The sequence below is a fragment of the Macaca fascicularis genome, chromosome 6, assembly GCF_037993035.2.
Source record: "Macaca fascicularis isolate 582-1 chromosome 6, T2T-MFA8v1.1".
Lineage (NCBI taxonomy): Eukaryota > Metazoa > Chordata > Mammalia > Primates > Cercopithecidae > Macaca > Macaca fascicularis.
Genome location: NC_088380.1, coordinates 184,738,058 through 184,799,005, shown reverse-complemented (window position 1 = coordinate 184,799,005; position 60,948 = coordinate 184,738,058). Strand labels below are relative to the sequence as shown.

At 44.9% G+C, this 60,948-nt stretch overlaps 1 long non-coding RNA gene and 1 pseudogene across 1 annotated transcript; both read left to right on the top strand.

Moving 5' to 3' along the window:
- The first annotated feature begins 3,723 nt into the window (after positions 1–3,723).
- Positions 3,724–33,877, top strand: LOC102137646 (uncharacterized). The gene is made up of 12 exons (XR_010587741.2): positions 3,724–6,427; positions 7,450–7,605; positions 18,426–18,777; positions 20,665–22,856; positions 23,445–23,522; positions 28,805–28,929; positions 29,078–29,221; positions 29,397–29,424; positions 29,856–29,995; positions 30,753–30,871; positions 31,763–31,933; positions 33,324–33,877. It is a non-coding gene; the product is annotated as an uncharacterized lncRNA (long non-coding RNA).
- Positions 33,878–43,418: 9,541 nt separating this feature from the next.
- Positions 43,419–47,591, top strand: LOC123574174 (uncharacterized; annotated as a pseudogene).
- The last annotated feature ends 13,357 nt before the right edge of the window (positions 47,592–60,948 follow it).

Sequence of the window (60,948 nt, the reverse complement as noted above, 5' to 3'; positions counted from 1 at the left end):
TTTTATACCGAGACATTCAGTTCCCAGGGACAGGCAGGAGACAGAGGCCTTCCTCTTTTACTAACCCTACTCAGCACAGACCCTTCATGGGTGTCAGGCTTGGGGAGGGTAAGGTCTTTCCCGTCCCTTGAGGCCATATCTCAGGCTATCTCAGTGGGGAGAAATCTTGGACAATACTGGGCTTTCCTGGGCAGAGGTCCCTGTGGCTTTCCGTGGCGCATTGTGCCCCTGGTTTATCGAGACTACAGAATGGCAATGACTTTTACCAAGCATACTGCCTGTAAACATTTTGTTAGCAAGGCACATTCTGCACAGCCCTAAATCCCTTAAACCTTGATTCCGTACAACACATGTTTCTGTGAGCTCAAGGTTGGGGCAAAGCTACAGATGAACAGCATCTCAGGGCAAAGCAATTGTTCAGAATACAGGTCAAAATGGTTTCTTGCCTTCCTTTTCTACATAGACACAGTAACATTCTGATCTCTCTTTCTTTTCCCTACACTCCTGAAGGACCTGGTCTCGTCGTGACAGTCGATGTCCTGGTCTTCAGTGTCTATAAAATCCCTCTGCAGCCCTCCTGCCCATTGCCTTGGCATTGCCTCGATTCCTGGTCCCCAGGCTGTAGCGTTGAATCCTGTTGAGCAACCCCACAGGGTTTAGGCGGGGAGCCCGGCTGAAGTCAGAAGAGTTGGCCCCACCCTGCAGGAAGGGTTCCCAGTGACATCTGGGTCTGCTCTGGCCGCCCCCCTCCCCCGCCCGGGGGCTTTTGCTGCACTGGGGTCTCTGGACATGTGCAGTTGTTTTCTTCCTCCCAGATACCAACAAGTCCTCTCCCAGAACCTGAAGAAAAAGCAATAGAGACAAACCCTGAACAGGCAGAAGAAATGTGAGTGTGCAGGGGCGGCATGACCAGGGGAAGGCAGACAATGCCTGTGTGCCCATGGCTGCCCTCACTCTCTTGTGCCCTCAGAAAACCTAGTGAGCTCAAGGAGGATGAGGATGCTGAAGAGCCTGACTCGACCTGTTCTGGCTTTTGTACTTCATGGTGGAAATCCCTAAAGGCAAGTGAAGGATGCCCTGAGAACATCCTCCAGGGAACAGACACCCTCTCCATAGCAGCCCCTAAGCCCACTGGGCTGAGCCCTCCATAGGCTGCTTTAATGAGGGAGGGGCTGAGGTGCTGGTCAGGCTACCACATGCAGGATTCTGAGGGCCATGCACTACGTTCTTGTCTGCAGTGCCACTTAAGCTCATTTGAGGGGACCCAGTCCTGCCTCCATGTCCCCAGAAGACAACGGGGAGGGAGCATCACCGGTTCAGCATGAGCAGCCACTGGGGTTGATCATGAATCCCTCTGTTTCATGCCTCCTGGGAAAGGTGTGAGAGGGAGGGAGGCAGCCCCAGGTTTCTTGCCACACAAGCAGCCCACCCAGCCCAGCATTGCATACCTGCGGGCACTCAGTAGGGCCTGGCATCAAGAAGGGGAAGGGCGAGGATCCAAGACCCACTGGGATGTGCCCAGTCCCAGGGACCCCTCAGTCTCCGTGGAGCCCTTGGTGCCTCGGGTGGCCTCATGGCCCCATTTCTCAAGATGAGGTTGGAGAATTCTGTGTGTAGAGAGCACCGGCTTGGGCATCAGTGGTTCTGTGTCTGTGTCAGATGCCAACAAAGAAACTCTTGAAAACAAGTCAGGGCCATGCTCACTTAGGAGGAGTTGAGGGGCAGGATTCAGGGAGCCACTGTTTTAAATGTACTTTCCAATTTGAAATTAGCATATACATATGAATGTGTGTGTGTGTGTGTATTTTATACACACACACACACACAGATTTTTACTCTTTACAACAGTGGTTTCTGTAATCTTTTATGCTGGAATGTATTAAGTGAAATGTATGTTTTACCAAAGCATTAATGATTTTTAAATGGAAATGCATAGACAGGGTTGGTGGGGATGTTGGAAGGATCACGTCTTATTGGGCGATAACAGTGACATGCTTCAGGAAGCGGCACACATTCAACGTGCAGCTCTTCTGTCTGGATGGCATGGAGGGTCTGGGTGGAGGGGCAGGTCACCACCCCACCCTGTGTCATCAGACCTCCTGCTCCTCCCAGGGCCCGGGGGCATGAAACTCTGCCTGTTGATCCTTGAACCTCCTCCCTCCCTCTTTGTGTTTCAGTATTTGGAGGTCCAGCCCCCTGAAGGCGCCCATGTGCGTGCCTGGGCTCAGTGTCTCCTGCAGGACATTTATAGACACTCTGGGCACAGACAATCCCCTCAGCAGAGAGCAGCACACAGGCCTTGGTGCCCTGTGGATAGACTCTGGGGAGGCCAGGGGCCCAAGGCCACCTTCCAGGGCCGGAGGAGCCCTCTGAGACCTGCACACCCACCCTAGGGAGCCCCCCTCCCTCCGCCTCTGTGCCCCCCAGTGACCCTCGAACCTCTGTCTGTGTTGCAGATTTGTCAACCTCCGGAAGGGCCGAAACTCGGTAGATTTCCCTGGCCCGTCAGCCCTCTGGATCGTGCGAGTATTGGAGAATCCCCTTCCTCTGTAGTTTTTTTTGGCCTTCTTTAATTTTTTAAAAAAATATTCTTACTTTAACATGTTTACTTTTAAGACAGAAGCTGTCATTGTGTCATCATAGCTTACATTTTATTGCTGAAGTAATTTTTCCATTGTTTTATTAGGTTTTTTTGGATCTTTGTCCACTCATTTTGGAGTTTTTGTAATTTTGATAGGTGTTCTTTTACGCTTTGTATTGTTTTCTTAATGACTTTTAGCTTAGTTTTTAACAAATCCATAGTACAGTAAGTTATATTAAGACAGTATTTCAGCCAGGTGCGGTGGCTCACGCCTGTAATCCTAGCAGTTTGGGAGGCCGAGGCGGGCAAATCACAAGGTCAGGAGATCGAGACCATCCTGGCTAACATGTTGAAACCCTGTCTCTACTAAAAATACAAAAAATTAGCTGGGTGTGGTGGTGGGCGCCTGTAGTCCCAGCTACTCGGGAGGCTGAGGCAGGAGAATGGCGTGAACCCAGGAGGCAGAGCTTGCAGTGAGCCAAGATAGCCCCACTGCACTCCAACCTGGGGGACACTCCACCTCCAAAAAAAAAAAAAAAAAAAAAGACATAGTATTTTTTATGTTTTTAAATAGCGTATATTCTGTATATCTTTTCACATATATATATATATATAAGTGTTAATGGCCAGGCATGGTGGCTTACACTTGTAATCCCAGCACTTTTGGAGGCTGAGGCGGGAGAATCAGGAGGATTGCTTGAGCTCAGGTGGTTGAGGCTGCAGTGAGCCATGATCGCACCACCGCACTCCAGCCTGCGTGAGAGAGTGAGACCCTGTCTCTAAACAAAAAGTGCTTGTTTATATTAATATTAGTTAGGAGTCTACTTGTTTTTTTTTTTTTTTTTTTTTTTTTGAGACGGAGTCTTGCTCTGTCGCCCAGACTGGAGTGCAGTGGCGCGATCTCGGCTCACTGCAAGCTCCGCCTCCCGGGTTCACGCCATTCTCCTGCCTCAGCCTCCGGAGTAGCTGGGACTACAGGCGCCCGCCACCACGCCCGGCTAATTTCTTTTTGTATTTTTAGTAGAGACGGGGTTTCACCGTGTTAGCCAGGATGGTCTCGATCTCCTGACCTCGTGATCCGCCCGCCTCGGCCTCCCAAAGTGCTGGGATTACAGGCTTGAGCCACCGCGCCCGGCAGGAGTCTACTTGTTTATAGCAGAATTAAACTGGTTTATAGCAGATATAAGCACTTGGAGGAAAATATCACATTTTCATTCCAGGCCCTGAGTCTTTAGTAACTGGCTGTGTGCCCTTTAGGGCTCTACGGTTCCTGGTTGAGGAGCAGAGAAATCAATTGCTCCAATGTAATGGGTGAAGAGTTCCTTAGGGAACGGCTGCGGGGCTCAGCTTTGCTATTGTCTTCGCTTTCTAGTAAGCCTTGTGTTGCTGAAGTCCAGCTGTGTGAGTATTAACACACTAACGGTATTGCGGTATTGCGAGCTTCTCCGAGCACGTGCAGGCACTGTTGCGAGAAGCTCAACACGTGTAAGCAGTTTGAGAGAAGTCTTTTCAGGGTGTTTTCTTGGGTGAGTCAGGTGGGGGAGATGGCATGGGGCTAAGAAGGAAACTGATTAATTCATATAAAACTGCCATCCCTTCATCACCTGAGTTTGATTTGCAAGCACTGAGCACACTGCAGATTGAGAATATACTTGGATCTTTATTGTAGCCTTGTGCTGTGCTCTTCAGAGCCGTGAGTGTGCTTCTCTTACTCACCATTTGGGTTCTTATAGATTGTTGTGCTTGATGCTGGAAAACAATTTGAAGACAAGACTCCAAACAGTGACGTAGGCCACACTAGCTGATTAGAAAATGAGAAACTTGCGTTATCGACAGGCTTGGAAGATTCTTGTGGTCCTGTAGTCACCCGCATTTCCCTGGTCTTCACCTTGCCAATCCGTTTTATTCTCATTTTCTGTTGCAGTAGCTATAATGCCACAACGTTTTGTTTTTTTCCCCCTTTTCTTCCTTCCTGCTGGCACTCAAATGACCACTCCTATTAAGTGATGGAATTCCAGAATTTTTTTCTGTATATTAAACCTGATAGAGTTTCACTCAGTTTATCATCATTAGGGTGCAAAGTAGTCACCTAGAGGTGCCACTCAGTATGTAGCCCTGTGTTTAGAAATTCAGGGAGCCGTGAAGTATTTCGCCTCTGCTCTCTGAGACTTCAGCCAGGTGCAAAGAGCAGATACAGAGCTGAATGTGAGGTTGGGTGACTTACATCCAGCAGTACCAGAACGTGCCTGGAATCATGGGGGTGAGAAATTAACTCTGATTGAGGCAGGTATCTCTGATGCTTTCCGGAAGGAGGATGGGGTCTGTGCCAGGCCTTGGATGTGGGAGGACGAGGAGCTGACAGGAAGCAGCAGTGGCCTCAGCAACGGCACTGTTGTGAGGAACATGGGCTGTGTTTGGGGGACAGCCAGGGGTTTTGTGTGGCAGGTTTACAGCACCTGTAGGAGGCTGCACTGGTAAATAAGCCCAGAAAAGTAGGCTGGGGCCAAATTATGCAGGACGTTGAAGGTCAGTCTGATGAGTCGAGTGGGATAAATAGAAACTATAAGTAGCATCAAATCCATTGAAGACAGGTTTTGCTGCCAAAGGATTTTTCAGACTTTGTTGGATTGTGTAATTGTGGATAAAGAATTACTGACCCGAATGTATTTGATCTTTGGTTGTTTTAGTATGCTAGATTCTTGGAGGTGAAATTGCTAAGTCAAGGTGATGAGTGTTGTTGAGACTTAATTGCAAAATTAACCGCTAAAAAGGCAGTGCCGCTTAGAAGACCATGACTGATTGAGAGTTCTTGTTTTATCCTGACCTTGCAGAGCTGGGTGTCACAACATAGAAAACCCCTGCAGTGTCCTCTTTCTCGCACTCCCTCCCCCTTGGTCTCGCTCCCTCACCCCTGCCCTCCTTCCCTCTGTCTCTCCCTCCCTCCCTCTCTTCCTTGGTTCTTCTCTTTCTTCCTTTTACTTCTCCTATGACAGGCTCTCATTTTCTGAAGAGCCTGCTGCTCTCTTCCCATTTATTTATGATGCCACATTTATCACATTCTTTTTTTTTTTTTTTTTTTTTGAGACAGAGTCTCACTTTGTCATTGAGGCTGGAGTGCAGTGGCGTGATCTCGGCTCAAGTGATTCTCCTTCTTCAGCTTCCTGGGTAGCTGGGATTACAGGCATATGCCACCACGCCTGGCTAGTTTTTATATTTTTAGTAGAGACTGGGTTTCACCACGCTGGCCAGGCTGGTCTTGAACTCCTGACCTCAGGTGATGCACCCACCTCGGCTTCCCAAAGTGTTGGGATTACAGGCGTGAGCCACTGTGCCCAGCCACATCCTAAGTTTTGATAACATGCCAGGATCTTTCTTTCCTGTCCTCTCAAAGAGGTTAAATACTATTTTCATAATGAGTTATAATTAAGAAGTTTTCTCATGTCAAATATAAAAACAAAATCATATAGTTCATCGACTCACTTTATGTCTTACCAGCTTTTTTATTACAAATTATTGTTCAGTCAACACTTGAAAGTGTGTCCCATTTTTTCCTAAGGTTTACCAATAGATGATGATATTGATGATGAAATGTTTGATGATGACCATTTAAAGGTTTATTTTGAACAACTGGCAATTCCAGGAGTGATGGAATTAAACATATGAAGATCTAGAAGGACTGGAGCCTTCAGAAAAAGATCGGACATTACCTGCAAGTGCTCCTAGTCAGGAATGTTCCAGTCTTTGTGGCTTTTCCGAAATTTGACATTAGAAAATCACTATTGTTCTCACTGGATGTTCACATGAAATTTAAGCCTCTGGTTTTCTCTGGACTCCATTTTTTTCCAGGTATGAATTGATGAGGAATGCCTGCCTTTTCTTCCTTCTTCCTACCTCTCTCTCAACCTACAGAAAATTCAAAGGCTAACACAATGGAGATTTACATATTCTTCATGCAGATTCACCAGTTGCTAGTGTTTGCCACTTTTGCGTTTTTTCTGTCTTCATACTTTCTTCCCTGAATCACTTGAAAGTAAATTGCAGAGAACATGACATCTTACCCCAACACTTCAGCATCTATCTCTTGTGAATCAGGACATCTTTCTCCATAATCACAGTTCTGTTATCTAACTTTGATACAATAATTTAAATTAATGTACCGTCCACATTGAAATTTATGTGATTATCTCCCAAATGTCCTCTATTTTTACTGTTTTCGATTCACAGTTTAATCAGAGATTAACCTCGCCTTTGGTTGTCATATTTCTGTATTCTCTTTTAATTTGGAGTCATTCTTTCATGACATGAAACATTTTGTAAAATCTAGGCTCTTTGTTTTTCAGAGTGACTCGCAATCTAGATACATCTGATTGCTCCCCCACCTTGACTAGATTGGATTAAACCTTTTTGCAAGAATACACATTAAACAGTTTCCTCATGAGTGGATTCAGATTAAACATGGGCAGCGTGGTGTACTTCTCATTGCCTCACACCAGGAGACGTTTGAGTCTGTCTGTCCCATGATTTCTGGTGCTGTATTTGGTAATTTTGGCTAAGGTGGAGTCGGCTACACATCTCTTTGTGAAGGTGGCCTTTCCCCTTTGTTATCAGTCAGTCATCTGGGATGAGACATCAAGCCCTGTGAACATCCTGTTCCCTGACAACCCTTCAGAGCGGGGTTCAGCGCCCTGCTGAAGCCTCTGGGAAACATTGATTACACTCACGTGACGGTGGGAATTTCTCAGATTCCTTCTACGTTGACTGCCTGCGTTATTCAGTGAAACAGACATTGCCCGCTCCCTACAGTTTCGCCTGCAAAATGTTCAATTTTAATTTAAAAGATTAATACAGCCAAGATATTCTTTCAACAGGCAAATGAAAACCGCAGTTTAAACTCTAAGTTTCAATCAGAATCTAACAGCTCCTGGATTTCCCGTGGCTCACACTCTTCTGAAACAACTCACAAAGAGCCTGAGGAAGCAGCTCTCCCTTATCAGTGGGCCAGTTTATTTGTCTCCCTGGGACTAGTAAGTACTGAAATGGTTCTTTTGTTCTTAAATTCTAAGTTTGACTTTACCTTTAAAAAATTATTTCTTTGGTATGATTTAGTATGTATTAACCCTTCCACTCCCTCAAGTCTAAAACTTTTCAAAAGAATTTTTAATAATACCTGAGTAAATTGGTGTTATTAGAAATACCATAGTCGGTATTTCTTGGGCTGAATGTTATGAATGATTGTGTTCTACCCAGACATCGAGAATTAGATGTGAATTCTCTCATATGGTAGCAGTTTATCATGTTTATTGTTGCCTCTTACTGTTGCATATTTTCTCTCTGGGCATTTTGTGCAATATGTCATATGAATGCTAAGTATTAGGTTTACATAAAAGAATATTTTGATGAGAAGGATGCAGTTATTATATTAGATTGCTCAGATTGGACATTGCTCCATTAACTGTATTTTTCAGGTAATTCTGTAGTTACTGGAGGTAGTAGAAGGCACACAGATCATGCCATTTCCCTCTAGTACTTGGATAACTGAGAAAGAAATGGCAGAAAATTGTGAGTGGTATTTCCAGCTCCTAACAGAGTAAGTTATGCTTTTTCCTTAGACGTCCTATGAAAGGGAATAAGGAGTCCTTTGCATTTGTATGATATCAGTTTATTTCCAAAGAAACAATTGCTGTTGACATCTGAAAACTATAGAAAAAGTATAAAAATTACTACCAATAATGTTTCGTATGTTTGTAAGTTTCTTTCCCATAATTTTCTTACATTTAAATATTTAATGTCTTGTGTTTAGATCATTCATGTGGAAAGCTCTTTGGCCCAGCGTCAAAACATTAAATAAAAAGCAAACAGACCTTTACCTCGCTCAAGCATATTTGTTTTTCATTGTTTCTATTTTTTTCTCTTGGTTAATAGCACCCCATTTTTTCTGTGCTTGAAACTTGGTCATCATTTCTGACCCTTACCTATTCATTATGCCCTTTGTAAGTAACGTACGACTCACGATTTTAGAATGGGGTTTACTATTTGGAGGGAGTGTGTGTGTTATGGAGACAGTCGTTCCATCCTCACAGAATTCTATGAGTGGACTCAAGCAGCGAGAGACGGGATTGTCACCTTAAGGGAGATGAGGTTCAGAAGGCCTAAATCCTGTCAGTACAGCCTCAAGCCTGTGCCTTAAAGATTTGTTCTTTCTTGTTTATTTCATTTACACCAATTCAAGTTCAAGGTGCTAATTACCGCATCTAATTCATTGCCCTATCAACAGTGTCTCGCTACTCTGTCATGTTTGAAACCAGCAGATTAATCTTGTTACAGTGACTTTTTTGTGTATAATATTCTCTGTTTCCCTATGTTTCAAATTAATATTTCTTAAGGTACTGTGTCATCTGGTCCCACGTTATCTGTCTCTTTTACTTTCTACATTTTTTTCCCTTCTGTCCCTAATCCGAATTAGAACCATCTTGCCAGTCTTAGGCCATGTCTTGGGTTAGTTTTTAATCATTCTAGACCACATTAACTGATCTGAACTCCTATTATAGTAATTGTATTCCACAGTGTAGTACTTTATTATGGACAGAAATGCACCACTTATCTAGAAGTTGCCTATTCAGCAGTTTCAAGAACTTGTAATTAACCAGAGGAGGCAGTTACGTAGACATAAAATACAAAGCCATGTTCTCAGGCAGCCAGGATGAGTGTTCCAGAGTCCACGGGTTTTCCTCCCAGTGCTGGGCTGTAGACACTTGGACATGTGCGTAATCATTGATGTGGATGTGTGGGCAACAGTGCAGCGTTTTGCTATTTTAATATATTTAGTTAATGGATTTCCAGCCCTCAGCCAGTTGGAGGTAGCAAATTAGGAATAAGAAAGAGATAACAGGCCAGGCATGGTGGCTCATACCTGTAATTCTAGCAGTTTGGTAGGATAAGGTAGGGGGATTGCTTGAGCCCAGGAGTTCAAGACAGCCTGGGAGACCCTATCTCTACACACACACACACACACACACACACACACACACACACACACACACAGCATGGCTATAGTCCCAGCTATTTGGGAGGCTTAGGCAGGAGGATAACTTAGGCCTAGGAGGTGGAGGCTGCGGTGACAGAGTGAGAACCTATCTCACAAAAGGAAAGACAGAAGAGAGGTAGCATCTATTAGTTTTGATTTTTGTCAAACTGTGATTGTTGATAAGCTTTATAAATAGGTCAATCTGTGGTGACTTAATTTTGGGCTAAGATCTTGTTCTGCTATAGTACAGCAACTATGTGATAAATTAAATGACTATTGAGAACAATGTATTTAGTTTGAATATGGTTGAGTCTCACAAATTGTTGGGGAATCTTGGTCAGGTCGTTTCACATGAGAGAATGGTCAGGAGCCTTCTCAGTGGTAGGTGTGCTGCTTGGTGGTGTAGGCCATATGTGGATAATCTCCCTGCTTAAAACTTAGTAGAAAAACAAAAGAAATACTTGGATAACTGTAAAATAACTTGATTGAAGCAGAATCCTAGTCATTGAATCATGTAGCACCTGCTGAAAGAAGTTCTCAAGTTCTGATTGAGTTCTAAACATTTTTGACTATTGGAATTCTTCATGTGTGAGTAAAAACATAATTTCTGATGATCCATTTCTAGTCCATCTCCTAAGAAAGTACTTAACCTGGACCAGGCATGATGGCTCACTCCTGTAATCGCAGTACCTTGGGAGGCGGAGGCATGAGGGTTGCTTGATGCCAGGAGTTTGAGAGCAGCCTGGGCAACATAGCAGGACCCTGTCTCTACAAAAAATTTAAAAACTAGCTGCCACGCCATTTTCTACAGCAGCTGCACCAGTTTCCATCCACCAGCAAAACAGCAGGGTTCCAGCTTCTCCACATCCCAACTGACACTTTTACCCCCTTCTTTTTATTATCGTTATCCTAACAGGTGTGAAGTGGGGGTACCCCATTGTGGTTTGGATCTGCATTTCCCTGATGACTGGTGATGGTGAACATCTTTCCACATACTTACTGGCCGTTTGTGTGACTTTCTTGGGGAGCTGTTCATTGAAGTCCTTTGCTCACTTTTTAACTGAGTTGTTTGGCTTTTGTTGTTGAATTGTCGAGTTCTTTATATCATGTGGATATTAATTCCTTAACAGATACGTGATTTATAAATATCTTATTTCATTCTGTAGGTTGTCTTTCACTTTCTTGATTTTATTCTTTCATCTGCAAAAGTTTTTAATTACGATGTAGTATGTAGAGTTATTACCTATTTTTTATTTTGCTACCTGTGCTTTTGTTGTCATGTCCATGAAGTTGTTGTGAAATTCAGCGTTGTGAAGGATGAAGTCTTCATAAACACACAGGACGGATGCTTTCCATTTGTTTAGGGTTTCTTTCTTTTAACAGTGTTTTGTAGTTTTCAGCATGTCTTTTGCTTCCTTGACTAAATTTATCCCCAATACTTAATTTTCTAGATGCTATTACAAGTGGAATCACTTTCTTAATTTATATTTTAGGTTGTTTATTATTGGTGTTTAGAAACGTCTGATTTCTGTGTATTGATCTTGTGCCCTTCAAGGTTGAATTTATTTTCTAGCTCCAGTAGCTCTCTTGTGGATTCTTTGGGATTTTATGCATATAAGATGATGTAATCTGCAGAGAGATACTTTTACCTCTTTCCAATGTGCATGCCTTTTATTTCTTTCCCTTCTAATAGCTGTCTGTGATTCCCAGTACACTATTCAACAGCAGCAATTGGGCATCATTTCTTGTTTCTAATCTTATAGGGATAGCTTTCCATCTTTACCATTCAGTATGATGTTAGCTGTGGGTTAAAAAAAAATCCATTATCATGTTTAGGAATTTCCCTTCTATTTCTAGTTTTCTGAGAGTTTCTATTATAAAAAGGGGTTGGATTTTGTCAAATGCTTTTTCTTGCATTGTTTAAAGTGATCATATAGTTTTATTAATGTGATTTATTTTGTTTATTGGCTTTCTTATGTTGAACCACATTGTCATTCCTGGAATATATCCCACTTGGTTATGTTGAATACTTTTCTTACATGCTGTTCGATTTGATTTGCTGGTTGTTGAGGTTTTTTTCTTCCATATTATTGAGGGATACTGGTCTATAATTTTTTTTTTCCTGTGAGGTCTTTGTTGGGCTTTAGTATCAGAGTGATTGTGGCCTCATACAATCAATTGGGAAGAGTTTTCTTCCTCTTCAATCTTTTAGAAGAGTTTGAGGAGGATTGGTGTTAATTCTTTTTTAAGTGTTTGATGGGATTCATCAGTGAAGCCATCTGATCTAGGACTACTTTTTGTTGGGAGTTGTGTCATTACTGATTCAGGCTCTCGTTAAAAGTCTCTCGAGATTTTCTATTTATTTTTGTAGGTCAGTTTAGGTGATTTGGGTGTTTCAGGGTATTTGTCCATTTCTTCTAAGTTATCTAATTTGTTGGACTATAGAAAATTTATAGTGTTCTTAGTATTCTTTATATGATGTAAAGTCAATAGTAATGTCTCCACATTTATTTCAAATTATAGGCATTTTGTCTTATATCTTTTTGGAAGTGTTACTCCAGCTAATAGTTTGTCTGTTTTGCTAATGTCTTCAAAGAACCAACTGTTTGGTTGTATTGATTTTTCCCTGTTTTAATAATATTCTCTATTTTATTCATCTTCATTTCAGTCTCTCTTATTTCTCTTTTTTGTTAGCCCTGGGTTTAGTTTGCTCTTGTTTTACATTTCCTTATGGCTTAAAGTTAGGTTATTAATTTAATGTTTTTCTTCTTTTTAACGTAGGCATTTAAAACTTATAAACTTCCCTCTGAGCACTGTGGGAAATGCTGTGTGTTCATGTATCTCTTAATTGTTTTCTAACTTTTCTTGTAATTTCTCTTTGAACTATTGGTTGTTGTAAATTCTGTTCTTGAATTTGCACATAGTTGTGAATGTTTCAGTTGTATTGATTTCTAACTTCAATCCATTGTGGTTGGAGAAGATACTTGGTATATCTTTTAATATCCATTAAGATTTGTTTTGTGGCCTCACGTGGTCCATCCTGAAGACTGTTTCATGTGAACCTGAGAAGAATGTGGATTCTGTTGTTGTTGGGTGGAGTGTTCTGTCCATGTCTGTTAGGTAGAGCTGATGCGTTGTGTTATTTCGGTCTATTTCCATCTGATCTTAGTTGTTCTCTCTATTATTGACAGTGGGTATTGAAGTCTCCGGTTAGCATTATAGAACTTCCTATTTCTCCCTTCAGTTCTGTCCTGTTTTTGCTTCATTTGTTTTGAATGCCTGTTATTAGGTATTTAAATGTTTATAATTGTCATAACTTGTTATGTTTAATCTTTAAAAATATGTGACATCCTTCCTTGTCTCTTATAATGATATTTGGTTTAATAGTTTCAAAAATCGGATATTACAGCACTCTTTTGGTCACTATTTACATGAAGTATCCTCTTCTGTTCTTTTACTTTTGGCCCATTTGTGTCTTTGGATCTCAAGTGAGTCTCTTGTAACCAGGATTGTAGTTGGGTAATGTTTTATTCTACATTTAGCCTGTCTCTGTATTTTGATTAGAGAGTTTAATACATTTACATTTAAAGTAGTTACTGATAAGGAATTACTTTTGCCATTTTGCTGTTTGTATTCTATAGGTGTATCTATGCTGCAGCTGTTTTTTTCTGTGGTTATCATGGAAATTATATGTAACGTCTAATGTGGTTTGAATACTTGTCCCTGACCAAATCTCATGTTGAATCATAATCCCTGATGCTGGAGGAGGGGCCTTGTCCTTGCCCAAATCTCATGATGAATAATCATAATCCCCAATGCTGGAGATGGGGCCTTGTCCCTGCCCAAATCTCATTTTGAATCATAATCCCCAGTGCTGGAGGTGGGGCCTGGTGGGAGGTGACTGGATCATGGGGATGGATTCCTCATGGCTTGGTGCAGTCCGTTCCTCATGAGATCTTGTTGTAAAGGATGGTGCATCCCCCTTGCTCCCTGTTGCTCCTGCTCTGGCTGTGTGATGTGCCTGCTCCCCCTTTGCCTTCTTCCATGATTAAAAGCTTCCTGAGGCCTCCCCAGAAGCAGATGCCAGCACCGTGCTTTCTGTAAAGCCTGCAGAACTGTGAACTAATTAAACCTCTTTTCTTTATAAATTACCCAGTCTCAGGTATTTCTCTATAGCAATGCAAGAATGGCCTAACACAACATCCTAATGTTAAACCACTCTAATTTGAATTTATAGCAACTCAACTTCAATAAGATACGAAGTGTCTGCTTCTGGACAGCACCATTCTCCCCCTTTTTGTTATTAATGGCACAGATTGCATCTTTATACACTATGTGCCTAACAGCATAGATGGGTATTTTAAAATGCATTTGTACTTAAAATCATACGGGATATTAAAAAGTGGAATTCCAAACCAAAATGACAATAATATCAGCTTTTATAATTGCCCATGTTTTACCTTTACCTGAGATCTTTATTTCTTCATATGACTTTGAGTTAACCGTCTGGTGCTATTTCATTTCAACCTGAAGAACTCTCTCAGGCTTTTCTTGCAGGACAGGTTTAGTGGTGATACATTTCCTTAGCCATTGTTTATCTGGTAGTGTCCTGATTTTTCCCTTGAAGAACAATTGCCAGTGTCTTAGTCTCTTTTGTGCTGCTGTAATGGAACACAATGGACTGGGAAAGTCAGGCCTTCGCACGCATCGTCTCATGGTGGAAGGCGAAAGGGCAAAAGAGGGTGAGAAAGAACCAGAGCCAGAGAGGGCCACATTTGTCCTTTGATGCGGAATCCACCCCCATGATTATGGCATTAATCCTTTTAAGGTTCCCCCTTCAGACACCTCTGCATGAAGTTTCTAACACATAAACTTTGAGAAACACATTTAAACCCTTAGACCCAGACCTAAGACTCTTAGTTGAGAGGTTCCCCCCTGCCCCTCAGCACTGATCTGTCACCCTGGCTGCCTTCCGGCCTCCAAGGCTTCTGATGAGAAATCTGCTGACAGTCTGACTGAGGATTCCCTGTATGTGACAAGTAGCTTCTCTCTTGCTTTTTTCAAGATTCTCTCTTTGTCTTTGCCTTTTGATAGCTTGATGATAACATGTCTTAGGGTGAGATTTTTTGCACTTATCCTACTTTGAGTTTGTTACACTTCTTGGATTTTTAGAAAAATTTTTAAAAATAAAAAAAAAATGTTTGAAACAAGCCTTACTTTGTCATCCAGGCTGAAGGGGTTCAAGCAGTCCTCCCATTTTAGCTTTCTGAGAAGCTGAGACTATAGACACATACCACCACACCAGCTAATTTTTAATTTTAATTTTAGTTGTTTTTTGTATGTGTGGAGACAGGGTCTATTTCACCCAGGCTGATTTCAAATTTCCTCGCCTTAAGCAAATGTCCTATGTCAGCCTCTCAATGTGCTGAGATTATAGGCATGAGCCACTGTGCCCAGCTTGGATATTTATATTAACATTTTAAATAAAATTGGGGACATTTTCACCATTTTTTCAAATATTCTTTTTCCCCCCTGTTCTGTGATTCTCACAAACTGTTGTTGGTCCACTTCATGGTGTCCCACAGGTCCCTTAGGATCTGTTGGTTTTTCTTCAGCCATTTTGTTTCTGTTCTGGACACTGGATCATTTCAATTGTTCTGTCTTCAAATTTGCTATTTGTTTCTCTAGTTATTCAAATTTGCTTTTAAAGCTCTCTAGTAAATTTTTATTTCAGTTACACTACTTTTCAGTTGCAGAATTTCTTGCTTTCTTTTTTTTGAGACAGAGTCTCGCTCTGTTGCCCAGGCTGGAGTGCAATGGTGCAATCCCGGCTCACTGCAACCTCCACCTCCTGGGTTCAAGTGATTCTCCTGCCTCAGCCTCCTGAGTAGATGTGATTACAGGCACCTGCTACCATGCCCAACTAATTTTTTTTGTGTGTGTTTATAATAGAGACGGGGTTTCACCAGGTTAGCCAGGCTAGTCTCGAACTCCTGACCTCAGGTGATCCACCTGCCTCTGCGTTCCAAAGTGCTGGGATTACAGGTGTGAGCCACCGCGCCTGGCCTCAGTTGCAGAATTTCTTTTGGATTCCTTTTTAGTATTATCTCTTCATTGACTTTCTCATTTGGTTGTATGTCATTTTTCTGTCATTGTCCACGTCTTCCTTCAGCTCTTGTGCATCTTGCAGAATTGTGGTCAAGTTTTTGTCTAGTGAGTCTGATGTCTGGGCATCCTCAGGCATACTTTATATTCACTTACTTAGTTCTTTTTAACAGGCCGTGTTTTCCAGTTTCCTTGTATTCCCTGTGATTCGTTTTTGTTGGAAACTGGACATTTTAATCTTAAAATGTGATAACTCAGAAAGTCAGATTCTTACTTTCCTCTAAGGTTTAGGATTTTTACAAAATTGTGTTGGGTGCGTCTGGGCTGAGAATCAGCGTGTTTCCTTCTGTACCTGTGTAGGCTGTCCAAATTCTCCTTGTATACTTATTTATTTTTTGAGACAGAGTCTCGCTCTGTCTCCCAGGCTGGAGTGCAATGGCACGATCTTCGCTCACTGCAACCTCCGCCTCCCAGGTTGAAGCGATTCTCCTGCCTCAGCCTCCCGAGTAGCTGGGACTACAGGCAACCACCACCATGTCTGGCTAATTTTTTTGTATTTTTAGTAGAGACGGGGTTTCACCATGTTAGCCAGGCTGGTCTCGAACTCCTAATGTTAGGCAATCAGCCCACCTTGGCCTCTCAAAGTGCTGGGATTACAGGCGTGAGCCACCACACCCGGCCTTAAAATCTCCCTGTATAGATGCTGGTTTTTGAATACAAAAAAAAATGCAGCTCCTTTAAGTCTTCTAAAGGCTGCTTCATCCAGTGGGTTAGAAACAGTGATGGGCAGCTTCTGTGCACCTATCCCGGGCAATCAGAAGCAGCAATGTGCAGTCAGGACATAGAACCCTGATAAAGCGGAGGCAAGGTTCTGTTGCCAAATGTGGCTCCAGCCATCTGCCCTAGAAACACGGATTCCCTTCCCTACATTTGCTGGCCTTGAGCCTGGGGCTGGGGGCTGGGGAGCCACTGTTATGCTGAAGCCTGCAGTTGGTCCACATTCACTGCAGTTGACCAGCTGAGCTTTTTCCCTGGTAGCTGGAAGTGTTCAAAGAGACCCCAGAGTTCTGACAGTGACTCCAGAGAGTCACACTATGGTTGTGGACTAGGTGGAGACACACATTTCTGGCACTTTCTACTTTGCCATCATCTTTCCTAATGTCACTTCTTGTTATCTTTTCATTTCTAACGTTATGGGCAAATAATCAGAATTTGGTTTGGCAAATCTAATTTAAATATTTAATGTTATATAAATTAAATATATGTTTCATGGATATAAGAAGACGAACTAAATGCGTCTTTGAGGGGTTTTAGCTTTACATGATTTTGGTTCAGCATTTTATATGATTCCATTTTCTCTTTTATAGCATATGAGATATAATTCTTTGTTCCCACTTTTTTAGTGGTTGCTCTAGTGTTTGCAATATACATTTACAATTAATCTGTGCTCACTTCCAAATAACATTATCCTGCTTCCACAGTAGTTTGAGTACCTCATAGTAAAAAAAGATTTCTAATTCCTCTCTACCATTCCTTGTATCATTGCTGTCATTCAGTTTACTGACCTACAAGTGTACATAAGCATATATATATGGTACACATATATATTTGTGCCCACCCACCCTCATATATGTACACACATAAACACATAACTCTACATAATTGCACACATTATTGCCAGTATTATTTTGCACACATTTTTATTTGTTAGACCAATTAAAAATAAGAAAAATACAAGTTTATGTTTTATTCTTTTATTTTTTTTTTTGAGATGGAGTTTCATTCTGTTGCCCAGGCTGGAGTGCAGTGGAGGGATCTCGGCTCACTGCAAGCTCTGCCTCCCGGGTTCATGCCATTCTCCTGCCTCAGCCTCCCGAGTAGCTGGGACTACAGGCGCCTGCCACCACACTCGGCTAATTTTTTGTATTTTCAGTAGAGATGGGGTTTCACCGTGTTAGCCAGGATGGTCTTGATCTCCTGACCTCGTGATCCACCCACCTCAGCCTCCCAAAGTGCTGGGATTACAGACGTGAGCCACCGCGCCTGGCCATGTTTTATTCTTTATTTATTCTGTCTTTGATTATCATTCTTTCTTTGTAGATGCAAGCTTCTGAGCTATATTATTTTTCTTCTCTCAGAACTTTTTGAAAACATTTCTTGCAAAGCAGGTCTACTGGCAACAAATACCTTCATATTTTGCTTGTCTGAGAAGGTCTTTTCTTGTTTACTTTTGAAGGATAATTTATTAAGGAACAGAATTACAGGCTGGTGGTCTCTTTCATCTCTTTAAAATATTTCATTTTACTCAATTCTTGCTTTGAATAGTTTCTGAGGAGATTTCAGGTGTTAAGTTCTTTGTTTCTCTGTAAGTAAGGTGATTTCTTCCCCACCGCGCCACATGGCTTCTCCTTAGGATTTTTATTTATCTTTGATTTTATGTAGTTTGAAAATAATATGCTTAGATGTAGTGTTGATTTTGGACTTTATCTTCCCCCCTACCGCCCAAGAACATTTTTCATGACCACGTCATAACTTTTGGTTTTGGTCAACTGCTTGTGTTTGGTTCACATGTGGTCTGGAATACAGTAAATAGCGTATATTGTTCCTTCATATAATACAACTTTTATATCAACTATACAATTTTTCCCATACATTTTAGTATGAGTTATGAAACATAAAATTTACTATTGCTCTGTTACTGATTCTTTCTTAAAGGAAAATGCAAGAAAAGCTGTTGCAGTGAAGACCCTCAGGCAGCTTGTATGACACTCAGCTCTGTTCACTTTCATGACACAAATGCCCACAAAAGCGGTTTTGACCTGACTGACCCTGTACGCGGAGGCACAGTCTCCTCACCAGCATAAGCACGTGGCATCAGATGCGGAGACAGTTTTGGACATGGATGGATGTTACACACTGAGACCCCTTCAGCGTCCCTTCAAGAAAATGTGGACACAGTGTCTCTGAAGCCTATTAGTGACCATAGAATTAATTTCACTAGTATCCTTCAGTCACCAACTTGTGAAAAGAGAACATGTGAATGTCACGAGTCCATTGAAAAAAGACAGTAAGTGGCCTTGAAAAAACAGAATAAAAGAAACACAAGTTTTCATTTTGATCAAGGTTAAAACGATACAGTTAAGGAATAGCTGCCTTCCACCTAAATGAGTCACTAGATGCTAAAGCACTTTTTTTGCTCATCTGTAAACATGTGAATACAATCAGGTTTATATTACTTTGAAGAAACTGTATTATGTTATCTAAATTTGTAACATCACATTTGAGAGACTCAGTGATTAAAAACAGCTGTTTTTGCTGTAAATATGCTTTTGATTCTGATTTTCAAACAAAAAGAAAACATACTTTTAGTAAAAATGTGTCTCAGAGGAACACTATTACAGTTTTTCCACTTTCATTAAGTGGTTCTCTGCTCACTCCCTTTTTCCCCACCAGAAGTGCGGATGACTCCGGTATTCCTATTAACAGATAAGTTACTCCCTTCCTAACTTCTTTTAAGATTTACAAGCGCATAGATTCCAAGCACAAACCTTTCAAAGTAGGAAAATATCCTTCTCAATATATTCCCTTGTTCTCATGGTTTTGAGACCCAGGGAATCTTATTTAAATTGGTTCACCGGAGGCAGTACCTACAGGGTGTTTACAACAAACATGAAAAATATGTCTCTAGTTACCAGGAAGGTAATTTTTCAACAAGTTTCAGCAAGTTTCATTGATTCGCATCATGTCCTTTCACTTACACCTAACTTGGTGAAAAAAATCCAAGAACATTTAAAACTCATCACGCCCACATTGAAAGGCCGTATTTGTCCTCTCCGAACTGACATTTATGTTGCAGTAGTTCTGTTGCACTTTCACGGTGTAATAGGACGTTAAAATCATATTCTTCCTCTCACTTTTGACGGAGGCTTTTAGATAGATACCAACCACTTCCAATAGGTACTACCCACTCCCAAATTCCAAGCTTGTGGTATAATTTTTAAAAGTACATTTAGGGTTTGTCCCGAGTTCCTGGCTCAGAGCTTCACAAACCCTAGAATTTTCCTGAATAAGAGTGTCTCTCGTTATTCATACAAACCCCTTTGGACCATACCTGAATTTACACCAGCAAGATGGCTCACGGATGTGGGGCGGGGGGACTGGCTGGATGGCTTCAGGATAAAGGCTGTTTGCCAGAAAAAACAATCATGTAATTAAGGGGTTGGAATTTTCACCCTCCCAATCTCTGGGGAGAGGAAAGGGGCTAGAATGGAGCCCAATCACATGGTCAGTGATTTAAAGAATTATACCTATAAAATGAAATCTAGATAAAAACTCTCAGCAATAAGGCTTGGAGAGCTTCCTGGCTGGTGAATCTATTGATGTGCTAGACAGACAGATGAGCTGAAGAGGGCACAGAAGCTCTGTACCCAGGACCCCTCCAGACCTTGCTGCCCTGAGTGCATCTTCACCTGGCTGTTCATTTGTATCCTTTACAATAAACTGCCATTATAACTATAAAAAAAGAAACAGATATTTGTCCATTTTGGATAGGGTATAGTTTCATGTGGACTGTGTCAGTCTTTTAAGTTGAAATATTTAAGTGTTTTATAGTTTAAACAAAATTTCCAATATACTAGTATAGGGAGAATTGCTCAGAAATCGTATCTTTCATCAGAGTTCTAGTGGACACATACCTTTCTATGTCTTAGCATTCTTCCCTTTATTTCTCAGTCTCAATTATTGACTTGTTTTCATGAGCACAGCTGGCTTGTCTGCCATCAAAGAGATACTTTCATTTTGGTAAACGGATTTTTCTTTTTCCAACACATTTTGGGCAGATTTCAGTGCTGTTGATAACTAAGGCAGTCATCTAGATAAAACAATTATGTGAGAATGTCTTATCATTTTAGTTGTTACATGTGTCAACGGATAGTTTTGGAATTTTGTTTTTTAGAAATGAATCTCACACAGAATGTGGTTTATGACAATGAAGAGGGCAGACGGGTCATGGACCTCGCCTGTCACACATCTTTCACCAGCAAACAAAATGTGATGAGACGTCTGGAGACTTGGGATCTGGTTGTAAGTATGTGGATGAGCTCATTTATTGTGTGGTTTTCATCGTTTCTGATGGCGTTTCCGAGGCTGCCCTGTATATGTTGCTCAGCTACATCAGATCCCTTTGGGACTATCATTGTATTCTGGAAGCTCTTCAGTTACTTTCACAGGAACTGAGGTGTGAGTGAGCTGGTCTTCACCACTGTAGAAGCCGAACCATTTCTTGAAGCAAAGCCACTGAGCGCGAACTGTGCAGACCCCATAGTACTGCAGGGCTGGAAGGGACTTTCGGCTTTGCTTGTCCACCTTAAAAATTCTGTCCTGAGCAAAAGAAATGTTCTGGTAAATGCGTCATTGTAAACACCAGCAGCCCATTTTAGAGTACAGGCTAAGAAGTGTGATAGAAATGATAGAAGAAAAGTGGCACGAAGGATAAATGAAATCCGAAGGGATAAGGGCATTAAGGGAAGCTGATCATCATAATCCCGACAGTGAAAGTACAGCCTGGCTTAGGTCTGTAGAACGGTGGGTCGTGGCGTTTTGAGCCTGAGCCTGTGAAGACGCTGCGCCGCCAACCGCAGCGCCTGGGCTCCTCTGTAACTGCAAGGAGCCACGGTGCTCCCTGGCCTGCCAAGCCCAGCCTTATTGTGAGTACCCACTGCTTGTACTAAGCTCTCCCAAATGTCCAGTGGTGTGGAATTACCGCGATAAGTCATGCATTATTAGAGCCACATGCGTTTAGACACAGGAAAGGGATGGGTCCACATAAGAGTTAACATCTTTACTCTTCAAGCACAGGCAGCAGCAGGGACAGATGGGGGGTAGGGCCCTGTGAGCCAGCTGTGCCTCCGATCTACACTCTGCCTCGTGACTAATGTATTTAGATTTTCATTATAAAGTTTACACAAGTCCCTTAAATTTTCAAAAACTTACTCAACTCTGGTCCTTTATCTATGTAAACTTCAGATATGACTGGTGTATACCTCCTGTTTATTTTCCTCATATTATATGTTTTACAAAGGAACAAACATAAATTTTCTAATAACCTGCATTTTCCAGTTGCAGAATAACTCCTTTGTGTAGACCACATCTATTTCAGAAAGATAACCCACGTAGATTCCTTTATTACCTCAGTTTATACCAGCATGACTTGAATTTGTTGTATTCAGTTTATCTGATTATTTTTAAAATCTTGTCACACTCAGAGTGACACCACTAGTGAGATGAGCACCACAATTTTTCAAGCCAGCCCAGCCCCGTCAGAGGAATAGGCTGTGGAAAAATTGGGAGAAAAAGTTCCATTTCAGAATATAGGAAAAGGAACATAAAGGAACATTACCGTCTATGATCACAAACAACTGTGAAATGAAAACATGACTGCAACTGCTCTGAGTAGCAAGCCTAAAGATGTAAAACCTAACCTTAGATCAAGTGAAGATCTTCCTCCAAAGTGGAGATCTGTTGGAACCCGGTGAGGTGGATTGGACGTCAAACCTCAAGGAAGTGGACCTGATCAGGCTGGCTCTCCTGAGCAAGTCAGGTCTGAGTCGTGAGACAGGATCAGCCACTCACACCTCCTTGTGTCCTGCCAGGAGACTGTAGATGATGATGAAAGAACCATCACTAAAGCTACGTCAACTGCAAGTAGTGAGCTCAGAGGCCAGGACCTGTTCCCAGCGGAGCCATTCATGACTCTGCAGCTGAGATCAGAACATACCTGCTGCGGTGCCTGCACTCTTGGTGTGACCCCTCCCGGCACAGCTTCCTTCAGCCAGAGATATTTAAGAACACTCCCTTCAGCTGGAAGGTGTCACCTTGCCTCAGTGCCAGGCTGGCAGGGCCGCAGTCTGTGGCTTCTCAGGAGGCCGTCCCTGTCCAGCTGTCACGGGAGAGCATGTGCAGAACCCTGCAGCTGTGGAATCTGGGACCAAATACCGGCTCTGGATGGATGGGTGCCTCTTCCGTCTGCAACCCATATTCTAATGCCTCACAGCGGAACCTGCTAAGCGCAGCGAAACCTTTTCCTGTGCATTCTGTTGGTGCAAACTGGAAATAAACCACGGGATTCAGGAATGACATCAGTACTGGGTGAGATGCTTTTGCTCTGTTGTTGTTGTTATTTCACAGTTGGATTTTTTCAAATGACCCCACAAAGCTAGTTTGTTTCAAGGAGTTACTGGTTGGCTTTAATTTCTTGTAAGTTTTGTGCTTTGTCCTAAACTGAGACCACCACAATCTATTTCTGTGCAAGGGTTCCCGAAGATGGCTGAGAACACCCCCAGCACCTATGCAGGTGACAGGCTGCCTGTGGCTTTGTCTTCCTTACCTCTCTTTTGCTCTGCTGTTGCAGTTTTGTGATGATTTCATCTAGGAAATGTCCGGTTTAGAGTTGATTCCTAGAGTGAGCGAGTGCTTCCAGCTTGCGAGTCTCTGGGTGGCTGTGATGGAGAGGCAGCACTCAGGTGCGTCCGTGAGGCCGCTTCTCTCTTGCTGATGGTCACTGTGCCCCCACAGCTGGGACCGATGCTTTTCCTGCTATGGTACACATGCTACCGGGGTGCTGTCTTCTCTGCCCTCCAGAGCAACTGCGTGAGGATGGGGCAAAGGCGGGTGGTAGTATTAGAATCGGATAGGCTCCACATCTGCAAAGTTCGAGCCTCTGCGGTTTTCTTTTAGGTTAAGCGGTGGCTTATGATTTGTGAGACAGAAACGGAAGCCATGACAGTAACATCAAACGATTCAGTGGCTATAATGGTGAGTTTGATCTAATCTTAATTGTTTTTCCTGGACTGGATGGAAGCAGGAAGAAAATGTTGGCAGGGCTCTGCCAAGGCTCAGGCAGGGGCAGGGACTCCTGCATCTGGGGCGCTTTGAACTGGAGCTTTGGGCTACAAACAAGCGGTTCATAGACTCATTGCCACTGAACTGACTGAGCTATTAGTCAGGGGTCTGGTGTCACTGGCATCGTGGACTGTGCCTTATTCTCAGCCGGGGAGTATCTGTCTGAGGAGTGGAAGCTTCGTGATGCCTGTGGTGTTGGGACGGCTTCCCAGACCCGCCTTCATCTTCATCTGTGCTCAGTGCAGCCGACCCCTGGCTGCAGGTCAGCATCGGGGTCCTCAGATCAGTGTCAGTGGGGAAAAGCCGGCTTTCTAGGCCGCGCTCCTGGAATGTGACAGCTGCACTAGGAGTCAGTGCTTGATTTCTCCCTTCTCAGGGCCAGGCTCTCCCTACCCCTTTCCACCTCACGCCGGCATTGCCATGGAATCTTCTCTCAGGCCCCATTCTGTTGTAGTGCTTAAAATGTACAGTGAAAACGGAATGTTTTGTTTTTTCTGTCATGATTTATATTTCATTGTTATTTATTTATAACATTATACAAATTTGTTTGTGGCACTATCATTACAATCACTGAAAGCTCAGAGGTCCTGGTCCCTCTACTTGTTAATCTTGTAAAATGGGGCTGAATATAAATTATTGCCATTTATCAAAAGAGAGAAGGAGAGAAACAAGTTAATCTTGGGGCTATGCCTTCATTTGGAAATGGGAGTTCTTTTTGACTAATTTATCTGATGACTTTCTTACATAAGCTTTTGAAATACCTTGAAATGCAGTTTTAACACGAACTCTGATGGCAAGGGCCTCTCACATACTCAGTTGCAGCTGCTGTAACTCCAGACTCCCCATCTCCTTTCCTAGTTACAAGGATCATCTGAATGGCAGGGAGTGGGGAGGGGAATAGGGTCAGCAGCTACTGTTCCTCAGCATCCCGGTTTTGTGATTGCTACTTGCCAACTAGCATTGGTGGGTGGGTTTAGTCTTCCCACGTGCCTCTTAGTGACTCTAGTTTACCTGGTAAAATAAGATGCCCTCCCCCCTCCCCTTTCCTGGCTTTTCCCCTGTGCTTTCAGATCCTCAGCTTAGATGAAAAGCAGATGACCGAAGGAAAGGGTTGAGGGTGAAAGGTGGGCTGTGAGACTTCTTAGGGACACCCAGGAGTCTGGGAATGAAGCGGTGTTGTCTTTGGCAGTGGGGAGTAGAAGAGAAGATCCCCGCTGAGCATGACAAGGGAGAGGTGGCCAGAGCTGTCATCACAGTCGGGGTGGGGTGGAGCTGTGGGACCACAGTCATGAGCCTGACATTTCTGTCCCCACCGCGCTGTGCATTGATGTTTCTCATTCACCTTTTCTTTTTCTCCCTGAAACTACTAGGTGACTTTGTCAGCTGTTAAGATATGTTTCTTTTTTTTTTTTTTTTTTTTTTTTTTTTTGAGACGGAGTCTGGCTCTGTCACCCAGGCTGGAGTGCAGTGGCGCGATCTCGGCTCACTGCAAGCTCCGCCTCCCGGGTTCACGCCATTCTCCTGTCTCAGCCTCCCGAGTAGCTGGGACTACAGGCGCCCGCCACCTCGCCCGGCTAGTTTTTTGTATTTTTTAGTAGAGACGGGGTTTCACCGTGTTAGCCAGGATAGTCTCGATCTCCTGACCTCGTGATCCACCCGTCTCGGCCTCCCAAAGTGCTGGGATTACAGGCTTGAGCCACCGCGCCTGGCCAAGATATGTTTCTTCATTTCTTCTCCAGGCCCATGAATTCTGGGCCCTCAAATCCTAAGTGAATATCAGCTTGCAGCCAGAGCTCTCTTGTCAAGAGTATTGAGCTTGCTTGTGTGACCCCTGGTTAAAGCGGAGTCTGCTCTGAGACACACGGGATTTCTCCCCCTGCCTGGGCGACAGAGTTCTTCTGTGTGCTCAGTCTGCTCTCAGGACCTTACAGAAGAACAGAAGAGTCCTGCCTGCAGCGGTGTGAATGCCTGTGCCTGGAATGCTTGCCCGCAGCTTCCCTGCGCTGGCTCCTTCAGGGAAGCTTTCCTCCACTCGGAATTCCCAGACTTCTTATAAACAGTGTTCCCGTAGCACCACGGCTGCTCACACCCCCTGTGCAGACGGCATTGTGATCGTCTCTCTCCTTGTCTGTATCCTTCTCTGGAGCATAAGCTCTAAGGGTGGGAATATCGTATCCTCAGCACCTAGCTTTGTCTTTTGGACGAAGGAAATATGTAGAAAATAGTTGCCAAAATAATTAGCTACAAGGACCTTCGATTCCGATTGCTTTCTCTGTTAGGATCTGGAAAATATTCGTGCAGCCATTTGGGCCTCAGTGTGCAGTGGTGTTAAAAGGTGAAGTCCACTCCAGCTAGCATTTGGGTTCCACTGCCAAATGCTAGCTTTATTTTCTTTCGTTTTTTTTTTTTTTTTCAGACGGAGTTTCACTCTGTTGCCCAGGCTGGAGTGCAGTGGCGCAATCTCACCTCACTGCAAGCTCTGCCTCCCGGGTTCACGCCAGTCTCCTGCCTCAGCCTCCTGAGTAGCTGGGACTACAGGCGCCCGCCACCACGCACGGCTAGTTTTTTGTATTTTTTTTAGTAGAGACGGGGTTTCGCTGTGTTAGCCAGGATGGTCTCGATCTCCTGACCTCGTGATCTGCCCGTCTCGGCCTCCCAAAGTGCTGCGATTACAGGCTTGAGCCACCGCGCCCGGCCTGCTAGCTTTATTTTCTTTACGAGTTTCCTTGTATATCTATTGCTTCACTGTTACTGTGGGGAGTCAGGTTACGAAGGTGACAACTTGTAAATGAGTCTTTGTCCTACTTGAGCTTTCTCCCCGGCCCCCATTTCCCGCTTCATGGTCAGAGTGTGGGACGGAGGCAGGTGGGTTGATTCCGTGGTCTAGGATGTTCAGCTGATGTCGGTGTCTCCTGTGAGCTTGGAAGGACTCTTCTCGCAGGTGCAGAGCTCTTACATGTACTTAGCTCTGGCTTATTTCTCTGTAGTTCAAATCTTCGGAATCATTACTCATATTTTTGTTTGCTTAGCCTTTCAGCCTCTGAGAGATGGTTGTAGATCTGAAATTTCTCCTACAAGGAGGATTATACATCCCATCATTTTTTTCTTGGGTATTACACAGCTATATTGTTACAGATGTTTAGGTTTAGGATTGTTTTGTCTTCTGTGTGGAATGGTTAATTTTTAAGTAATTCTTGGCCAGACATAGCAACCCATAGCAACATAATTCCAGCACTTAGGGAGGCCTAGTGGGGAAGATCACTTGAGGCCAGGAGCTTTAGACCAGCCTGGGCAACCCAGTGAGACTCTGTCTCTAAAAAACAGTTTGAAAAATCAGCCAGGCTTGGTGGCTGAGGAGGTCCAGGCTGCAGTGAGCTAGGATTGCACTGCTGCACTCCAGCATTGGTGACAGAAAAAGACTGTGACCCTAAAAGACTTTAAAAGTAATAAAATAAAGAAATAAAAATTCTCTTTATCCCTTTTGTCTTAGAGTCAATTTTGTCTGGTGTTAATATTATGCATCATCTTTTCTTTTCTTTTTTTTTTTCCTTTTTTTGGAGACAGCGTTTCCTCTTGTTGCCCAGGCTAGAGTGCACTGGCACAATGTCGCCCACTTCAACCTCTGCCTCCCAGGTTCAAGTGATTCTCCTGCCTCAGCCTCCCAAGTAGCTGGGATTACAGGCGTGTGCCACCACACCTGGCTAATTTTGTATCTTTATTATAAACAAAAGGGTGGAAATAGACATACCAGGAAATTCGTCAAAAAAATAAAGATGGGCCGGGCGCCGTGGCTCACGCCTGTAATCCCGGCAGTTTGGGAGGCTTAGGTGGGTGGATCATCTGATATCAGGAGTTTGAGACCAGCCTGGTCAACATGGTGAAACCCCGTCTCCACTAAAAATACCAAAACTAGCCGGGCATGGTGGTGGGCGCCTGTAATCCCAGCTACTCGGGGGCTGAGGCAGGAGAATCGCTTGAACCCAGGAGGCGGAGGTTGCAGTGAGGCGAGATTGCACCATCGCATTCCAGCCTGGGGGGCAAGAGCGACAATTTGTCTCAAAAAAAAAAAAAAAAAAAAAGAACACTTCTGTGAATTTCTGGGCTTTATGTATAGAATTCAAATTTCATTTTAGCCTCTCCCTGTCCACAACAAGCTTGAAGTCACATCGATTGTTCTCTGGAACGTATTAAAGCTTTACCATCTTGAGGGTCAATCTGGACCCAAGACCTTGCTGAGCCACCATGGCAGTCAGCTCCCTCTTGCCAGGCGGCCTTTGCTTTCCCTTTATTTTATGGTTGTATAAGACAAAGCAAAATGTGTGTGTGTTAAATATATTCAGCCCTCTGGATCTGTGGGTTCTGCATCCTCACATTCTACCAAGCTTGGGTGAAAAATATCCACACGCCCCAGAGAAAAGATGGTTGCATTTGTACTGAACAGGTACGGGCATTTCTTCCTTCTTGTTGTTCCCTACACGATCATGTATAACAACTATTTACGTAGCATTTATACTCTATTAAGTATTGTAAGTGATCTAGGAAGGATTTGAAGTATGAAGGAGAATGTGCCTAGGCTGCGGGCAGGTACTCTGCCGTTTCATGTCAGGGACTTGCCCAGATTCTGGTGTCCAGCGGCGTTCCCATGTCTTCAAATGTTCCCGTATGTGGGGGTCTCAGGGGTCTCAGTTATGTCGGTCGCCCCTGATTAAGGAAGTCAGTTCTTCACGATCATAGGCCCTTTTTGTAATCTTTAAATAGATCATAGGCCCTTTTTGTAATCTTTCAATACATCTATTTTGATACATTTTAAACATTTTAAAATAAAATCGGACAATGCCAAGATACAAGGGATACTTTTGAACGGAATGGAGAAGTCATTATTGTAATAGTAAGACTCATTGTTAAAACCTTCTAATAATAGAGAGGAGGTCTATATAATTTATACAATTGTCACTTCATCTGAAGATTATATAGTCTTTTTCAAGCAACAGCAGCTTAATTCTCTGGTCTATTTGGGTATATAAAAGACCTCAAAAAAAGAATTTAACATTTATCTTTGTAAAAAATAAGCAATTGGAAAGTTCTCCTTCATGCTGACTCCTAATTTGTGGCTAGAAATGGCAGTGATATGAACATAAGTAGTGCTATTTATTAATATATTGCTTTTTAAAAATCAGTTTCTGTTTTGTAATTAGGTAGAAACAGAACAGAAAGACATTCTTGATTTTGGTGACTGGAGTTGTGGAGGCTGGAGGTCCCTGCCAATAAAAGCAATGAACCGGACACACACCACTTACCAATCAAGCTGATTCTCAGTGTTGTGAGTATGAACGTAGAGGAAAAAAATGCTGTTCACACAACACATTCTTTCTATGAACTGAAGTATTTTTGTTAAAGATTTTGTTAACACATTTCACATTCTTATTGCTATTGGCTTTACTGAAACTGAGCCTTCTGTTTCTGAACAGAGCACCGTGGCCTGGCAAGGACTGACGTTTTCCAAGGAACCCGGCTGAGCTCCTGTGGGAGCTGCTCCCTGCGCTGATGTGGTCCCTCGGCTGGCAGGCTGCCCTGCAATCAACCACGTGACACCTGCCTGTTATGAGGGACAGGTAGGAGGGGATGGGCTTTCCATCAAAACAAAACAAAACAAAATAAAACAAAAACAGTAAGGTTTTCCAAACTGCTTTTCTTTCATTCAGATTTCATCTTAATACTAATGTATAACAATTTTTTATTTATATTTCATAAGGTCTAGAATTTCTGATAATTTTGGTTCTTTTCCAGAATCCAAAGAAGCAACTCGGCTTTTCAGGTATCATGTTTATGTTTTCTGGGAATTGCTTTTCTCTATGTCTAAATAGACCACAAATTTGAGACTGATTTCCTCTGCCAGTAAATGTGAATGCTTCCAGTCATCTGTCAAGTATCTTATGCTGTTCTGACGATGAGGCAGATGCCTGCTGTTCTGGGTCAAACCTAGGTGAATGTGCATGACCACAGCAAGTACCACTGAGGACCTATTGGGATATTTTCTCTAAATTGATCTCCTCTCGTGTATCAGTTGGATGTGCTCTTGCTTTTTCTGCTTCTCCACTCATTTCCAGTCCTCTTTAAATTCTTTAAAAAATCTTCTTGCCTACATTTTTCTGTGGCCCCTAAAGACATTGTTTTGGACTGCTGATGGCATGTACAATTCAGTGTGTCTGGTCTCTGAACTGAAAGAATAATCTTTTTGAATTTTAGAGATTCAGGACTCAGGAGGAGACTTCGTGGCGAGAGTTGACATAGAAGTTGACAGCCCAGACCCTCCACCGGTTCTTAGAAGTGTTGATCTCCAAGAAGGGGCAGAAGGAGCCATAACTCCTGCTCCCAGAGACTTCCAGGTACTCTCAGTCCTCCCCTCTGCCTCATTGTCTTGCTTTCAGACTGATGTCACTTTCATGGTGACAGATTGTTCAAAGGTCTGTCTCGCTCCATCTTCGAGATGATGCACTTGGTGGCCAGCATGGCTCCATCCACAAAACAGCCCTTACCTCTGAGAAAAGCTGGGAACGTTGCAGTTTATTTAGATATCAACGTATGAATTATTGTCAGAGCACCATAAGGTAGTCCTTCCTGAGACTGGAAGGGTTCCCTGCCTTCTGAGGGTCCCGGGGCCGCCTGCCCCTTCAGGGTGCGCTGAGGACCAGATGATGGAATCGCTGAGAGTTTTAAACACTGGCTGTTTCTCTAGCATGAAGTATATGCTATGGGGCTCTCAGTGTAGACTCCAATGTCTTGAATGTGAAAAGCAAGTTCTAGATTGATTTCTGAAAAATGTGCATGTCAGCCTGTGGCTAGAATTGGGGAAGAGTGACCCACACACTTTGACCTCTTTTCTGAGACCTGAAGGTGAGTGAGGGTGCATTAGTGACAGGAAATTGGGGGTGCAGTTTGTGGGACATTAGGTTTGTTATAGAAGAAAAAGAAGGAAGAGAGGCGCTTTCCAAGAGAACAGGATGAGTTGAGCCTGTGATGGACTGGGAGACAGGGAAAAATAGCCTCTCCTGGTAAATGAGAAAGGAATCTAAGGCAGGAGTCACTGAGTGAAAGCAGCGTTTTTCTAAGTCAGCATTTAATTATGATTCTGTGACTATTTAGGTCCCCGAATGAGGAAGTCCCTCTTTAGTGGATCCAGAGAATCTATTCATTAAACCTGGAGAAGAACAGGAGGTTGTAGTTTCTTTTTCTCCAAAGGATCCCCAAGTTTGGGAGGAAAGGTAACATAAATATGTGTATAATGACAAGGTTTTACTCATATCTCAAAACAGCCACTCGCTTGGATGTGCTTCAAAACCCACCATCTGAATGACAAAGTCCACATCTTACTTTTGCTAATAGATGCCATGAATCTGTGTAAACTCTTTCATTTAGCTTCAGATTTTCTTCTTTTTGTTACTGAGAATCTCCTTTCAAACCAGCTGAATAGATATTAAGAAATGATTATTTTAAGTATATTCTGACAAAAGTAAACAATGAAACAACAATTTTGATTTTTCTCCTTCACTTTTCTTATTCTCCCAGAAACTGCTGATTTTGTCAGCTGTTGAGCTGTATTTCTCCATTTCTTCCACGGGCCCATGAATTCTGGGCTTCCAAATCCCAAGTGAATATCAGCCTCCAGCCGGAGCTCCCCTGTCTAGGGTACCAAGCTTGCTTGTGTGACCCTTGCTTCAACGGCCCTCTGCTCGGAGACACACATGGCTTCTGCCCCTGCCTGGGCTACAGAACTCTTTCGTGTGCTCAGTCTGCTATTAGGATCTTAGGGAAGAAGAGAAGAGTCCTGCCTGCACCAGTGTGAACGCCTGTGCCTGGAATGCTTGCCCACGGCTTCCCTGGGCTGGCTCCCTCTGGGAAGCTTTCCTCCACTCTTCCCAGATTTCCCATGAACAGCATGCTTGTAGCACCATGGCCGCTTACACCCGCTGTGCAGATGGCATTGGATTGTCTCTCTCCTTGCCTATATTCTTCTCTGGAGCACAAGCTCTAAGGGTGGGAATATCATTGTGTCCTCAGCACCTAGCTAGGTCTTTTGGGCAAAGGAAATATAGGAAATAGTTGACCAAAGAATTGAATTCAGAATCTTCAACTCAGATTTCTTTCTCTATTAGGATCTAAAAACTGTCTGTGCAGCCATTTGGACCTCAGTGTGAAGTGGTGTTAAAAGGTGAAGTCCATTCTTCAGGAAGTAAACCTCTGCCACGCGGATCATGCTCAGACATTCGATTGAAGTTTGTCCAACAGTTTCTTGCTTTGGAAGGTGTCCCTCTTGGTGGAACACAGTAAGTGTCAAAGATGGACAAATAGTCAATCCACTGTTTGTACATGTATAGGAGAAGATCCCAAATTAATGTTTGGAGGACACTTTTGTTGTAACAGACACTGTTGAGGCTCAGTTGTACAGAACTGGAAAAGCCTTTAGATGTGCATGTGTCTAGATTCAGCCTTTGTTTAACATATATTCCAATCCTGATCCTGCCTTCACCAGCTGCAAAGAGTAGCTGACATGTGACCACAACACAGGAGCTGCTGAAGAGGGAGTATTACCACCTCAAACTCACGGCCACCTGGTATTTTCAAAAGCCAGCCGAGAGAGATTTACAGAGCTATGGAGAGAACATGCAGTCCATCCAGGCATCTCAGTGAGCTAAATTTCTCAGTCAGTCACCCCGTGGATTTAGCAGACCCCACAGAAGTGGTTTTGATGCACCAGCCTTGGGTGTCACACCGTGCCTGTACCAAATCGAGCACCTCAAAAGGAGCAGAGCCTAAGAAATGGGATTTAGTATTTACTGTAAAATTGGGTTTTTGAGACTCCCCATATTCCACAGATTCATCTCCAAAGGCCTCAGCTTTCTCTTTTAATACAAGGCAGAGAGGCACAGACCACAGCTTAAATAATTTATTAGCTGCTGATTTTCCCCAAGTTTGAGTAAGACCCTTCTTTTAACAGACAAAATGTGGTGAGATGGCAAAGTAATTCACAAAAAACTGGTGCCTCTTCTTTTTTGAGGTGGTGATGGGCTTGTGGAACTCAGCTGGTGACATTTACCTTATAAGTGGACTGGAAGGTGTATGTGGGGTCATCTTTATCCTCTGGGATGTATCCTCACTGAATTAAACTGACTTCCATCTAACTGGAAAACTGTAAAGGCTCATTATAGAAGCCATCTGCTTCCACCAGATGGCTATACCTTCTTCACAGGCAGCCACGATCAATGTTGAGCTGCAAGTTGAGGCCTTGGCCAAGCACACGGCTGCAGCTTTGAGTAATACGCACCGTGCCCTTACCCTCCTGAGGACATCACTCAGATTAGGCAGGTGGCCTTACCAAACCGAATGGCAAAGCCATTTTAACAGCAACTTAAGGGGGAACTTGTGCTTCGATCAAAATGAAATGTTGCAGCACATTCCAGACTACTCACATAATATTACCCAGGCTAAGAAAGCTTTAGACACTCGTATCTCTGCCACTGATGCACCGTCAGCCAACTCCATATCGGCTTGGTCCCAACAACTGCCCAGTCTTTGGAAAGCCTTCCTGTTAGTTTACCTGGGATAATTTTACTTATTTTTCTTTGATGTTGTCGAGTATGGTTGTACTCTTTGTATAGGAACACAAGATAAGCTTACTCGCTACTTTCTTAAATTGGACACTTATTAATCTTCCAGGTTTCACCTCTTGCTGGAACTCAGAGCTGCAAATGATGCTTAACGTACCACTGCTTTCTGACTGAGCTCCTCTCTACCCTGAATACAAGAGACCCTAATAGTTATGTGGAAATGTCATCGCCCCTGTTCAGCATGAAGAAGTTACAGAAGACGGACCTTCATCCTTCTGCAACCCTGAGGATTAAGGGTCCTCTTGTAAAAGGGAGGGGGGAAATATGTAAGAAACATTCAAACCAGAGCGACTCCATTTTGAACAAGGGCTAAGAAAAATGAAGCTGGGGCCTGTTGAGCTGCATTCCCAGGAGGTTAAGCATTCCTAGCCTTAAGATGTTTACAACTGAGGGAACAGATTAATAATGTTTCCTAAACACACTCAGGACTTAACAGACCCAGGAATGTCTTGATACTTTGAGAACAAAAGCATTTGTAGTTTTAAATATGCACTGCACCTAGTAGGATGGATGCTTTTCTCTTCATAGTTTTGGAAATGCCCCACCCTGTCTATGGAGTCACTATTTGTTCACTCCTTTACTTTAATAAAGTTGCTTCCATTTTTCACTGTGGACTTGTTCCAAATTCTTCCTTGCATGAGATCCAAGAACCCCCTCTTGGGATCTGGATTTGGACCCCTTTCTGGTAACAGGTGGATCTACAATTCTGGGGTCTGGAGGATGGTAGCCCTCTTCTCACAGCTCCACTAGGCAGTGCCCCAGTGGGGACTTTATATGGAGACTTTAACCCCACATCTCCCCACCACACCATCCTAGTTAGAGGTTCTCTGGATTTTGTATACATTTTCTGAAATCTGGGCAGAGGTTCCTAAGCCTCACTGTGCACCTGCAGGCTTAACACCATGTGGAAGTTGCCAAGGCTTACAGTTTGCACCCTTGGAAGCAGCAGCCCAAGTTTCACCTTGATCACTGTTAGCTGTGGCTGGAGCTGGAGTGGCCAAAGTGCAGGGCATCATGTCTTGAGGCTGCACAGAGCAGCAGGGCCCTGAGCCTGGCCTATAAAACCATTCAGTCTTCCTAGGCCTCCAGGCCTATGATCAGAGGGACTGTCACGGAGGTCTCTGAAATACTTCTGAGGCTGTTTTTTCATTGTCTTGTCGATTAGCAATTGATTCCTCTTTACTTGGGCAAATTTCTGCAACCTGCTTTAATACCTCCCCCTGAAAATGGATTTTTCTTATCTACTGCATGGCCAGACTGCAAATTTTCCAAATGTTTAAGCTCAGCTTCTGTTTTAAACATAAGTTCCAGTTTCAGGTCATTTCTTTAACTCAGGTATACAATCACAGGCTTTTAGAAGCATCTAGGTCAAATCTTGAATGCTTTGCTGCTTAGAAATTTCTTCCACAAGATACCCTAAGCCACCTCTCTCAAGTTCAATGTTCCACCGATTCTTCGAGCAGGAGCACAATGCCACCAGTCTCTTTTCTGAAGCACACGAGAGTGACCTTTACTCCAGTTCCCAATAAGGATTTTATCTCCATATGAAACCTACTCAGTCTGGACTTCATTGTCCATATCACTATCTATCTGCATTTTGGTCACAACAATTTAACAAGTCTCCAGGAAGTTCAATTTTCTTCCTAATCTTCCTGTCTCCTGAGCCTTCCAAACCCTTACAGCCTCAGATTATTACCAATTCCAAAGCTGCTTCCATATTTTAAGGTATCTTCAAAACAGTGCCCCACTCCCAGTACCAATTTTTGGCACTAGTCCATTCTTGTATTGTTATAAAGAAATGCCTGAAACTGGTTAATTTCCAAAGAAAAGAAGTTTAATTGGCTCATGGTTCCCTAGGTTGTACAGGAAGCATGGCAGCATCTGCTCAGCTTCAATTATGGTGGAAGGTGAAGGGGAAACTGGCACTTCACATGGCTGGAGCAGGAGGAGGGGGCAGGCACGACACACTTTCAAACATGATCTCATGATAACTTGCTATTGCCAAGAAAACACCAAGGGGGATGGTGTTAAACCATGAGAAACTGCCCCCATGACCCAGTCACCTCCCACGAGGCCCCATCTTCAACACTGGGGATTACAATTGAACATGAGATTTGGGTAGAGACAGAGATCCAAACCTTATGACTCTGTGAGCATTAAATATATGCAGAAAAAAGCATTTGACAGATTCAACACCTATTAGTGATGAAAACTCTCAACAAATTAGGTATATAAAGAATGTGCAGGCCAGGCGCTGTGGCACGTGCCTGTAGTGCCAGCACTTTGGGAGGCCGAGGCGGGTGGATCATGAGGCCATTTATATTAATTCTGAGAGTAAATTCTTATAGACCTTCCTTCAATGTTATTTATTAAATCTAAAAAGGGCTTATTTAAAAATCTGAGACTAGGTGCAAGAATAGCTAAAATCTCTTATACAGTTATTAATATTTTATTAGACAATGGTATGTTTTAAATAATACTATAAAACATTATTTCATTGTATACATTAAAATTTAACTATATTTATTTGTCTTTTTTTCTGCTATAGAACTTAACTAAAGGAAAAATATTTGTTTTCTAAGTTCTGGAAATGCTTTAATTGGACCTTTAGTGTTAAATATCCATTTCAGTGAACAGATTCCATGGTACTGGACAGAATATACATTTTTAAAAACTTAATTTAACTTTTAAGTTCAGGGTCACTTGACGTGCAGGTTTGTTATACAGGTAAATTGTGTCATGGGGGTTTGTGGTACAGAAGATTTCATCACCCAGGTATCAAGCCTAATACATCATAAAATCATTTTTTATCCCATAAATATATACAACTATAAATTGTTAATTTACAATAAAATTTAAAAAAGAATTATGCTTATGGGCTGTTTCGTAAAAACAAACAAACAAAAATGCCAGGTTACAAAGTTAAGTGCAAAAAAGCAAAATACAAAATTTGAGTCCAGTGAAAAAAGGCATAGAAAAAACCATGGAACAGAATACAAACAGATGTTAACATTGCTCTCTTGTGAATGGTAAGGTGGAATTAACAGGTGACTTTTTTCTTCTTCATAATGTTTCTGTATTATCAAGATTCCCTGAAATGTACATTATTATTATTATTATTATTTTTGGAGTCAGAGTGTCACCAGGCTGGAGTGCAGAGGCGTGACCTTGGCTCACTGCAACCTCTGCCTCGTGGGTTCAAGAGATTCTCCTGCCTCAGCCTCCAAAGAAGCTGGGAATACAGGTGTGTGCCACCACGCCCGGCTAATTTTTGTATTTTTAGTAGAGACGGGGTTTCACCATGTTAGCCAGAATGGTCTTGATCTCTTGACCTCGTGATCTGCCCACCTCAGCCTCCCAAAGTGCTGGGATTACAGACATGAACCACTGCGCCCGGCCATTCATTTTTATAATAAGAGAAAAACTTATGGTGTAACAAAGTCAGATCTAAACACATTGCCTTAATGCTTATTTAAAAAGCACTTATTAAAGAAACATGAATGGGTAGTGTGTAGAGGGCAAGGCCAATCAGAAAAGGTGACCTTAACCAGGTAGCTGCTGGCATTGCCACAGGTTTTTGTTTGTATGTTTTTGGTTTCTTTTGTTTTTGAGACGGAGTGACAGAATCTCGCTCTGTTGCCCAGGCTGGAGTGCAGGGGCACGATCTTGGTTCACTGCAACCTCTGCCTCCTGGGTTGCCAACTTATCTCAGACAGAATCCTATTACTGATTTTGCCAATGTTTCTGATCAAAAGCATTGGGATTTATATGAAAGAAATGCTTTTGTCGCGGTGGAAAAAATTTGAAAGTTCGGTTAAGAACAGAATATTTACATAGTCTCACTACAACTTCTCACAAAAGACTTACTCATTGCAAAGCAAAATCAAGTAACTTTTCAATACAAAAGTCTGGCATATACAGCCATAACTGAGTGACTGATGTGGATACTATTAGTAAGGGAACAAGTCTAAATCATGTGCCATCTGATAGAATGCAGTAGGAACACAACACCACCTTGTCGACGGTCCAGCAAAAGATGAGCGTCCTGAATCTAATCATGAGGAAACATCAAACTAAGATAGAGACATTCTGCAAAATAACCGGCCTGTACTGTTCACAGGTGTCAGGGTGACAAAAGTCAAGGAAAGACTAAGGCACTATCTCAGAAAAATGAAACTAAAGAGACGTGATAAATGCAGTGAACAATTCTGAACTGAATTGTTTTCAATAAAGGACTTTTTGGGTTACTTGGGAAAACGCGAATGAGATCTGAGGATTAGAAAGCAGTAGTGTATCAATATTAATTTCCTAATTTCATGGTTGTATTGTAGTTATGCAAGAGAATGCCCTTGTTTGTAGGAAATACTCACAGATGTTTTTGGAAATTACGGTCATCAGTTTGGCAAATTACTTTCCCGAGTAATTAGAACTTTTCTGTAAGTTTGTGTAAGTTCGTGATTGTTTCCAAAAAGAGGATTCTAAAACACAAGAAATACACCAGGACAATTGGCATAAGCTAAATTGTTCTAAAAGATTGGACATTATCATCATCCAACTTAAAAGTAGGTTTAGTAATTAAATACTTCTTCAAGAGCAAGCATATTTACCTAGTATCACACCAAGGTATTAATATGTTACCCAAAGTGGTAGTAAATCTTTGCTTTGGTGGAACGAAAGGATTTATCATCCATTATAGGAATTTATGAAACTGTCACTATTAGGTGTAATGGAGGACTTCTTAGAATGTTTTATAAAACATTTTACTTCACACCTGGACTTGCATCCTGAATCCTCTTCATCCTAGCGAACCCAAGGAAAATTACGTAATCTCTGGGAGCCTTAGGAATGTAATGCCAAGCTCTCTAGAACAAATCTCTACGAACAAATCAAGCAAAACTACGAACACATCTGACCCTATGTGAAAGTTTAAAGTGTCCAGCACGCAGCCGTTAATGCCATATTTTACTGATTCCAGATCAGTTTTCACAGCATCCTTTTTCACATTTTATGATTTCTGAGGTCAGGATGTACCTTACAATGAATGGAAGGCCTTTTACAGTTGTGAACAGCCAGAGAGAGGCCAGAATGACTAGTCACTGTCCACATGTTTGCGAAGTTGGATATAAGTACTGGCAGCCTGGCTGGAAAACTACAACCCTTCTGTGTTCCAGTCAACAAACTCTTTTAGGTTCATTTGAGGAAGGAACATTCGTATTGGTTCTAGAAACCTTTTTTTTTTTTTTTGGCCCCTTCGGGTAAGATCAAGAAAGTGCCGTCCTAAGAACTTGCAGAATGAGAGTCAGTGGCTGTGATGGAGGCTTCTTTTCAAAAAATGCCCAGGCTGGAGTGCAGTGGTGCAATCTCAGCTCACTGCAACCTCTGCCCCCTGGATTCAAGTGATTCTCCTGCCTCAGCCTCCCGAGTAGCTGGACTACAGGTGTGCACCACCATGCCCAGCCAATTTTTCTATTTTTAGTAGAGACGGGGTTTCACCATATTGGTCAGGTTGATCTTGAACTGCTGACCTCGTGATCTGGCCGTCTCAGCCTCCCAAAGTGCTCTTTTAGGTTCATTTGAGGAAGGAACATTGTATTGGTTGTAGAAACCTTTTTCTGGCCCCTTCTGGTAAGACCAAGAAAGTGCCGTCCTAAGAACTTGCAGAATGAGAATCAGTGGCTGTGGTGGAGTCCTCTTTTCAAAAAACGCCATGTCCCAAGAGGACATTACTAATTGAAAACACATGGACACCAACAATTTTAAGTTGAAGTGATTTGGAAGATTCAAATTCGACGTGCGAAAAAGTTTTAGGGATGTATATATATATGGGTTTTTTTTGTTTTTGTTTTTGTTTTTTTTTGAGACAGAGTCTCGCTCTGTCACCCAGGCTGGAGTGCAGTGGCGCGATCTCAGCTCACTGCAAGCTCTGCCTCCTGGATTCACGCCATTCTCTTGCCTCCCCAGCAGCTGGGACTACAGGCGTCCACCACCGCACCCGCCTAATTTTTTGTAATTTTAGTGGAGACGGGATTTCACCGTGTTAGCCAGGATGGTCTCAATCTCCTGACCTCGTGATCCGCCTGCCTCAGCCTCCCAAAGTGATGGGATCACAGGCGTGAGCCACCACACCTGACTGGTTTTGGGAGATCTTAACCAATTAATTTCACTTCTGTTTTCCTGTTATGCACATACAAGAATGAATAAAGGCGGCCAGGCATAGTGACTCACTTTTGTAATTCCAGTACTTTGGGAGGCCAAAGCGGGTAGATCACCTGAGGTCAGGAGTTTGAGACCAGACAGACCAACAAGGCGAAACCCCGTCTCTACTAAAAATACAAAATGAGCCGGGCGTGGTGGTGGCACCTGTAGTCCCAGCTGCTTGGGAGGCCAAGACAGGAGAATCGCTTGAACCTGGGAGGTGGAGGGTGCAGTGAGCTGAGATCGCACCCCTGCATTGCAGCCTGGGAGAGACAGTGAGACTCCATCTCAAAAAGAAAAAAAAAAAAAAGCATAAAGGTAAAATCCAGATCTAAATAAGTCTAAAAGATCTCTTTCAATAAGTACTTAGGAAGAATTCTAAGTTATGTTGATATAGTTCAATTGTCAGAGTTTTTCTTTCTTCATGGTATATGAAATAATTAGGCTTATTACAATGGATATGTGTCTTAGATTTGAAGAATCAGTCAGTGGTAATTTTTATTTTCCTTGAAATGGCATCACTTAAAAATAGTTGCCACACATAGGCAATAATCTGCAAAAACATGCCAGGTCCCTAGGATCGGTTCCTTATCATGGCAGAATTCACTTGGAAAAAATGTATAACCTCTGAGAGACTGTCTTTACCTAGAAGAACTAAAGTGGTGCCCATCATGTCTGCATCATTAGGAATATACTTGAATTGCTGTTTAATATAGGAAAAAATGAAGATATAGTCTGGGCACAAGTTAGTAACATTCATCATTAATGAAGTAACAGGGTCTCACTGGGTGGTTGTCTGAGAAGTCAAAATACAGGCCTCAGGGGGCCAGGAGAATCTGTGCAAATATGGATGTATTAATATAATCCAATTTTAGAGTGTTAAAGGAGACCATGGCTGGCTAATGCGTTGGCCATGTGACTAAGAAGGGACTTCATGACATGATAAAACAACACGGAAGCACTCTGTGGACTGACGTATAGCTGGCCACGCTGTGTAGTAATATTGAAATCTCCTCTGGAAGGATGCACTGACAAAGCAATGATAGACTCCATCTCAACAGTGGTTTTTATCTCTGTGTGGTTTACCACAACCAGCATATTTGAGACTGGGGAAGAATGCATGGCATTTCCAAAGTCCCGGTTTGAAACCAGATCATTTGAATTTAGACTAAAGCAGAGGCCCTTCGCCAAGGGGTTACCATTTTACACCTTCGGCAACGACCCAGTACTGGCCATTTTACATTTGTCTAGCACTGGACATTTCCTGTGCAGGACCCCTTGGGCTACCCCACCTGCAAACAATCTGATATTGACTGTTTTACAAAAGAGATACCAGAATTTTGGAAATCGACCAGGCGAAGGCATATCTTTTTGTTTTGTTTGTTTTGTTTTGTTTTGTTTTGAGCTGGAGTCTCACTCTGTCGCCCAGGCTGGAGTGCAGTGGTGCGATCTCAGCTCACTGCAAGCTCCACCTCCCAGGTTCACACCATTCTCCTGCCTCAGCCTCCTGAGTAGCTGGGACTACAGGTGCCCGCCACCATGCCCGGCTAATTTTTTGTATTTTTAGTAGAAACGGGGTTTCACCGTGTTGGCCAGGCTGGTCTCGAACTCCTGACCTCAGGTAATCCACCCGCCTTGGCTTCTTTTTAAAAGTGCTGGGATTACAAGCGTGAGCCACCGTGCCTGGTCTCACCATTGTTTCTGATCAGAAATCAGTGGCTAATTTTATCGTGGTGCTCTTGTACATCAAGAGAAGTTTTTGTCTTACTGTTTTCAATGTTTACTCTTTGTCTTTTCATAGCTTGACACAAGGTGTGTACAAGTGGATATCTTGGTTTTTTATCTTACTAAAAGTAAACATTGATTCTATAGATAATGTTTTATATCAAATTTGGTAAGTTTTCAGCCATTATTTCTATAAATAATTATTTCTTTCCTCTTTCTTTCTGAGACTTTCATTCTACATATGCTTGATGTTTCATAAGTCATTTTTTTTTCTTTTTTTTTTGAGACACAGTTTCGCTCTTGTTGCCCAGGCAGGAGTGCAGTGGTTCAATCTCAGCTCACTGCAACCTCTGCCTCCCAGGTTCAAGCGATTCTCCTGCCTCAGCCTCCCGAGTAGCTGGGATTACAGACATGCGCCACCACTCCCGGCTAATTTTGTATTTTTAGTAGAGACAGGGTTTCTCCATGTTGATCAGGCTGGTCTCGAACTCCCAAGATCAGGTGATCCACCTGCCTTGGCCTCCCAAAGTGCTGGGATTACAGGCATGGACCACCGTGCCCAGCCCTTTTTTAGTTCTTTTAACATACAGTAACTGTTTTGAAGTCTTTGTTTGCTAAGTGTGACATCTAAGGACATGTAAAGACAGTTTCTAGTAACTGGTTCCCCCCACACTTTCCTGTTTCTTTTGTTGTGTAACTTTTCTTTTTTTTTTCTTGAGATGGAATCTCGCTCTGTCACCCAGGCTGGAGTGCAGTGGCACGATCTCAGCTCACTGCAACCTCTGCCTCCCAGGTTCAAGCGATTCTCCTGCCTCAGCCTCCTGAGGAGCTGGGACCACAGGCGCCCGCCACCACCCCCGGCTAATTTTTTTTTTTTTTGTATTTTCAGTAGAGATAGGGTTTCACCGTGTTAGCCAGGATGGTCTCAATCTCCTGACCTCCTGATCTGCCCACCTCAGCCTCCCAAAGTGCTGGGATTAAGGCGTGAGCCACCGCCCAGCCTTGTCTTGTAACTTATCATTGAACACTGGGTACTTTAGGTTATAGACTGTTCTATGCTGGATTCTGCTTCTTTTCTCCTGAGAATTGTTGTTACTGTTTTGTTCATTTGTTTGTAACCTGCCTGTACTAAATTTGTAAATTTGGTCAGCAGTGTGTAGCCACAGCCGCCTCTGCTCATTTTTTGTTTGTTTCTGTTCTTATGCATGGCTTCCCAGGAACCGCTCCTTTATCTGCATGCATGGTATTCCACCTACAGTTGTGTGAATTTGTGCACTAACACCTTGAGTCGGTGAGGCTTCCATTGCTGCTGATGGATCTCCCCGTGGACTGGGGCGTGCACACAGAGCTCAGGCCATCTGCTTTCCACAGGCATCTCCCCACGCCGTGTCTTCTCTTCACATGCACTCAGGCACCGTCATCAGTCAGGGATGCTGGGTGGTTTGGGCAGGTTCTGGTCTCTGGGGAGACGAGCAGAGCTACTGGTCCTTCCTGTTTGTTTGCATCAATATCCCTGTTTGAAAATTCTCCAAATCATGTGAGGCCCTCTGGTGGTGACAGCAAAGCTGCTGGTTTCGTGGCGTTCAACAAATGTGTTTTATATTTAGGTCTATGGGCCCAGAGTGGTGGCTCGGGCCTGTAATCCCAGCACTTTGGGAGACTGAGGTGGGCGGATCACCTGAAGTCAGGAGTTCAAGACCAGCCTGGCCAACATGGTGAAACCCCATCTCTACTAAAAATACACAAATTAGCCGGGCGTGGTGGCGCACGTCTGTGATCCCAGCTACTCAGGGGGCTGAGGCAAGAGAGTCACTTGAACCCGGGAGGTGGAGGTTGCAGTGAGCTGAGATTGCACACAATAAATTAATGATTTAATGCCCATATAATGGAGTGCTGTGAAGCTCTTAAAAAGAATGCCATGAGGATGATCAACAAATACTGTTCTCCTGGATGAGGATTATTACCATCAGCTCCATTTTTCAGATGAGAAAACTGAGACTTAGGTTACATAATTTTCTGAAGGTCACTCCCTACTGAATGTAGGAGCGGGGATCTGACAGCCACCTGATCACACCCAAGAACAGCATTCTCTCCTCCGCTCTCCTCCATGGCCCCCTGTGACTCCCAGGAGACCTCCCCAGCTCTGCAGTCCCCAGGGCCCTGGTGTCCATAACCCGAGGAAGGGGAAGGGCCATGAGATCTTGGGCTTTCTCACTCTCCGAAAATGAGCAAGTGAGAATGAGGCTTTGCTTAGAAGTATAAATAAATGCGACATTTATTGCCTATCAAATATGAGAAGCAGTTTCTCTGTTTAACACATGTGTTAGTATCGGTGTCCCTTGTTATTCAAACTCTCCCTATTGAGCTCAAGAATCAAAGTCAGATAACTTTGTCGATAAATCCCTTCCTCTCTGCACCCTTGCTACTCACTGTCTCAAGACCCAAACTCACTGGGACAGGGCGCTGGCCTCCTGATTCTAGCCTGGTGTCTGCCTCTCACTACGCACATCGGGAGCCAGAGAGCAGAGGAGGGGCGGCTGTGAGTGCACAGAGCACACACGTGCGATTGCCCCCACCCCGCCCCCATTGTCTCTATGGGTGTGATGATGAGAAACTTTCACCTTTCCAGTGAGCTACTGTGCTGCTTGGGCTTTCACAGGCGTGTTTACGTGATGGATTTTTGTAAATACCGCCGTCAGTGGAGGCCTCTTGTCCCCATCTCGGGAACCATAACCCAGAGTCCCAAAGGGGAGCTTGCCCTCATGGATGGAAACTGAGGCCCTCAGAGATGCCATCGGCCTTGATCCCTTGCTCCTATTCAAAGATCTCGACGTTACCGGAGATTCCTTGGGGCAGCCGGACATGCCTGCGTTGAGGAAGCGTCCACTCACACGCCGTGGGAACGTTGTAGATTTTACTGTGATGCAAACACTCCCTGTGAGGCCCCCAGTGCCCAGGGCCCATTGTTGGGTGCTTTTGAGGGTGGGAGGTGGAGGCGTTTCCGTTTTGCTTGGGGGATCAGCATCACCCTTTCTTTCTCCTTTTCCTCTGGGCTGCTGCTCAGATGGTGAGAGCACAGTGCTGATGAGGTGGGCCCTGGGGTGGAACCCACGGCCCCCTCTGACTCCCAGGAGACCTGGCCAGCTGCAGCGGCCCCCGCGGACCAGCAGAGGGACAAGAGAGGAGCTGACGTGGAGGAGCCGAGGCCCACTGGGGGCTCCGGGAGAGTCCGTCCGCCTGTGGACAGCAGCTCAGGGCTTCAGCTGCTTCCGGAGAGGAAACACCGCTCCCTAGACTGAGGCATCGTTCTGGTTAAAAAAAAAAAAAAAAAGTTGGTTTTTTTCACCTTCATGTAAATTTTTGTTTGTAACAATATGTTAGTTGTGACAGTTACCACTATTTGTTTTTTTACATTTTTGAAATTATTTTTAGAGATGGGCTTTCGCTATGTTGCCCAGGCTGGTCTCAGACTCCTGGCCTCAGTGGTCCTCCCACCTTGGCCTCCCAAAGTGCTGGGACTACCGCTGTGAGCCATGGCAGCTGGCCTGTTTTTCTTTATTACTACAGATATTATATGGAGCCTTAAAGCCGCCTGGAGTGAGAGCTAGTTCATAACCACGCTGTTTGGAGAGAAGAGAACTAGCTGGAATTCTTGTTCTCCAAAGATGTGGAATTATCATCCCAACAACAGCCATCCCTCGCTCTGTCCTGAGGAGCCTCAGGTGTGGCCCATCCACCCCCTCAGTGTTTCCCTCTGTTTTGGAGGTCCTCAGGTGTGGTCCATCCTATTAGTGCTTTCCTTGTACTGGGGATGCTCAGGTGTGATCCATCCATCTTGTTAGTGTTTTACGTCTTTCCTAGAGACCCTCAGGTGCCATCCATCATCCCATTAGTGTTTTTCCGTGATCCTCGAGACCCTCAGGTGTGGTCCATCCATCCCATTAGTGTTTACCTCGGTCCTGGAGACCCTCAGGTGTGGTCAATCCATCCCATTAGTGTTTACATCGATCCTGGGAACCCTCAGGTGAGGTCCATCCATTTCCTTAGCGTTTACTTCTGCCTTGGGACCCTCAGATGTGGTCGATCCCCAAAGCGTTTTATCTCTGTTCTGGGGACTCTCCGTTGTGGTTCATCCATCCTCTTAGTGTTTACCTCTGTCCCGGGGACCCTGAGGTGTGGCCCATCCCCTTAGTGTTTACCTTTGTCCTGGGGGCCTTCAGATGTGGCCCATCCATCCCCTCAGTGTTTTACCTCCATCCTCGAGACCCTCAGGTGTGTCTATTAATTCCTTTAGTGTTTACCTCATGCTGGGGACTCTCAGGTTTGGTCTATCCCAGTAGTTTTTAATGTGTGTCCCGGGAACTCTCAGGTGTGGTTCATCCACCCCCTCAGTGTGTCCCTCCAACCTTGGTAAGCTCAGGTGTGGCCCATCCACCCCCTTGTGTTTCCCTCGGTCCCGGGAACTCTCAGGTGTGGCCCATCCACCCCCTCAGTGTTTCCCTCTGTCCTGGGGACCCTCAGGTGTGGCCCATCCACCCCCTCAGTGTTTCCCTCTGTCCTGGGGACCCTCAGGTGTGGCCCATCCACCCCCTCAGTGTTTTCCCTCTGTCCTGGGGACCCTCAGGTGTGGCCCATCCACCCCCTCAGTGTTTTCCTCTGTCCTGGGGACCCTCAGGTGTGGCCCATCCACCCCCTCAGTGTTTCCCTCTGTCCTGGGGACCCTCAGGTGTGGCCCGTCCACCCCCTCAGTGTTTTCCCTCTGTCCTGGGGACCCTCAGGTGTGGTCCACCCCCTCAGTGTTTTTCCTCCCACGTTCTCTATGTTTTGTTTCCAATCTTCCCACACAGGTGGAGAGAGGAGGGGATCCCATTGCCTGTGAGGAGGACACGGCTCCTGGGTGGGCCCTGCAGATTGTGAAGTTCAAGTCACAGCTCCTGGGAAGGTCTCTGTGTGTCAAGATCATGGGGGCGAGACAGATGCAGGGACCACACTGTGCCCTGCTCTGTACCTCTGAGTGTTGATCCAGCTGCTTTGTGACCAGGGCACTTGGAAGAACCATGGACCCTACAAGAGGGCAGGTTCGGAGAGCAAGATGAGCACACTTGAGGGATTAACGTGTAATTTGAACAACTGCCTTGCAAACTGCGTGACGGCGTGCAGGCGTGTGTCTGTGCCGGGAGGATGTTTAGCAGCCTCACGGAGGGGTAACTGACATACAAGAGAACAAGGCCAGGCGTGGTGGCTCACGCCTGTAATCCTGGCACTTTGGGAGGACGAGGCGGGTGGATCACTTCAGGTCAGGAGTTCGAGACCAGCCTGACAAACATGGTGAAACCCCGTCTCTACTAAAAATACAAAAAATTAGCCAGACATAGTGGTGCATGCCTGTAATTCCAGCTACTCTGGAGGCTGAGGCAGGATAATCACCTGAATCTGGGAGGCGGAGGTTGCAGTGAGCCGAGATCACGCTACTGCACTCCAGCCTGGGAAACAAGAGTGAAACTCTATCTCAAAAAAAAAAAAAATTTCTTTTTTGATCAGTGTTAACACACGTACACACCCGCAAAACCATGACAATAGTCAAGACCAAGAGCAGCACGACTCCCAAAGCTTCCTCGAGCTTCTTTGGAATCCCTCCCTACAGCCCTCCCACCCCACCCCATCCCAAGCAGCCACTGATTTGCTTTCTGTCACAGTCAGTAGATTTGCAATTTCCTTAATACCATTTCTGAGCCCAGGAGGCAAATACTTTCTTTTTATCCAGTGGAACTTTCATGGCATGCGTAAGCTTTTGAATTCAGAGAGTGAGAGAATGAGAAAGAAAAGGCTGGTCTGGGTCACTCCTGGGAGGCCTGGCCCTAACCACAGTGTGGCTCACGTGCCCTGGAGTCCCTGTGCACAGGACAGCCCTGACTGCCCATCTACAAGCTTTGTAGCTCCCCCATTACCTTTCCTGGACCAGCTGGGACAATCTCAAACTTTTCACCAGTTCTGACATCTAAACAACTCATGCCAGAGACAGGCGCTGTGGAACCAGCAGGTGCGACCTCAGCTCCGGTCCCCGGAACACTGAGCTGTTAAACGAAAGGTGCGTCCTTTTTTTTTTTTTTTTTTTTTGAGATGGGGTCTCACTCTGTCACCCAGGCTGGAGTGCAGTGGCACAATCTCGACTCACTGCAACCTCCACCTCCCAGGTTCAAGCGATTCTCCTGCCTCAGCCTCCCGAGTAGCTGGGACTACAGGTGCCCGCCACCATGCCTGGCTAATTTTTGTATTTTTAGTAGAGACGGGGGTGTAACCAGTCTCCTGGGACCTCCGCCTCCCAGGATGGTCTCCATCTGTTGACTTCATGATCCATCTGCCTCTGCCTCCCAAAGTGCTGGGATTACAGGCCTGAGCCAATGCACCTGGCCAGGTGCATCCTTCTTTCTCCCTTCCCAGGGAGAATGCTCTGCTCTTCTTCCTGCTGGATCCCTCCTCTACCTGCTTCTCTCCCACCTCTTGCAGCCCCTGGAGCCCCATGGCAATGCAGGCAGACTCATCTGTACCCTCATTCTGTTTGCAGAACCACGTGTCTGGCCTGGCTCTGCCCAAGGACACCACACCTTCTCCATTCCTCATGCCCTGTCCCTGTGGGGTGCAGGTGGGGCTGGGATGGGGCACCCGCCTGGCCCACAGTGGCATCAGGCCCACTCTCTCTAATTCAGGAAGCGTTTCAGATGCTGGGAGCCATGGAAATTGTCCTCATCCTGATCATATCCTGGCTTGGCAAATGATGATGAAGACAGTTTTCCCACAAGATAGACGTAGCCTCTGGGACAGTGCCTCATTTATTTTCTAGCACAAAATAGGCATTAGAACAGTGGGACTTTGTGGGCATATGGAGATTTTTAAGGCTCCTTAGGAGGCATGTAAAAATGTCCTCAATAAGACAAAACACTATCCCCAAAGAAAATGATTGATACGTTGGGCGATAGTAAAATTAAGAATTTTTTCATCAATAAGAGAGTAAAGAGATGGGGCCGGGTGTGGTGGCTCATGCTGTAATCCCAGCACTTTGGGAGGCCAAGGTGGGAGGATCACTTGAGGTCAGGAGTTAGAGAACAGCCTGAGCAACTTAGCAAGATCTTGTCTCTATCAAAAATGAAAAATTAGCTGGGCGTGGTGGTGCATGCCTGTGGTTCCAGATACTTGGGAGGCTGAGGCAGGAGGATCACTTGAGCCTGGGAGGTTGAGGCTGCAGTGAGCCATGATTGTACCACTGCACTCCAGCCTGGGTGACAGGGTGAGACTCTGTCTCTTAAAAAAAAAAAGAGGTGGGGCCGGGCGCGGTGGCTCAAGCCTGTAACCCCAGCACTTTGGGAGGCCGAGATGGGCGGATCACGAGGTCGGGAGATCGAGACCATCCTGGCTAACACTGTGAAACCCCGTCTCTACTAAAAAAAATACAAAAAACTAGTCAGGCGTGGTGGCGGGCGCCTGTAGTCCCAGCTACTCGGGAGGCTGAGGCAGGAGAATGGCATAAACCCGGGAGGCGGAGCTTGCAGTGAGGTGAGATCCAGCCACTGCACTCCAGCCTGGGTGACAGAGCGAGACTCCGTCTCAAAAAAAAAAAGAAGCAGGACTGGAGAAATGTGAAAAGTAAATCACGGGTAGAGTATAAAGAGAATTCCTACACATTAATAAGAAAAATGCATGTGGGGCTTAACACCTAGGTGACGGGTTGATAAGTGCAGCAAACCACCATGGCACATGTTTACCTGTGCAACAAACCTGCACGTTCTGTACATGTGTCCCAGAACTTAAAGTAAAATAATTTTTTTTTGAGTCAGTCTTGCTCTGTCATCCAGGCTGGAGTGCAGTGGTGTGATCTCGGCTCACTGCAAGCTCCGCCTCCCGGGTTTATGCCATTCTCCTGCCTCAGCCTCCCATGTAGCTGGGACTACAGGTGCCCACCACCACACCTGGCTAATTTTTTGTATTTTTTAGTAGAGACGGGGTTTCACTGTGTTAGCCAAGATGGTCTCAATCTCCTGACCTCGTGATCCGCCCACCTCAGCCTCCCAAAGTGCTGGGATTACAGGTGTGAGCCACTGGGCCCGGCCTAAAGTAAAATAAAATTTTATAAAAAATTAAGAAAACAACTGGCAGACTGATAGGACAATGGGTGAAAGAAATGAAGAGGGACAAAAAAGGGAAGGAAGAAAGGGAGGGTGGAGGGAGAAGGGAGGAAGCAAGAGGAAAGAACAAATGAACATCCAAATGGCCAAAAAGCATATAAAACATGCTCAACCTTGTAAGCCATCAAATTTAAACCACAGTGAGAAACCAATATTACACCTACCAGAATGGCTAAAATTAAAAACACTGTTGATACCACGTTTGGGCAAGAATGTGGAGTAATTGAAACTTCATATGCTGCTTTTGGGAATGTAAAATAGCACAACTACTTTGGAAAACCCTTGGGTAATACCTACTAAAGGAGACCGCACCTGTGATCCCCACATTCCACTCCTATGCATAGACCCAAAAGAACTGTGCACTGTACATGTGTTCACCAAATGATGTGCACTAGAGTGTTTGTATCAGCACAATTCACAGTAGCCCCAACTTCCAACAGGAGAATGGATAAGTACCTCTCAGTGTATTTATAGAGTAAAATTCTTACAGCACTGAAAATGGATGAACAGCTGCCATGCACAGTTGGTAAATCTCAGCAACATAATGCTGAGCAGAAGAAGCCAGACAAAAATGAATGCGTACTGCACGATTCTGTTTCTGTGACGCTCTAAAACAAGCAAAAGAAACATCTGGTGAGAAGTCAGGATAGCAATTATCTTAGTGCTCTGGGGGAGGGTGGCTCTGGTAATATTCTATTTCTTGATCTGAGGGCTGGTGTCCAGACATATTCACTCTATGATAATTTACCAAGCTGCCCTCTGGGGATTGGTGGTTTCTCTGTATGTATATTGTACTTCAATTAAAAAAAATAGTCAACAACAAAAACCTAACAATCAAATTAAGAAATGAGCAAGGCCAGGTGCAGTGGCTCACACCTGTAATCCCAGCACTTTGGGCGGCTAAGGCCGGCAGATCACCTGAGGACAGGAGTTCACAGACCAGCCTGGCCAACATGGTGAAACCCTGTCTCTACTAAAAATACAAAAATTAGCAGGGCGTGGTGGCATGTGCCTGTAATAGCTCTTCGGGAGGCTGAGGCAGGAGAATTGCTTAGCCCAGGAGGTGGAAGTTGCAGTGAGCCGAGATCGTGCCACTGCACTCCAGCCTGGGTGACAGAGTGAGACTCTGTCGTTAAAAAAAGAAAAAAAGCAAATGAGGAAAGGACTTGAACAGACATTTCTCCATACTCAGCATCACTAATCATTAGGGAGATGGAAATGACAATGAGATACCATTTCACTCCTACTACATTGACTAATATCAAAGAAAATCAGAAAATAACGAATGTGGGTGAGGATGTGGAGAAACTGGAACTGTTGTGCACTGCTGGTGGGAATGTAAAATAGCGTCGCCCCTCTAGGAAACAGTATGGCAGTTCCTCGAGAAATTATACCTAGGGACGCTCCAGCAATTCCACTTCTGGGTATATATCCCCCCAAAATTGAAAGCTAGGAAATAAAGAGACACTCGCCCGCCCATGTCCATAGCTGTGTTATTCACAGTTAGATAAAAGGTGGGAGCAACTCATATCCATGGACAGACGAAGGGATCAATAACATGTGGTATGTACATACAATGGAATATTATTCAACCTTACAAAAAAAGGACGTTTGGACCCAGGCCTCAACATAAATGAAACTTGAGGACCATGCTGAGTGACATAAGGCAGACACAAAGGGACAAATATTGTATGTTTCCACTTATATGAGGTACCTAGTATACTTCATAGAGACACAAAGTAGAATGTGTCTCTGTGACGCATACAGGGGCAGACTTGAAGTATACTAGGTATGGTAGGAAGCAGGGGCTAGAGGGAGGAAGGAAAGGGGAGTGGCTGTTTTAACAGGCAGAGTTTCAGTGGGGATGAGGAAGGAGCTCCGGAGATGATGGAGGTGATGGTAGCACACACCAATCGAAGGTTCTTAACATTACTGAAGACTTGAAATGATGACGATGGGAAATTTCATGTTTTACATATTTTATCACAACTTTTCAGGTAGTTGCCTTTTTAAAAAGTTCCTTTAGAGTTTGTTTTCCTCCTTGACATGCATATTTGAATATTGGAGACAAAATTTCTGTACTGTTCTTGGTCAACAAAATGTTTTGTGAAAGTTTCAGGAGGAGGCCAGGCGCAGTGGCTCACGCCTATAATCCCAGCACTTTGAGAGGCCGAGGTGGGTGGTCAGGAGTTCAAGACCAGCTTGGCCAACATGGTGAAACCCCATCTCTACTAAAAACACAAAAATTAGCCGGGTGTGTTGGTGCACACCTGTAGTCCTAGTTACTTGGGAGGCTGAGGCAGGAGAACTGCTTGAACCTGGGAGGCGGAGGTTGCAGTGAGCTGAGATCACACCAATGCACTCCAGCCTGGGTGACAGACCAAGACTCTGTCTCAAAAATAAAATAAAATAGTAAAATTTAAAATTCAGGACCTCCTCACCAGAGCCATACTTTGAGTACACAGTAGCCATATGTCTATACCGCAGAAAACATTGCCATCCTCCCAGAACCTTCTCTCATGCAGCTTCTGTGAGCCTGACATCGATTCTGTTCACTGAACTCATCTAACTCAAGGCACATGCATCAAAGCTGGAATTTCGGGGTTATCGGACTGCGGGTGAGAGCCGTAATGGTCCAGTGGAAGTGTAAAGTTGGAAGGGAATGTCTTCAGCTCCTCCCTCTCACCTGAAGGCTCTCAACTGTGAAGCGTGCCTTGTTGACAGCCTCTGAATCCACAGAGCACAGGGAGAATCTGAGGACACAGAGGACAGAGCAGGGGACCTTGTGTCCTCCACGTGGTTGCACACAGAGCAGAAGAGCTGGGTGAGTAACTTTCTGGAATCACCTTTCTGCTGATGTTTGTGTCTCTACAGATGGCCTCAAGAACAAACTGCCTGAGTGCAGCCATGAGGATGAAGCCTCTTCAGGTAGGGAAGGCACTCCAGGTGGGGCCCATGCAGAGGGTTCTGTGGGTCAGTAGGATGGAGACTATGAAATCAGTAAATGGAAAAGGAAATAGGTGTATGTGCAGAAGTCTGATTTATTCCTTTTATTTTTCTGGAGACAGGATCTTACTCTGTCACCCAGGCTAGAGTGCAGTGGTGCCACTGTGGCTCAACCTCTATCTCCTGGGCTCAATCAATCCTTCCACCTCAGCCTCCAGAGTAGCTGAGAATACAGGTGCATGCCACTACGCCTGGCTAAGTTTTGTACTTTCTGTAGAGACAGGGTTTCGCCATGTTGCCCAGGCTAGTCTTGAAATCCTGGAGTCAAGTGATCTGTTCACCTCGGCCTCCCAAAGTGCTGGGATTATAGGCATGAGCCACCGAGCCCGGCCTCCTTTTGTATTTTAATCAAGACCAAGTCCTAAGAGGTTGTGTTTGCACGGACATTGTGTGTGCTCTGCTTGTCATATTCATTTCTTGCTCTGGTGTTTTAAGATGACCTTTTGCAGAAAACCAGATCTTTCCTGCCTGTGCCACAGAAAACACGAAATCCTTGGGTTTTGATGGGTTGGCATCCTTTGTGAATGTGGGTGTGGCGTTTGGTGCCATGCAGGGAGTGATGTGGGACCCAGCCCCTCACAGCTCCTAAGTCTCCCTGGAGACAAAGTCTTCCAAGTGTGTGTCAGGAGGTGGGAGGAGTCCACCCTCTCCCCGTGCACTCTTGGGACCAGCAGCAGCACCTTCCTGTCCCGTCCTCACCATCGGCTCCAGGTTGAAGGGCGCTCACAGGGTTGGATGATGCAGAGAATCCTCCCTCTGGGATTAATATGTACCCGCCCCCCACCATAGAGACACGAGCGGAAACCCATGCCTGAGCACATTGCTGGCCTTCACTCCTCACCCAATACCAAATCCCTGGGTTAGGAATGAAGCCTGAATTGGGTTTCGTTTGAGAAGTCAGTGTCCAGCTGTCACCAAGGCCCTCCATGGCCAGCAGGAATCCTAGGGGACATGCGTGGAGGGGCTGCTGTGTCGCTGCAGGCACTGGCTCTCACCCTCCCCATGACCTGGCTCCGGGAATCCACCACACGCAGGACAGGCCCACTGGGCAGTTGGCACAGGGGTCACTTTTTTGTCAAGCCCTTTGCTCTGGCCCGACAGCCTTGTTCTGTTCCCCGCGATGCCATCAGGCCAGCTTGTTCCCTGTGTCAGGCTGGCCAGGTGCCCTCCCGCCCAGTCCTCCCACAGCTCAGGCAAACCCTGGCAGGACCCCTTCATTCATGTGCTAACAACGCAGTCTCAACTGCGGATTAAGGCAATGGGACAAGGGGCTTTCCCTGGAATCCCGCTCGTCCTTGCCAACCATTGAGATGCTAGTGGGATTCTTGTGAGGCTTGAATATTTCACATTTCCAAGGTCATCCCAGGCTTTGGTCATTATCATCTCTCACAGATCCCAACCCAGGCCTGTGGCCACATCCCCGACCTAGGCTGGGATCCATGGATTTACCGGAGGGACTGGCAGTGCCCTTCTTTTTGTTGTTGTTGTTGTTTTTTGTTTTTTGTATTTTTGAGACGGAGTCTCGCTCTGTTGCCCAGGCTGGAGTGCAGTGGCACGATCTCAGCTCACTGCAAGCTCCACCTCCCGGGTTCATGCCATTGTCCTGCCTCAGCCTCCCGAGTAGCTGGGACTACAGGCGCCCGCCATCTCGCCTGGCTAATTTTTTTGTATTTTTAGTAGAGACGAGGTTTCGCCGTGTTAGCCAGGATGGTCTCAAATCTCCTGACCTCATGATCCGCCCGTCTCGGCCTCCCAAAGTGCTGGGATTCCAGGCGTGAGCCACCGCGCCTGGCCGACTGGCAGTGCCGTGCCCTTCTTTCCAACATTGTTCTGTTGGAGACCAGTAGCACTGGTGGAGGTTGACAAGGAGAAAGGAAATGGGCATCAATCAGGAGAACAAAATCAGGCTCTGACGGTTAGAGCAGAGAGGGAAGTCCGTGCCAGGCACAGAGCATCATGGAGACAGTGGCCACCTCCTGGGGAAAAGGATGCCACAGGCCTCCCCTCCCTGGGCACAGTTATGGAATTTGAGGGCCAGGAAAGCGTGTGGGAAACCCGAGGGCCCTCCCTCCCGGCAGGGAGGAAGTGATCCAGGCTGTGGAGAGAACTCTAGAGAAGAGCACACTAGAGCCTCTAGGGTTGGCGTCACAGCCCCAGGACAGAGGGGCCCAAATGCCCCCTTGACTCCAACTCTCCCCTTTCCTTCCCATGGCTGCCCCATCACCGCTGCTGCTCCGGACACCCTGAAGGTCATATGGCCAATTTAATGCCGACAGAAGAGGCCACCATCGGAATGTAATTTGTCTCCTCCTTCATCCCCTCTTCTTTTTTATTTTGTATTTTTATTTTTTCTGAGACAGTCTCTCTCTGCCGCCCAGGCTGCAGTGCAGTGGTGCCATCCTGGCTTACTGAAAGCTCGGCCTCCCGGGTTCACGCCATTCTCCTGCCTCAGCCTCCTGAGTAGCTGGGACTACAGGCACCCGCCACCAAGCCCAGCTAATTTTTTTTTTTTTTTTTTTTAGTAGAGACGTGGCTTCACTGTGTTAGCCAGATTGGTCTCAATCTCCTGACCTCGTGATCCGCCCGCCTAGGCCTCCCCAAGTGCTGGGATTACAGGCATGAGCCACTGCACCAGGCCCACCTCCTCTTTTTTAAAAAAATTTTAATTAAAAAAAATGTAAACAGTGACGGGGTTTCATCATGTTGCCCAGGCAAGATTCGAACTCCTGGGCTCAAGCAATCCGCCTGCCTGGGCCTCACAAAGTGCTAGGATGACAAGCGTGAGCCCACCACACCCAGCCTCTCCTTTTTATCCTCTCTTTCTGACTCGTGGGCTTCTCTTTGAGCTCCGCCCCACTCCCTCTTCCCCTCTTTTATAATTGTCTTCTTGAGGGACCTGTTCTCATCTCGGCAGTTGACGTCCTTGGGTCTTCAGTGTCTATAAAATCCCTCCGCAGCCCTCCCCCGCACTTTCTTGGCACTGCCGTGGTTTCTGGTCCCCAGGCTGCAGCACTGAACGGTGCTAAGCAACCCTGAATGGCCCACGTAGGGAGGCCAGGCTGGGGTCCGAAGCGCTGGGCCCCACCCAGACATGCACAATTGTTCTCCTTCCAGATCGCAAGAAAGTCTCCTGTGCCGCATCCAGGAGAAGAGATGGAGAACCTAGAGGATGGAGGCCGGGCGCGGTGGCTCACGCCTGTAATCCCAGCACTTTGGGAGGCCGAGGTGGGCAGATCACGAGGTCAGGAGATCGAGACCGTCCTGGCTAACACGGTGAAACCCCGTCTCACTAAAAATACAAAAACAAAATTAGCCCGGCGAGGTGGCGGGCACCTGTAGTCCCAGCTACTCGGGAGGCTGAGGCAGGAGAATGGCGGGAACCCGGGAGGCGAAGTTTGTAGCGAGCCGAGATCGTGCCACTGCACTCCAGCCTGGGCGACAGAGCGAGACTCCGTCTCAAAAAAAAAAAAAGATATATATGTGTGTGTGTGTGTGTGTGTGTGTAGTCTTTACTCTTTACAAAGGAGTATCTTCTGTAAGCATTTTGTGCTAGAATATACTAAAGTGAGAGCATTTGTTTTAGCACAGCATATGATTTTTAAAATTAAAATGCACAGACAGGGTGGCAGGGTTGGTGGGGATGTTGGAAGGACCAAGTCTTATTAGGGGACAACAATGACATGCTCCAGGAAGCTGTGCACATTTAATGTGGAGTCATTCTGTCTGGATGGCACGGAGGGTCCGGGTGGAGGGGGAGGCTCACTTGTGTCATCAGACCTCCTGCTCCTCCCAGGACCCAGGGCATGGGACTCTGCCTGTTGATCCTTAAGATCCCCCATCCCTCTGCCTCTGTTTCAGCATGTGGGTGACCAGTGCCCTGGAGGTACCCATGTGAGTGGCTGGGTTCAGTCCTCCTGCAGAGCATTTATAGACACTCTCTTTGGACAGACAACAGTGTGATATCTCACAAAGTACTTCGTGGTTGTACTTTCCCACAGTCTGAGGAGTGAAGAAAGTAGGAGCTTCATCCCTGTCGCTGATGCGGCCATCACCTTTGGGGGGCCAGGTGGCAGGGCCAAAAGGAGCTCCCGTGGCCTGTTTAGCATCACAGACATATAGGGCGGGAGGTGCTGAATCTGGCACTGGGAAGAGGGGATGGTGAACCAAGGAATGCGCCACCAAGGGGAGATTCTTGCCGTGGTCCCCAGAACATGGTGCAGCTGAGCAGTGCAAGAACCAAGCCAACATCCTATCTGCTTGACCTGTCTTGAGAAGCCCTTGTATTTAGAAAGTGGACACAGCTTCTGCCTCCGTGGCTTCCCTCTGTTGGAGAAGAGGCCCTCGATGGGTGAGGTTTATTGTCCTCAAGTCTGTAGGAAGAAAATACGTAAGTCGCCCTATACCTTTCAGCTTAAATGACAAAATTTCCTTCATAACAAAATTTATGAGATATTTCATTGGACTTTGCTTGTCTAGGGCATGTGATCCTACTGTAAGCATTTGTAATTCACTTAGAGTCACAAAAATTAAATATATCAAAATTACTTTTGTGGGATGAAAGAAAAGGAGATTAACCTGGATATAGTGACACGAAAATAGATGTCAAACGTGATTAATTTATTATTTCTACGGTGATTGCCAAATAGTGGTATTCTAATTCCATCATTCCTTCTATATTTACTAACTGCAATCAGACCCATCTATATTTGAACCCTGGCTCTGCCCCTTGAGCCATGCAGTCTTGGGCTAGTGACAGGAAAGAAAGGAATGTTCATCCCTGAGCTTTATATCCAGAGAAAATCTTCTTCTTCTTCCCTTTCTGTTTCCGTTCTCTCTTCTTGGACTGCTTGTCATTTCCTTCCCTCTGCTCCTGGCCATGGAGGAGTTGGCATTGGTTGCTGTGTTCCCTTGGTAGTGGGGTTGGAGCACCCTAGGAGGCAGGGCAGTGAGGGAAACAGTGGGCAGAGCAGGTGTGTGTTAGTGGTGCATCCGCCAGCATCCAAGGATTCCCAATAGTGAGGGAGTGGGACGGGGGGCAGAGAGCCCCATGGAGGCATGTTGGTCGCAATCCAGCAAGCACCTGAGTATGTGGAGGTATTGGCAGAACGTGAGATGCAGGCAGACAACACACGCAGTGTGGATATGAGATTGGTTTTTCTCAGCACATAAGGTGCACAGAGCTAAATATATTGAGGTGAATGAGAGCCAGTTTCTCACTGTTAAAAGAGGCGTTAACAAATATGGGAAAGGAACACTCTATAAAGAATTCCAGGAGGTGGATCAGAATTAGAGACATTGTGAAAACCTTGTGGTTATATATATACATAGACACACACACACACGCACACACAGTGAAATATAGAAACATATAGTATAGATGTTTGTATGTAGGAAATACATAAGTGTATTGGCTATGTCTACTGAGAGAGCCTAGTGACTCACCGGTAGGAATGATCACGGGTAATACTGGATCTCGAATTTTGCATAGCATGCTCTGGGAGAAGGAATCACATATCTTGATGAAATTGCTGATAATAACATGGCACATGGAATGGTAAATGAAGAGCCTAGGACGCCTTGTGTAAAAATATGAGAGCTTTAGAAGTCTCCCACCTCCCAAATCTGGCAAAGAAGCATGAAATAAATGATTGTAACAAAATGCAGCTCATTGGATAACATACTGATTGAGGAATTTTTCTGATATGAAGATAGATAGATGATAGATAGATGGTAGATAGATAGATGGATAGATAGATGATTGACAGGTAATAGAGATAGATAGATAGATAGATAGATAGATAGATAGATAGATAGATAGATGACAGACAGACAGACAAACAGGTGATAGAGGAGAAGGGAATACTCTTCTTTAGAATAGATGGCAACTACAAAAAGCCCAGAGCTGCTGTTAGGCAATTATCACAGTGTTAGTTGGTTGAGAAAGGAGTTGTACAAAGAGGCTGGTTAGTGAAGGAACTGACCAGCTGGTTAGATGAGGAACAGCTTATGCACAGTGTGTTAGAATAACTCCCTACAAAATACTATTCAGAATAAAGTTCCCATTATAAATTGAAGGCGGGTGGGTCTGGCAGATGCCACCCCACCAGGCCATGAATAGTGACATCACTGGGGCCAGGACAGGTGGCAAATGTGGGTCCTGGAGGGAGGCACCGAGCAGAGCGCAGTGTGGTTCCTTTGTTCGTCCTGCCAGGACAGCATAACCGAACCGGGTGGTGAGGGAGCCTCCGAGGCCCCAGAGAGGCTCATTCTGAGGAATGCAGAATATTGGGAATGAGAGAGGCAACAGGTGAAGAAGAGTTTGAGACTGGAAAATAAAGGAAAAGGCAGAGCCTATGAATGCAGCACAAGCTCCAGGGTGGGGACCCTGGACCAGAAAGGGAAGAAGAATTTGTCAGGTAGGAGGAAACATTTAAAGGGTGCCTGTGGACTGGACAGTAACATATCAACATTTGTGTTTTACTTAGCTGGTAGTAAGATCGTGCAGAGGGATTTTGAGCACGCAGAAAACACAGTTCATCAGCGGTGACAGCATGTCTGCCCGTAACTTTCATGCATTTCAGAAAAACAACAAGATGGCATAACAGAGAAAAGAGGTTACAGAGAAAATGAGTTAGTTTTGACAGGTGAACAAACTGGGTAAGGGACAAATATCCACCTATTTGAAATTATTTTGCGTTGCTTATTTTAAAAATTAAAAATGATCAGTTGGCATTTGCTAGGGGCTGAATTTGTCCCCTAAATATCACATGTTGACACTTAATTGCCCATGAGATAGTACTGAGAGGTGACTTGGGGGGTGATTAAATCATAATGGTGGAGTTCTCAGCGGGGAGAGGCCTGTCCTATTAAAATGGCCTGAGGGGGTGGGTTCCTTGCCCTTCTGCCCTTCCACCTTCTGCCCAGGGAAGAGGCACCTAGAGGACCCTCCCCAGACACTGAATGCTGGCCCTTGATCTTGAACTTCAAAGCCTACAGAACTGTGAGAAATAAATTTCTGATAATTAGAAATTAGTATCAGCTATTTTGTTAGAGCAGTATTAACAAAGTATGAGAACATTATATATATTTTTATTTTTATTTATTTATTTATTTACTCGAGACAATGTCTCACTCTGTCGCCCAGGCTGGAGTACGTTGGTGCGATCTTGGCTCACTGCAACCTCTGTCTCCCAGGTTCAAGTGAATCTCCTGCCCTCAGCCTCCCGAGGATCTGGGAATACAGGTGTATGCCATCACGCCGGGCTAATTTTTGTATTTTTAGTAGAGACAGGGTTTCACCATGTTGGCCAGGCTGGTCTTGAACTCCTGACCTCAAGTGACCTGCCCGCCCTGGCCTCCAAAGTGCTGGTATTACAGGCATGAGCCCCTGTGCCTGGCCTATTTTTGATTTTTAAAATGAGGTTAGATATTAATAAATATGTTTGAATTATTTTCCTAAATACAGTGGAATGATCTGCATTTCATCCCCACACAGATTTAATTAAGGTTTTAGTTTTATCACATTTCATTAACGTTTCTTTTTTTTGTCTTTGAGATGGACTTTTGCTCTTGTTGCCCAGGCTGGAGTCCAATAGTGTGATCTTGGCTTACTGCAACCTCCGCCTCCCAGGTTCAAGTGATTCTCCTGCCTCAGCCTCCCAAGTAGCTGGGATTACAGGTGCCTGCCACCATGCCTGGCTAATTTTTGTATTTTTTTTAGTAGGGATGAGGTTTCACCATGTTGGCCAGGCTGGTCTCGAACTCCTGACCTTGGGTGATCCGCCTGCCTCGGCCTCCCAAAGTACTAGGATTACAGGTGTGAGCCACCATGCCCGGTCATCATTTCTTTTTCTTTTTCTTTTTCTTTTTTTTTTTTTTTTTTTTTTTTGAGGCAGAGTCTCCCTCTGTCGCCCAGGCTGGAGTGCAGTGATGCAATCTTGGCTCACTGCAAGCTCCACCTCCTGAGTTCAAGCCATTCTCCTGCCTCAGCCTCCCGAGTAGCTGGGACTACAGGCACCCGCCACCATGCCCAGCTAATTTTTTTTTCTTTTTTTTTTTGAGATAGAGTGTGGGCGGCAAGCCACCCAGGTGCCGAGGCAAGAGACCGAGGGCATGAACTGTTCCAGTGTAATAAAATATATAAAATAAGAATAGTTATACTAGATATAGATCATAGATATGATTATGAATATCATTAGTCATTAGTTTGTAGCAGTTACTCTTTATTCCAATATTATAATAATCCTTGCTCTACAATCATAACCTAGGAAAAACCAGCCCATACAGAGGTAGGAGCTGAGGGGACATACTGAGAAGTGACCAGAGGACAAGTGTGAGCCTTCTGTTATGCCCGGGCAGGGCCACCAGAGGGCTCCTTGGTCTAGCGGTAACGCCAGCGTCTGGGAAGATGCCCGTTGGACGGACCATGGTCTAGCAGTAGCGTCCGTGTCAGGGAAAAACACCCGCTGCTTAGCAGAAGGGAAGTCTCCCTTTCCCCGGGGGAGTTTAGAGAAGACTCTACTCCTCCACGTCTTGTGAAGGGCCTGACAAGACCCTTTTTTTCACTTA